Source organism: Arachis ipaensis, chromosome B1, assembly GCF_059453495.1.
Source record: "Arachis ipaensis isolate K30076 ecotype BB chromosome B1, ASM5945349v1, whole genome shotgun sequence".
In the NCBI taxonomy this organism is placed as follows: Eukaryota; Viridiplantae; Streptophyta; class Magnoliopsida; order Fabales; family Fabaceae; genus Arachis; species Arachis ipaensis.
The window spans coordinates 131,845,188-131,917,276 of NC_142436.1; the positions used below are offsets into that span (position 1 = coordinate 131,845,188).

General features: G+C 40.2%; 1 non-coding gene across 1 annotated transcript; it reads left to right on the forward strand.

Moving 5' to 3' along the window:
• The first annotated feature begins 40,797 nt into the window (after positions 1 to 40,797).
• LOC148578404 (small nucleolar RNA R71) lies at positions 40,798 to 40,905 on the forward strand. Its single transcript, XR_015903926.1, has one exon. It is a non-coding gene; the product is annotated as a small nucleolar RNA R71 (small nucleolar RNA).
• Positions 40,906 to 72,089: the final 31,184 nt, after the last annotated feature.

The window sequence follows — 72,089 nt, forward strand, 5'->3', positions numbered from 1 at the left end:
CTTCATGTTAAGTATAGCCTGACACTTATCTGGGTTAGCTTCAATTTCTCTCTGAGTGAGCATGAAGCCCAAAAATTTGCTGACTTCTACCGCAAAGGTGCACTTTGTGGGGTTAAGTCACATCCCATGTTTTCTTATGGTGTCTAACACTTTGGTGAGGTCGGATAGTAATGATTCCTCCTTTTGTGTTTTTACCAGCATGTCGTCTATATATACCTCCATTAGCTTTCTGATGTGATCGGCGAAAACTTTGTTCATCAATCTTTGGTATGTAGCCCCTGCGTTTTTCAGTCCAAAAGGCATAACTATGTAGCAGTAGTTTGCTCTAGGGGTTAGGAACGAGGTTTTTTCTTGGTCGGGCGAATACATTGGAATTTGGTTGTATCCTGAATAGGCATCCATGAAGGAAAGGTACTTGTATCCGAAGGAGGCATCCACCAGGGTGTCTATATTTGGGAGTGGATAGGGATATTTTGGGTAGGCTTTATTGAGGTCGGTGTAATCAGTACACATCCTCCACTTTCCATTTGACTTCTTTACCAAGATGACGTTGGCTAGCCATAATGGGTACATAACCTCTCTTATGAACCCTGCCTCGAGTAAGGCTTGTACCTGCTCTTCCACAGCTTGGGACCTTTCTGGGCCAAGCTTCCTACACCTCTATTGTACTGGCCGAGATCCAGGATATACTGCCAGTTTGTGGTACATTAGTCCGGGATCTATGCCGGGCATATCCGCGGCCTTCCATGCAAAGAGGTCGGAATTATCTTGTAGGAACTGTATCAACAGCTCCTTGAAGTTTCCTTTTAAGGTTGCTCCTATATTTGTTATTTTGTCTTGAGTATCCCCAATCTGAACTTCTTCGGTCTCCCCTTCTGGTTAAGGACGAAGCTCTTCGCGAGCCCGGGCTCCCCCGAGTTCAATAGTGTTGGCTTCTTTTCCGTCAGGACTACCTTTAAAGTTCAGAGTTTTGTTGTAACAGCGTTGCGCAAGTTTTTGGTCTCCCTTTACGGTGGCGATCCCTTTTGGAGTTGGGAACTTCATGCACAAGTGTGCAGTGGAGACCACTGTGGCGAGCTGATTTAACGTTGTCTGACCTATAAGAGCGTTGTATGTGGAGTTCACGTTGACTACGATGTAGTCTATGCTCATCGTTTTAGACCGTGTTCCTTTTTCGAATGTTGTGTGCAGTGGGATATGCCTGATGCACCACTATTTCATGGTACATTTTGTAATCCACTATTCTCACACTTATTCATTGAATTCGCATGTTTTACATTTTCCTTCCTAATTTTGTGTTATGATTGAAAACATGCTTTTTTGGCCTTAAAATTACTTATTATTAATCCTCTCTTATTACTATTCGATGCCGTGATATGTGTGTTAAGTGATTTTAGAGTTTATAGGGCAGGAATGGCTTAAAGGATGGAGAGGAAGCTTGCATAAATGGAAGGAACACATAAAATAAAGAAGACAACCAGTGGGCATCGACGTGCACGCATGGCTCATGCGTGCGCGTGATTTGGAGCTTTCCATGGCGACGCGTGCGCGTACCTGACGCGTACGCGTGAAAAGCGAAAATGCATGGCGACGCGTGCGTGTGCCTGACACGTACGCGTGACACGCGAAGATGACCAGCGACGCGTACGTGTGACTGACGCGTACGCGTGACATGCGCGACCTGCAGAAATCACAGAAAATGCTGGGGGCGATTTTGGGCTGAGTTTGGACCCAGTTTTTGGCCCAGAAACGCAGACTAAAGCCAGGGGACAAGCAGGGACTCAAAACACTTCTCATTATTCATAATTTTAGGTTTTGGATATAGTTTCTAGGGAGAGAGGCTCTCTCATCTCTCTAGGTTTTAGGATTTAGGATTTCTTCTTTCAATTTCTTCTCAATTCCAGGTTCAATGTTCCTTTAATTTAGTTTCTCTTCTACTCTTATTTATCTTAGCATTCTAGTTTATTTATTTCCTTTGTTGATTGCTTTATGTTGACAATTTGGTTTATGAACTCCATGTTAGATTTGATTTCTTTATTTAATGCAATTTGAGGTATTTCATATTTATGATTTTAATTTAGCTTTTTACATTCTTGGCTTGAATTGATTAATTGGAGACTCTTGAGTTATCAAACTCCTTTGTTGGTTGATAATTGAGAGTTGCTAATTGACTTGAATTTCAATAACTTTAGTCTTTCCTTGGGAGTTGACTAGGACTTGAGGATTCATATTGATTCATCCACTTTACCTTCTTTCATAGTTAGAGGATAACTAAGTGGGAGCAATGAATAATTCTCATCACAATTGATAAGGATAACTAGGATAGGACGTCTAGTTTTCATACCTTGCCAAGAGTTTTCTTAATTGTTAGTTTATTTTCTTGTCATTTACATTCCTTGCTCAACCTTTCAAAAACCCAAAAAGATACCAATCTCATAACCAATAATAATTACACCTCTCTGCAATTCCTTGAGAGACGACCCAAGGTTTAAATACTTCGGTTTATTTTTATTGGGTTTGTTTAAGTGACAAACAAGTTTTTGTATGAAAGGATTCTTTGTTGGTTTAGAAACTATACTTACAATGGAAATTTATTTGTGAATTTCTTTACCGACAGAAAATCTATTCGTCAATACCCAAGTGGCTGGATTGGGGCGTCTCCGAGTCCGAACAAGCTATTTGGATAAGCTCTGAGCTCTTTCTCTTGTAGGTCGAGCTTGTCGGAAGCGGATTTGAATAGGATATCTACGGAGCTCCCTTGGTCTACCAACGTTCGGTGGAGATTAGCGTTGGCAAGTATGATGGTAATGACCACAGGGTCATCATGCCCGGGATGATACTTATGGCGTCTTCTCGAGTGAAGGTAATAGTGGGGAGGTCGGGTGACTCGCCCCCTTCTTCGACATGATACACCTCTTTAAGGTGTCTCTTGCGGGACGATTTAGAGATCCCTCCTCCTGCGAATCCTCCATTTATCATATGGACATGTCTCTCGGGGGTGTGAGGTGGACATTTAACTCGTCCAGCCTCTTCATCCCTTCTTCTCTTTCTCGGTTCATCCGCTCTATTGGCTAAGAACCGATCTAGTCGTCATTGTCGTGCCAATTTTTCTATAACATTGTTTAGGTCGAAGCACGCGTTGGTCGGATTCCCGTAGATTCGGTGGTATTCGCAATACTCTGTCCAACTTCCTCCTCTTTTGTGTTTAATCGGGCGAGGCGGTGGGATCTTCTCATGTTGCATATCTCTCGGTAAACGTCTACAAGGGACACCCGAAGAGGGGTGTAGTTGTGGTACTTTCTAGGTTTCTCTGTAGGTTGGTCTTCTTTTTTCCTGAGCTCTTTGTCCTTATCCCGAGGTGGGTAGGAGAATCTAGATTTTGATGTTTCTCCTAATCGAGAGTTCTCCTCCATATTGATGTACTTTTTCGCTCGTTCTTGTACCTTGTTTAGAGATGTAGGATGTTTTTTAGATATGGAGTGGCTAAAGGGTCCTTCCCGTAGGCCATTGATTAGTCCCATAATGGCTGCTTCTGCAGAGAGATTCTGTATGTCGAGACATGCTTTATTGAATCTTTCCATATAACTGCGGAGGCTCTCCCGATCTCCTTGTCTAATCCCTAGTAGGCTTGGAGCGTGCTTGGTCTTATCCTTCTGGATGGAGAACCTAGCTAGGAACTTTTTTGCGAGGTCATCGAAGCTCGTAATCGACCTTGGCGGCAAGCTGTCGAACCACTTTATTGCTGTCTTGGTCAAGGTCGTCGGGAAAGTTTTGCAACGGATTGCATCCGAGGCATCTGTGAGATACATCCAACTTCTGAAGTTGCTGAGATGATGACTTGGGTCGGACGTGCCATCATAGGGAGTAATGTCCGGAGCTTTGAAGTCTTTTGGGACTTTAACTTTCATGATTTCCTTTGTGAATGGGTCTTGGTCCTTGTGGGGCTATCTTCGCGATTGGACCGAGTAGTTTTAGTTTTGAATTCGGCTTCGAATTTGAGGAGCTTTTCCTACAGCTCTCGACACCTTCGTGTTTCTCTGCGAAGGTCTCGCTCGGCCTCTTGCTGTGGTTTAGCTTCTTGTTCGAGCTATTTAAGACGATCTTGCTGTTCACGAATGACATCTAAGATTTCTGTGTTTTGGGGTTGATTGTCTCCCTTGGTTTGAGGTGTGTTCTTGGATGTGATGTTCGCGTTCTTATTCGGCATTCTGTCCTCCAAACCAGAGTTGTGATCGTTGTCATGGTTGTCCGCCATGATGATGAGATGACTTCCAGGTTCCCCGGCAACGGCGCCAATGTTCCGAGGGTTACCTAAAACTGAAGGTCGATCTCGGATGAGATATTCTATCGTGGTCGGAGCTATCGAGTTCGACTTGCTGAATCTTGAGATGCTGCCGATCCTCGTTCACCGGGGGGTGGTGGTACCTGCAAGAGACTCCGATGCTTAAGTTAGCACGGGCTTTAGGCAGTTTTTTGTAGAATCAGAGTATGAGTTATACCTGGGTGCTCCAGTGTATTTATAGTAGCATTGGATGACCTTCCTTTTGAGATAAGTTTGTTATCTTATCTTATCTTTTGTGGGTGAGGTCATTTTATCTTTTTAGGCCAGCCGCCTTTAGAGTGGGCTGCGTTCCTCTGTTTGGGCCTTCTTGGGCCTCTGTGGAGATGTTGGCCGAGCTCTTTAGGAAGAGGTCGGTCTCTTTGACGTCGTCTAACCCGGGTAGTGTAGCTCGACCCAGGGTATAAACAGCAGGCATTTATTATTTGCATATGTTTGAATTGCTTGGGTGTGCCTAATTGTTTTGGATTGCTATATCATATATGCTATATTACCTGATTATGTGCTACTTGTTCTACTTGTACCTTAATTGTGCATTACTTGTCTGTATTGCTTGTGTTTGTACAACTGAGAGGTCCCTCATGCTGGTGTCGGTGGCCGCTGAGGGCTGTTCTTAATGAGATGAATTGATGATGTGATTGAATGATGATGATGATTATTGAATGAGATAATTTGAGCTCCCTGAGTAGATGCAGTGAAGTGAATTCACTTACTCCAAGTGAGGATATGATGTATTGATATAGAATTACTGAGACAGAACAACTGGTGATGGTTTTGTTTATGATTCTGATTCTGATTCGTGGGAGGGTTAGAAAGTTGGGAAGCATGAGAAATATGAGTTAGATTTAGCTTTCCCTTATGACAGTTGCCTATCTATGGATTAGTGAGATCATAGGGCGAATGTTTGGTTAAAAGAAGTTTAGGATGCTTAATGAGTTTTTATTGCAGTGCATTGTATTTATTTGGCACTTTTACCGTACTGGGAACCCATGGGTCAGGAGTTCTCATTCCGTATATATCTCTTATTTTTTAGATACAGGTCCAGGTGCTCAGAAGTGAGCTGTGGTTCATCTGAGAGACGGCAAAGATCTTTATATTCTCTACTTTATATTTTGCTTAGAATCTCTCCACTTTGTTTTGAAGAACTTATATTATGTATTGAACTCTTTTGAACTTGCCTATAGAGGCTCTTATGTTTCTTTTGGAAAGATTAGGAGATTCTGTTGTCAACTACTTTCATACTGTACCCTAGCTGACCTAAACTTTGCGGATTGTGACTAGTGGCTATTTACTTATGTTATATATATCTATCTATTATCTATCTCTTAATCTCCGTTATGCCTTTATCTATTTATCGCTTTCGACTTCACGCTTTATCTTTTAGTCATCGAAACGTGAGTGATGCGCCTTCGCGATTTTATTTTTACTCTTTTCAGGCTTCTCGATTAATACTTCCTTCAAATATGCTTATATTTATATATTAAAAATCCAACTGAGAGTCGTAGCACCGTAATATCATTAACTTATGACTCGAGCATAAGGATTTGAATATTAGGGTGTTACACCACACCAAGCATGGAAACTGCAGCCCATTCGGGAGGGTTGAAGTTAGGCGCCAGGTTAAGTGAAGTTAGGTGCCAAACCAAGGAGTGAAATTACATTCAAGTCGGGACAACTCAAGTTAGGCACCGTTGGAGTCCAAGTTAGGCGCCAGGGGTAAGAAACCAAGTGAAGTTAGGCACCCAAAACCCTCAAGTTAGGCGCTGTTTATGAAGAATGGCATGAAGTTAGCTGGTGCACGAAATTGTGATCACACTTTTCACAACTCCGCACAACTAACCAGCAAGTGCACTGGGTCGTCCAAGTAATACCTTATGTGAGTAAGGGTCGATCCCACGGAGATTTCCGGCTTGAAGCAAGCTATGGTTATCTTGTAAATCTTAGTCAGGAGATTAATGATAAAAATGATTTTGTTATGAAAAGTAAATAACATAAATTAAATAGTACTTGTGATTCAGTAATGAGGAACAGGTTGAGGTTCCGGAGATGCTCTGTCATCTGAATCTCTGCTTTCCTACTGTCTTCTTCTCCAAACATGCATGGCTTCCTTCAATGGCAAGCTGTATGATCCTCTCGGATGAAAAATACCAGGTACGATCTCTGCACGGCTAATCAACTGTCGGATTACTCGTCTCGGATGAAAAATACCATGTACAGCTACCGCACGGCTAATCATCTGTCAGTTTCCACTAGCGTCGGAATAGGACCCTTGTCCTTTTGCACACTGTCACTGTGCCCAACATTCGCAGGTTTGAAGCTCGTCACAGTCATCCCTTCCCAGATCCTACTTGGAATACCACAGACAAGGTTTAGACTTTCCGGATCCCAGGAATGCTGCCAATTGGTTCTAGCCTATACCACGAAGGTTCTAACCTTCGGACTCGGTCCGTGGATCAGAAACCCAAGAGATACGCACTCAAGCTGTCGCCAATGACTACGTTGAGCTCAGATAGAACGGAGTGGTTGTTAGGCACGCGTCCATAGGGTTGAGAATAATGATGAGTGTCACGGATCATCATATTCTCCATATTGAAGTACGAGTGAGTATCTTAGAATAGAATCAAGCGTGATTGAATAGAAAATAGTAGTAATTGGATTAATCTATTGAAATACAGCTGAGCTCCTCACCCCCACCTATGGGGTTTAGAGACTCATGCCGTAGAAGATACAATGTCAAACATGTAAAAATGTCATAAGTTACAAAATGAATCTCTAAAAGTAGTTTATATATCAAACTAGTAACTTAGGTTTACAGAAAATGAGTAACTAAGTGCAGATAGTGCAGAAATCCACTTCCGAGACCCACTTGGTGCGTGCCTGGGCTGAGCTTTCAAGATTTCACGTACATATGCCCAAAGTTGGAGTTAAACACCACCCTGGGTGCCAAAATGGGCGTTTAACACCAAGAATTATGCCAGTTCTGGCGTTTTACGCCAAAAAGTTTTAAGCTAGCTTTCAATGCCAGATTGGGCCATCAAATCTCGGGCAAAGTATGGACTATTATATATTTCTGGAAAGCCCAAGATGTCTACTTTTCAACGCAACTAAGAGAGCACCAATTAGGCTTCTGTAGCTCCAGAAAATCCACTTCGAATGCAGGAGGGTCAGAATCCAACAGCATCTGCAGTCCTTTTTCAGCTTTTAAATCAGATTTTTGCTCAGGTCCCTCAATTTCAGCCAGAAAATACCTGAAATTACAGAAAAATACACAAACTCATAGTAAAGTCCAAAAATGTGACTTTTGAATAAAAACTAATAAAAATATAATAAAAAGTAAATATAACATACTAAAAACTATATAAAAATAATGCCAAAAAGGGTATAAATTATCCACTCATCACAACACCAAACTTAAATTGTTGCTTGTCCCCAAGCAACTAAAAACAAAATAGGATAAAAAGAAGAGAAAGTACAATAAATTTCAAATATCAGTGAAGCTTAGTTCCAATTAGATGAGCGGGACTAGTAGCTTTTTGCTTTTGAACAGTTTTGGCATCTCGCTTTATCCTTTGAAGTTCAGAATAATTGGCATCCATAGGAACTCAGAATTCAGATAGTGTTATTGATTCTCCTAGTTCAGTATGTTGATTCTTGAACACAACTACTTTATGAGTCTTGGTCGTGACCCTAAGCAATTTGTTTTCCAGTATTACCACCGGATACATAAATGCCACAGACACATAACTGGGTGAACCTTTTCAGATTGTGACTCAGCTTTGCTAGAGTCCCCAGTTAGAGGTGCCCGGAGCTTTTAAGCACACTCTTTTTGCTTTAGACTACGACTTTAACCGCTCAGTCTCAAGCTTTTCACTTGACTCATTCACACCACAAGCACATGGTTAGGGACAGCTTGGTTTAGCCGCTTAGGCCAGGATTTTATTCCTTTGGGCCCTCCTATCCATTAATGCTCAAAGCCTTGATCCTTTTTTACCCTTGCCTTTTGGTTTAAAGGGCCATTGGCTTTTTCTGCTTGCTTTTTCTTTTTCTTTGTTTATTTTTTCGCCATTTTTTTTCGCAAGCTTTGAGAACACTGCTTTTTCTTGCTTTAAGAATCAATTTTATGATTTTTCAGATTATCAATAACATTTCTCCTTTTTCATTATTCTTTCAAGAGCCAACAATTTTAACATTCATAATCTTCACTATAAAAAATATGCACTGTTCAAGCATTCATTCAGAAAATAAAAAGTTTTGCCACCACATCAAAATAATTAGATTATTTTCAAAATAGAATTCGAAATTCATGTACTTCTTTTTCTTTTTTAGAAAATATTTTTTATTTAAAAAAGGTGAAGGATTCATGGAACATTCATAGCTTTAAGACATAAACACTAGACACTAATGATCATGTAATAAAGACAAAAATATAGACAAAACATGAAGCACAAAAATCGAAAAATAGAAAAATAAGAATAAGGAAATTAAAGAACGGGTCCACCTTAGTGACGGTGGCTAGTTCTTCCTCTTGAAGATCCTATGGAGTGCTTGAGCTCCTCAATATCTCTTCCTTGCCTTTGTTGCTCTTCCTTCATGGCTCTTGTTGAGGTTCAAGAGTGGGCTCTCTTGTTTGCTCCATCCTCTTTCTAGTGATGGGCTTTTGAGATGAATCTCTCTATCTCCCATGACTCGGAGTTGGAAGCAACTGCCTTCCCTTTCCTCTTCCCAGAGGTTTCTCTGGCCTTAGGTGCGATTAATGGTTATCGAAAAATAAAAAGCAAAGCTTTTTCCACACCAAACTTAGAAGGTTTTCTCGTCCTCGAGCAAAATAAGATAGAAGGGAGTAGAAGAAGAATAATATAATTAATTTTGAAAACTTATTACTGTATGCAAGAGAAATTAAAAAGAGTTGAAAAGAATTTGAAAAGATATGTAAGTTTTGAAAACATTTGGGGAAAGAATTGAAAAGAAATAATAAAAAAAATTAAAAAGGATTGGTAAGAATATTAATTTTTGAAAATAGAAATTGAAAGATGAACGTTTAAAATATGTTTGATGCAAAAAATTATGAATTAAAGCATGAAAAATTGAAAAAAATCGAATTGGAAACAAAATTACCTCCCTTGTGTCATCCTGGTGTTAAACGCCCAGGGTGCTATCTATTCTGGCGTTGAACGCCCACTTGACCGCCTTTTTGGGCGTTTAACGCCCAGCTAGGTACCCTGGCTGGCGTTAAATGACAGGAATCCTTCTTTACTGGGCGTTTTTCTAAATGCCTAGAATGCTGCCATTTCTGGCGTTAAATGCCCAGAATGCTGCCCATTCTAGCGTTTAACGCCCAGAATGCTGCCTGCATGGGCGTTAAACGCCCATTCTGCTATCCTTACTTTTAAATGCCAGTAAGCCTGTCCTCCAGGGTGTGCTATTTTTGATGCTGTTTTTGATTCTGCTTTAATTCTACAGCTGTTTTTATGACTCCACATGATCATCAACCTAAAGTAAACATTAAATAACAATGGAAAATGAAATGAAAAAGTAATTAACATAGATAAATAAGATTGGGTTGCCTCCCAATAAGCGCTTCTTTAATGTCTTTAGCTGGACCTTTACTGAGCTTTTTAATTTAGTCTCAGTTTTGAGCACTCTTGCTCAACATTGCCTTCAAGATAATGTTTGACTCTCTGTCCATTAACAATGAACTTTTTGTCAGAGTCAATATCCTGAAGCTCTACATAACCATATGGTGACACACTTGTAATCACGTATGGTCCCTTCCACTGGGATTTCAGTTTCCCAGGGAACAATCTGAGGCTAGAGTTAAACAGCAGAACCTTCTATTCTGGCTCAAAGACTCTAGATGACAGCTTTTTGTCATGCCACCATTTTGCTTTCTCCTTGTAAATTTTAGCATTTTCGAAATCATTGAGTTTGAACTCCTCTAGCTCATTCAATTGGAGTAATATTTTCTCTCCAGCTACCTTAGCATCAAGGTTTAGGAACCTGGTTGCCCAGTAAGCTTTGTGTTCCAGTTCCACTGGTAGATGATAGGCTTTTCCATACAGAAGCTGGTATGGAGAGGTCCCTATAGGAGGCTTGAATACGGTTCTGTATGCCCACAGAGCATCATCCAGACTTCTTGCCCAATCCCTTCTACGGGTACTTACAGTCCATTCCAGGATTTGTTTTAGTTCTCTATTCGAGACTTCGGCTTGCCCACTTATCTGTGGATGATATGGAGTGGTCACTTTATGGTTAATTTCATATCGGACTAGAGCAGAGTCAAGCTGTTTATTGCAGAAATGAGTGCCTCCATCACTGATCAGTATTCTAGGGACATCAAACCTGCTGAAGATATGCTTCTGGAGGAACTTCATCACTGTCTTAGTATCATTAGTGGGTGTTGCAATTGCCTCTACCCATTTAGATACATAATCTACTGCCTCAAGAATATAAGTGTTTGAGTATGATGGTGGGAAAGGCCCCATGAAGTCAATACCCTATACATCAAACAACTCAATCTCTAAGATCCCTTGCTGAGGCATGGCATAATTGTGAGGCAGATTACCAGCTGTTCATACCCTGGGTCGAGCTACCCGACCCGGGATGATCGGCGACAAGGCGACCGACCCCTTTAGGATTGACTAGCCGACCTCCTTTCAAATAGGTCGGCCAAATCGACAAGAAAGCCCAATAAAGGGCCCAGATAGAGGAACACGACCCAAATCCAAAGGCAAACCAAGCCTATGGAGATAAAGGCGGTTCCCTTGAAGACAAGCTGACTTCACCCAAAATAAGATAAGATAATATAAGATAACTAACTTATCGTATCAGAAAGGTCAGCCCACACTACTATAAATACACTGGAGCACCCATGTATAACTCATACTCTGATTCTACAATAAACCTGCTTAATACCCGTGCTAACTTAAGTATCAGAGTTTCTGGCAGGTACCTCCCACCCTCCGGTGGACAAGGATCAGCAGTGCAGCAAGTCCAACAAGTCAGACACAACAGCTCCGGCCGCCATCAGCCAGCCGGACACGTTATCTCTGACCAGTACAGAAGATCTCGTCCGAGATCGACCTCCAGTTTCAGGTAACCCTCGGAACATTGGCGCCATTGCCGGAGAACCTGGAAGTCATCCCATCACCATGGCGGACGACCATGACAACGACCACGATTCAGATCTAGAAGATAGAACGCCGCACAAAAATGCAGACACTACACTGAAAGATACCCCGGAATCCAACGGGGACAAAAACTCACCAAATCCGGGAGCAATAGAAGCGCTTTAAGATCGCTTAATGAAACTTGAAAAAGAAACCCAACAACAACGAGAGATCAGAAAGGATCTATAAAGAGAGGTACGACGACGTTGAGAATTGGAAGAAAAACTACAGCAATTAGAAGTTGATATCAAATCAAAAGCTCCTCGGACCACCCCAAACGAAAATTCACGCAAAGAGCAAGACCCATTCACCAGGGAAATCATGAAAATCAAAATTCCAAAAGACTTCAAACTCCCGGATATGATTTTGTATGATGGCACCACAGATCCCAACCACCATCTCAGTAATTTCAGAAGCAGAATGTACCTTACCGATGTCTCAGACGCCGTTCGCTGCAAAGCTTTTCCAACAACTCTCATGAAGACAGCAATCAGATGGTTCGACAACTTACCTCCAAATTCCATCTCAAATTTTGACGACCTGGCCAAAAAGTTCCTGGCTAGATTCTCCACCCAGAGGGATAAGGCCAAGCACGCCCCCAGTTTATTAGGGATCAAGCAAGGAGATCGGGAGAGTCTCCGCAACTACATGGAAAGATTCAACAAAACATGCATGGACATACAAAGTTTACCAACAGAGGCCGCCATCATGGGACTCATCAATGGCCTACGAGAGGGACCTTTTAACCAATCTATATCAAAGAAGTATCCTACCTCCTTGGACGAAGTACAGGAGCGAGCAAAAAAATACATCAACATGGAAGAGAATGCTCGGCTGGGAGAAACCTCAAAATATGGGGCCCCCTATCGAGACAAAGACAAGGAATCCAAAAGGAAAGAAGATCGACAAGGGGAGAAAATAAAAAAATACCATAATTACACTCCTCTCAAGGTATCCCTGGTCGACGTATACAAAGAAGTCTGTCATATAGAGAAAATTCCCCCAGCACGGCCACTTAAAGGCAAAAGAGGAGGAGGAAATCGGAAGGAGTATTGCGAATACCATCGAGTCCGAGGACACTCCACCAACGAATGCTTTGACTTAAAGAATATCATAGAAAAATTGGTGAGAGAAGGAAAATTAGATCGATTTCTGGCTACCCGAGATGATGACCAAAGAAAGAGACGGAGGGATGAAGATGACGGACGAGCTGAACGATCACCTCGGACACCAGAAAGACACGTCCACATGATACACGGCGGATTCGCAGGAGGTGGGATCTCCAAATCATCCCGAAAAAGATATCTCAAAGAAGTATATCATGTCGAGGGAAAGGAGGAAGCACTCGACATCCCTGCGAAAACATTCACTAAAGAAGACGCATCCGGCATCATCTCGGGACACGACGATCCCATGGTCATCACTATCATACTCGCAAACGCCAATCTACACCGCACATTAATAGACCAAGAGAGTTCTACCGACATCTTATTCAAAACAGCCTTCGACAAGCTCGGCTTAGACGAAAAGGAGCTTGAAGCATACCCGAATAGTCTATTCGGACTAGGAGATACCCTGGTACAACCACTGGGATACGTATCGCTACACACAACCTTCGGAAAAGGGAACCAATCCAGGACCCTCAAGATAGACTACATCGTGGTCGACGTGAGCTCAACCTACAATGCCCTAATAGGTCGGACAACACTCAATCAACTCGGTGCAATAGTCTCAACTCCACATCTATGCATGAAATTCCCAACTACAGAGGGGATAGCCACGATAAAAGCAGATCAAAAGATGGCACGCCGCTGTTATAATAAAAGTCTAAACCTCAGAGGCAGAGGAGAAAAGTTTCATACAATTGAGCTTGGCGGAGCTCAGGGACGAGAAGAACTCCGTCCGCAGCCAGAAGGCGAGATAGAGAAGGTTCAGATCGGAGACACCTCGGATAAAACAACTAATATCGGAACAATCCTAAGAGGAGACTCAAAAGAATTACTGATACAATTCTTACGTGATAATATCGATATCTTCGCATGGAAAGCCACAGATATGCTAGGTATAGACCCCCAAGCTAATGTGCCACAAGTTGGCGGTCTATCCGGGATCTCGGCCGGTGCAGCAGAAACGAAGAAAACTTGGGCCAGAGCGATCCCAAGCGGTGGAAGAGCAAGTACAGGCACTACTGGAGGCAGGATTCATAGGAGAAGTCAAGTATCCATTATGGCTAGCCAACATCGTCTTGGTGAAAAAATCAAATGGGAAGTGGCGAATATGTACCGATTACACCGATCTCAACAAAGCCTGCCCAAAAGATCCTTACCCACTCCCAAGTATCGGCGCTCTGGTAGATGCTTCCTCCGGATATAGATACCTCTCGTTTATGGACGCATACTCGGGATACAACCAAATCCCCATGTATCCACCAGATCAAGAAAAGACCTCGTTTTTAAAGCCAAAAGCAAATTACTGCTACATCGTAATGCCCTTCGGTCTCAAGAACGCGGGAGCTACCTATCAAAGACTGATGAATAAAGTCTTCTCAGACCACATTGGAAAGGTCATGGAAGTCTATGTGGACGACATGTTGATAAAGACACAAAGTGAAGATACATTATTGTCCGACCTGGCTCAAGTGTTCGACACTATAAGGAAGCACGACATGTGACTTAATCCGGCAAAATGCACCTTTGCGGTAGAAGCAGGCAAATTCCTAGGTTTCATGCTCACACAATGAGGAATTGAAGCAAACCCGGATAAATGCCAAGCCATACTCAACATGAAGAGCCCGACCTGTGTCAAAGAAGTACAGCAACTCAATGGGAGATTGGCCGCCCTATTCAGATTCTTAGCAGGGGCAGCGATAAGATCTCTCCCCTTCTATGCTACTTTAAGGAAGGGAAAACAGTTCGAATGGACGACAGAATGCGAACAAGCCTTCCAAGACTTCAAGGAGTTCTTAGGACGACCGCCTATCTTATCTCGACCACGAGAAGGAGAACCACTCGTACTATATCTCGCAGTAGGAAGCCGGGCAATAGCCTCGGCACTAGTCAGAGAAGACAAAAGTGGGTAACAACCCGTCTACTTCATTAGCAAAGCACTACAGGGATCCGAGCTGAACTACCAGAAAATAGAAAAGTTTGCCTATACTCTCATTCTAACATCTCGACGACTTCGCCCGTACTTCCAGGCTCACACCATTAAGGTTCGAACCAACCAGCCCATAAAAGGAATATTGCAGAAAACAAATTTAGCAGGCAGAATTTTACAATGGGCAGTTGAGTTATCAGAATTTGACCTCCAATATGAAGCTCGGACGGCCATTAAATCACAGTATCTAGCCGATTTTATCGCAGAATTCACAAATGCCTTGGAGACCCCCACAGAATGGAATCTCTACGTGGACGGTTCTTCAAATAAGACTGGAAGCGGCGCAGGCGTGATAATAGAAAGCAACCAAGGAACCCAAGTTGAGCTCTCTCTCAAGTTCGGGTTCCCGGCCTCAAACAACCAGGCGGAATACGAAGCGTTATTAGCCGGTTTGAAGCTGGCTACAGAGGTTGGAGCTCCAAAACTCAACATTTACAGCGATTCAGAAGTAGTCACCTCGCAGATAACAGGGAGCTATCAAGCCAAAGATCCCACCATGAAAAAGTATTTGGATAAAACCAGGGAACATCTCGGATAACTCGGGGAATATAAAATCTACCACATACCCCGCGAACAAAATGCCCGTGCTGACGTACTCTCAAAACTAGCCAGCACCAAACCAGGGGGCAACAATAGAAGCCTCATCCAGGAAATGCTACAGAACCTGTCAATATCGGAAGAGGAAAAAATCCTAGCCATCACAAGTCAGGACCAAGGATGGATGACCCCCATAATTAACTACCTCAAAGCAGAGACGCTTGATGCCAGGGCATTTTGGCCAGTTTCACTGACCTTTTCTTTACTGTTTTTAAGGTAGTTTCATGCATTTTCTTAGAAAATAAGCTAGTTTTGGGTAGATATTCACTTACATCTTGATTCAAGCATACATTGTGCACTTTACATGATTTCATGAGAATTTTGCATGAATTATATGACAAATTAGAGGATGCATGTCTCATGATTTGGATTAGAACTTTGATGCACTTTATTGCTTGATTTCAGGACAAAGGAAGCAAGGAAGAACCACGTTAGCAGCCACGTTAGTCTAACTAACGTGACCACTAACGTGGAATGGGAGCTAGCTCGCAACGTTAATGAGAAAAGTAATCGCCAATAACGCCTTCGAAGCCATCATAACCCACATTAAGAGTCACGTTAACTAAGTTAACGTGAACTCTAACGTGGAAGAAAGAAAATGGAGCCAACATTAGTGACACTTACCTTTGTCACTAACGTTGGACTAAGCTCATAAGTGGCCACGTTAAGAGCCACGTTAACTTAGTTAACGTGGACTCTAACGTTAAGAAGTAAAAGAGAAGCCAACGTTAGTGACATTCACCTTTGTCACTAACGTTGGCCAAGCCTCCATAAGCCACGTTAACTCCCACGTTAACTTAGTTAACGTGGAAGCTAACGTGGAGAGAGCAATTGATAGCCAATGTTAGTGACACTTACCTTTGTCACTAACGTTGGGGTGAACCACCAAGAGCCACCATGAGCAACGTTTACTCTCACGTTAACTTAGTTAACGTGGAAGCTAACGTGGATAAAGAGATGATGAGCCAACGTTAGTAACACTCACCTTTGTCACTAACGTTGGAGATGGCTAGCATGACTACGTTAGAAGCCACGTTAACTTAGTTAACGTGGACTCTAACGTGGGAAATAGGGGCACATTGGAACGTTAGTGACAAAGGTAAGTGTCACTAACGTTCTCGAAGGATTGGCATTACTACGTTAGAAGCCACGTTAACCTAGTTAACGTGGACGCTAACGTAGGGACAAGGGAGGACTCTCCACGTTATTGGGAAAAGTAAGTCCCAATAACGTGTGTGAAGGACCAAGAGGCAAAGTTAGTGGTCACGTTATTGCCACTAACGTTGAAGTCAACGTGATCATATTTGGGTTAGGAACGTTAGTGAAAAAGGTGATTGTCACTAACGTTCTCGAACCCACACTTTCACTTAACGTTGACACCACTAACGTCCTGAGTCAAAGTCCCTGCCTACTTCACCTTTTCTCTCTGTAAGCAAAGCTAAGCCCAATGAAAAGGTTAACTGCTTCAAACTCAAGATTCACAGGCCCATACCCAAGACTTGAAGAGCCAACTAGAAGATCGGAAGAGTAGTATATATAGGAGTAGCTTTGAATTAGTTTGGGAGTTGGAAACTTTAGGAAGCCTTTGGCATAGAACTACTCTCTGTATTTTACTTTCTCTGCACTTCTAGTTTTACTTTCATGATGTATTCTCCATCTTTGTTTTCATCTTCCAGAGCTATGAACAACTAAACCCCTTTCATTGGGTTAGGGAGCTCTGTTGTAATTTGATGGATCAATATTAGTTTTCATTCTCCTTCTTCTATCTTTTCTCTTGATTTTACTTGAAAGCTTTCGATCTTCATCTAATTGGGTAGTTATCTTGGAAAAGAAGCTATTCATACTTGGATCTCTTTTGAACCTTGAAAGAGGAATGAAGAGATCATGCTAGAAATGCTTTCTCATGCTGGACCAAATTGGGTTTGGATGGATATGTGACTATAATCCCACCAACATCTGATTTGGGAAATGCATGTGGTATAATCAGTGACCATACTTCATCTCTTCTCATGAGCAATTGACCAAGGAATTGGCTATTGATCAAGATTTGAGAGATTGAATTACCAAGAAATTGGAATTCGATCACTTAAGATTGCCAAGGAGATCAATGAATGCATTGATTGAGGAAGAGATGAAAATGAACTTGATCCGGAGAATGCAACATCTCCTGAGCTCAATGAACTCCCATTTCTGATCTTACCCATTCTCTTTAATTTCTGCCATTTACTTTTATGAGCAATTACCCCATTCCCATTTAAGATTCTGCAATTTACTTTCCGCCATTTACATTCAGCTCTTTATTTCTAGCATTTACTTTTTCTGCTATTTACTTTCCCGCCATTTAATTTTCTGCAAATCTCAAATCAAATTCTGGTTCGCTCAACTAGAACATTCCTCTAATTAAAGTTGCTTGATCATTCAATCTCTGTGGGATTCGACCTCACTCTATTGTGAGTTTTTACTTGACGACAAATTCGGTACACTTGCCGAAGGAAAATTGTTGACAGACAAGTTTTCGTGCGTATCAAGTTTATGGCGCCGTTGTCGGGGATTGATTTTGTATCAACAATGATTAAGTTGGAGGATCACTAGATTGAGCATTTGTTATTCTGTTGATTTAAATTTTTGTTTGAGCACTTTACTTTTGGTTTCAGTTGTTTTGTATTTCCATCCCTTTAACCCCTTTATTTCAGTTGTTTACACTCTGTTTCACTCACCCACTAACTGTTTGATATATTGCATCACTCACACTAACAACATTTTTTTAGAATAGTTTCTGGATCTATTTCCTTGCTTGTACCTTGTTGGTTGTATGACAGGGAGGAGAAGCAGGGCTTCAACTTCCTTTGATTCTGAACCAGAGAGGACCTTCCTTAGATTAAGGAGGGAAGCAAGAGGAAAGAGAGTAGTTGGTGTTGAGGAAGAGGAAGAGTACTTTGAACCAAACATGGAGGAGAATATGGAAAACCATCATGAAGAAGAGGCTTACAACCATGGCAGAGAGGGTCTAGCAAATCATGCTGGGCAAGAGAGAAGAGTTCTGGGTTCTTACATCAACCTAAACCCAGGAAACTGTAGAAGTAGCATCCAAAAGCCAACCATACATGCTAACAACTTTGAACTAAAGCCACAACTCATCACTCTTGTTCAGAATAATTGTTCATTCGGAGGAGGTGTCCAAGAAGACCCCAATCATGACCTAACCACATATCTGAGGATATGCGATACTGTGAAGTCTAATAGTGTTCATTCTGACACCTATAGACTACTTCTGTTCCCTTTCTCACTCAAGGACAAGGCATCTAAATGGCTGGACTCTTTTTTGAAGGAGAGTTTGACAACCTGGGAAAATGTGGTGAACAAATTCTTGGCAAGATTCTATCCTCCTCAACGGATTAACAGGCTGAGAGCTGAGGTGCAAACATTCAGGCAGCAGGATGGTGAGACTCTATATGAAGCATGAGAGAGGTTTAAGGACCTAACAAGGAGGTGTCCACCAGATATGTTCAATGAATGGATGCAGCTACACATTTTCTATGAAGGCCTTTCTTATAAATCAAAGAAGGCAGTAGACCACTCATCTGGGGGATCTCTGAACAAGAAGAAGACCATTGAGGAGGCCATAGATGTCATTGAAACTGTAGCAGAGAATGACTACTTCTATACCTCTGAAAGAGGGAACACTAGAGGAGTAATGGAGCTAAACAATGTGGATGCACTGCTGGCCCAAAACAAGCTCATAACCAAGCAGTTGGCTGACCTCACCAAGAAGATGGAGAGGAACCAAGTAGCAGCAATCACCACCTCATCAACGACCCAAGAAGAAGTGAATGAAGAAGCAGAGGGTAGTCAGGAGCAAGCCAACTACATTGGGAATTCACCTAGGCAAAACCATGATCCATACTCCAAAACCTACAACCCTGGATGGAGGAACCACCCAAACTTTGGGTGGGGAAATCAACAAGACCAAGGCCTAGATCAAAGACGTCCAAATCCCAACAACTTAGCTCACCAACATGCCATACCTAGACCATATCAGCACCCACATAACCACCCCTCTCAACACTTCTACCAAGGCCAAACTAACCTTTCTCATCCATCCAACCCCAACCCACCATCATCTGATGACAGACTCTCGAAGATTGAAAATCTACTTGAAGGCATATGCAAAAAGATTCAAGACAGTAAAGCATTCCGAGAAGAAGTGATGTCCAATATGCAGAATCAGGATGCTGCCATCAAGAAACTTGAGACACAAATTGGCTACCTATTCAAGAAAATTCCCAGCCACAACCTTCGCAGCAATACTAACTCAACCCAAAGGGAGGAGTGCCAGGCTATCATCCTTCGGAGTGGAAAGAAACCGAAGGAAACCCCCCAGAAACCACAAGAAAAGGACTCAAATGAAAAGGAAGAAGAGCAGGATGGAGCTCGAGTTCCCACTTTGAGTTCACAAAAAGGGGAAGGAGGGCTAAAGCCAGACGTCCCAAGAGTCCCATACCCTCAGCAATTAAAGAAGAAGGGGGATGACAGCTAGTTCTTGAGATTTTTGGAAATCTTCAAGAAACTACAAATCAACATACCTTTTGCTGAAGCAATAGAGCAAATGCCCCTCTACGCCAAGTTTTTAAAGGAGCTAATGACTAAGAAGAGAAGCTGGAAGAACAGCGAGACTGTGATACTAACTGAAGAATGTAGTGCTATCATTCAGCATAAACTACCCTAGAAATTGAAGGATCCGGGGAGCTTTCAGATCCCTTGTATCATAGGGAAAATCACAGTAGAAAAGGCTCTATGTGACTTAGGAGCTAGCATAAATTTGATGTTGTTAGCCATGATGAGAAAAATGAAGATTGAAGAGGCTAAACCAACAAAGATGGCCCTACAACTGGCAGACAGATCGTTCAAGATCCCTCATGGCGTAGTAGAAGATTTGCTGGTGAAAGTGGGAGATTTCATCTTCCCAGCAGACTTTGTAGTGCTGGACATGCAGGAGGAAACCAAGGCTTCCATCTTCCTGGGAAGGCCGTTCTTGGCCACTGCTGGAGCTGTCATTGATGTACAAAAGGGGGACCTCACCCTGAGATTACACAATGAAAAGATGACATTCAATGTGTTCAAAGCCATGAGTTACCCACCAGAACAATTGGGAAAATGTATGAGGTTGGACTCACTTGAAGATGCAGTGCAGGAGAATTTTGAAGAAGAAGAACCTGAAGGGTTAACAGAGGAGGAGTCAACGTTTAGTTAAGAAGTTGCAACAGCAGAGATTCATATACAAGGGGCATCAAAAGAAGAGAACGAAAAGTCAGAAGCACCCAAACTTGAACTCAAAGCACTGCCACCCACTCTCAAATATGCATACTTAGGAGAAAATGAAAGTCACCCAGTGATCATAAGCTCGTGCCTCAGCCAAGATCAAGAGGATGAACTACTCAAAGTATTGCGAAAGCACAAGGATGCCATTGGATGGACTCTTGCTGACCTGAAAGGAATAAGTTCAGCCATATTCATGCATACTAGAAGATGATGCCAAACCATCCATTCAATCCCAAAAGAGGCTGAACCCAATCATGAAGGAAGTGGTACAGAAAGAAGTTATGAAGTTATGGCAGGGAGGGGTAATCTACCCGATCTCAGACAGCCCCTGGGTCAGCCCCGTACATGTTGTGCCTAAAAAGGGAGGAATCACTATAGTTCCCAATGAGAAGAACGAACTAATTACTACAAGGACCGTCACAGGATGGCGGATGTGCATAGACTATCGGAAACTCAATGAGGCTACACGAAAGGACCATTTCCCTCTCCCATTTATGGATCAGATGTTGGAAAGACTCGCAGGACACGCATATTACTGTTTTCTTGATGGTTATTCAGGATATAACCAAATAGTGGTTGATCCCAGAGACCAAAAGAAAACTTCATTTACTTGTCCATATGGAGTGTTTGCCTACAGGCGCATGCCATTTGGGCTATGTAATGCACCTGCGACTTTCCAACGCTGCATGCTTTCTATCTTCTTAGATATGATAGAGAAATTCATCGAAGTTTTTATGGATGATTTCTCGGTATTCGGAGATTCCTTTACTAGCTGCCTGAGTCACCTTGCCTTAGTATTGAAAAGGTGCCAAGAGACCAATCTGGTCTTGAACTGGGAGAAATGTCACTTTATGGTGACAGGAGGAATAGTCCTTGGCCATAAGGTTTCTAACCAAGGCATTGAAGTGGACAGGGCTAAAGTGGAACTTATTGAAAAACTGCCTCCACCCAGTGATGTCAAGGCAATTAGGAGCTTTTTAGGGCATGCTGGCTTTTACAGAAGACTTATTAAAGATTTTTCAAAGATAGCCAAGCCCTTAAGCAATCTCCTTGTATCTGATACACCATTTATCTTCAATGAATCATGCATGCTAGCATTTGAAAATTTGAAAATAAGGTTGTCCTCTGCTCCTATCATTTCCCCACCTGATTGGAACTTACCATTTGAATTGATGTGTGATGCATCTGATTTTGCAGTTGGGGTAGTGTTAGGACAGAGGCAAGATAACTTAGTCCATGTGATATACTATGCTAGCAAAGTCCTCAATGATACTCAAAGAAATTATACCACTACTGAAAAGGAGTTGCTAGCAATAGTTTTTGTATTTGACAAGTTTAGATCGTACCTTATCGGTGCTAAAGTGATTGTTTTCACAGATCACACAGCACTTAAATACTTGTTTGCCAAGCAAGAATCAAAACCAAGACTAATAAGATGGATCTTATTATTGCAGGAATTCAATATTGAAATCAGAGACAAGAAAGGAGTAGAGAACAAGGTAGCAGATCACCTATCCAGAATCCCTCATGAGAAAAGTGGAACACATGATACAAGTGTGAACGAGCTCTTCCCTGATGAGCAGCTGATGACAATTCACAAAGCACCATGGTTCGCAGACATTGCCAACTTCAAGGCAACTGGGGCCTTACCTCCAGAGATCAATAAACATCAAAAAAGAAAGCTCATGAATGATGCAAAATACTTTGTCTGGGATGAGCCATATCTCTTCAAGAAGTGTTCAGATGGAATCCTTAGAAGATGTGTTTCGGAAGAAGAAGGACGAGAGGTCCTATGGAATCGCCACGGCTCATGCTATGGAGGCCACTTTGGAGGGGACAGAACTGCAGCAAAGGTGTTATAAAGCGGATTCTTTTGGCCCACCCTTTTCAAGGATGCCAAAGAACTAGTAAAGAGCTGCAATGAATGCCAAAGATCTAGAAACTTACCCAAAAGAAATGAGATGCCACAAAATTTTATCTTAGAACTGGAACTGTTTGATGTGTGGGGAATCGATTTCATGGGACCATTCCCAACCTCATATTCAAACAAGTACATCTTGGTAGCAGTGGATTACGTTTCCAAGTGGGTAGAGGCTATTGCAACCCCAACGAATGATAACAAGGTGGTCATGAACTTCCTCAGGAAGAATATCTTTAGCCGGTTTGGAGTTCCACGAGCACTCATCAGTGATGGAGGGAGCCATTTTTGTAACAGACCACTAGAAGCTCTTCTCCTACGATATGGGGTAAAACACAAGGTGGCCACGCCTTACCATCCCCAAACAAGTGGGCAAACAGAGATATCCAACAGAGAGCTAAAGAGGATTCTGGAAAAGACTGTGGGTGCATCAAGAAAGGATTGGTCAAAGAAGCTGGATGATGCTCTTTGAGCATACAGAACAGCATTCAAAACTCCACTTGGAATGTCCCCATATCAACTGGTGTATGGGAAAGCTTGTCATTTACCACTGGAGCGGGAACACAAAGCTCTCTGGGCTCTCAAGATACTAAATTTTGACAGCATTGCTGCTGGTGCAAAGAGGATCCTGCAACTGCAAGAGATGGGAGAATTTAGATCTCAAGCCTATGAAAATTCCAAGATTTATAAAGAAAAGGCGAAGAGAAGACATGACCTGCATCTGGCACCAATGAGTTTTGAAAAGGGGCAACAAGTACTCCTTTACAACTCCAAATTGAGACTGTTCCCTGGCAAACTCAAGTCAAGGTGGTCAGGACCCTTCCTTGTCACAAAGGTCTCGCCATATGGGCACATAGAAATCATGGATGAAGGTTCAGAGAGGACGTTCACTGTGAACGGACAAAAACTCAAACATTATATGGGCAACATGGGGGAAAACCCCAGAGTAAAGTATCATCTCAAGTAATTGAGGAATCGATGAGCTAGCGACGATAAAAGAGCGCTCTGTTGGGAGGCAACCCAACCTCAGGTAGTTTCCTTTTCATCTTTATTTCAATAAAGGTCACAAGTTGTTCCCCATGTATTGCGAGGAGCTAAGTTTGGTGTTCCACACCAAAACAATCCAAGAGTGAAAGTGTAATTCTAAGTTTGGTGTTCCACCAACGGATCTTAGTTTGAATCACACTCCACTCCCAAAGCACATTGCTAGCTCCAACCAATCAAGGGAAACCACTTAGATGTAGTTAGACTTTAGTTAATAATTGTTTTGTTAATAACAAGATATGAGGTTCTCTGCATATATGCAAGGTTTTGTACTGGGCAAAGAACTAAGTTTGGTGTTCACACACCAAATTAAGTTCAGAAGTCACAAGCATACATGCAAGCTAACTATTTCTCAAGTGATTTGGGAACAAGCAACTTCCAATAACTTTGTAGGAATTTTATGAGGAAATGGTGCACCTTCACCCAAGGAAGTGAGGTAGCAAAGACTAAGATGATGACAAAAAGAAGGCAACTAGAAACCATCACCCGAAGGTTGTATTGTTACTTAATTCCATGTACTTAGAATGTTGAAAATTGGAAGTCCGAATGCACTTTTGATTAATAGTTACTCGTTAGTTGGAACCCTTTTAAATTCTGTCTTTTAAGTTTTTCATTGCTTAGGTCTAGGATTGCTAGTCTGAATGTCATTACTGCATCATTTCCTTACTTACTTGTATGCTTGTCCTTTTGAATCAAATGAAAAGATAATGGGTGTTTTATAAAAGACCAGAGTGGAGTTCGTACTATGGAGTAAGTTCCTAAGTTTGTGGTGTAGTCATAAGTTAGCTAAGTTGGTTCACCAACAAGGTGGGAAGACAACTATCTGTCCTAAATCATATGCTTTGAACACACCCCATGAGACTAGCTAAATAACAAGATCCTAATAAGAAAAAGGGAAAGAAATAATTAAAGTGAAGAATAAAAGAAAAATAGCAAGAAAAGAGGCTGGGCACCAAGGGTTTGAGTTTTGAGGGATGTGTCTGTGGTGTTCTTGTACCAAGGATCTGCTTGGATTACTAAGCTCTCAGGGGTGCTTTATCACCTAGTAACTTGGGTTAACTAACCCAGGATTATCAGCTGAAAGTCCACTATCAAGAGCAATCTTTGCTATAGAACATTTAGTAGCCCAAAGAGGTGCTGGACACCAAGACCTCAAGGAAAGAAAATAGACAAACCATGTACCTGTGGTGTGTATGTATGGGGGAGAGACTTGAGGAAGTAAGTCCTTAGGGGTGTTTCAACACCTAGCACCTTGAACCAACTGGTTCGGGAGTGTTGGCTGAAAGCTTATTTTAAAGAGTTGCCCCCTTACAGAGCACTTAGCCTAAGAACACAAATAAGCCCTGAATTGACAAGAAACAAAAGGGATCAATGAATAAAAGTCTCATGGGATGCAAGCAAAGTGAGTATTCTAGGACATGATAAAGGTCTGAAAGCCAGTGAAGGAATGAACCTAAGTTGCTATGCATGAAACCACCATAAAACCAGGGACATGACTTCCACAAGAATGACTCATTTTCTCTTGGCATTTCATTCCTCATTCTCTTGTTCCAGTACTTGCTTAGGGACAAGCAAGCTTTAAGTTTGGTGTTGTGATGCCAGGGCATTTTGGCCAGTTTCACTGACCTTTTCTTTACTATTTTTAAGGTAGTTTCATGCATTTTCTTAGAAAATAAGCTAGTTTTGGGTAGATATTCACTTACATCTTGATTCAAGCATACATTGTGCACTTTATATGATTTCATGAGAATTTTGCATGAATTATATGACAAATTAGAGGATGCATGTCTCATGATTTGGATTAGAACTTTGATGCACTTTATTGCTTGATTTCAGGACAAAGGAAGCAAGGAAGAACCACGTTAGCAGCCATGTTAGTCTAACTAACGTGACCACTAACGTGGAATGGGAGCTAGCTCGCAATGTTAATGAGAAAAGTAATCGCCAATAACGCCCTCGAAGCCATCATAACCCACGTTAAGAGTCACGTTAACTAAGTTAACGTGAACTCTAACGTGGAAGAAAGAAAATGGAGCTAACGTTAGTGACACTTACCTTTGTCACTAACGTTGGACCAAGCTCATAAGTGGCCACGTTAAGAGCCACGTTAACTTAGTTAACGTGGACTCTAACGTTAAGAAGCAAAAGAGAAGCCAACGTTAGTGACATTCACCTTTGTCACTAACGTTGGCCAAGCCTCCATAAGCCACGTTAACTCCCACGTTAACTTAGTTAACGTGGAAGCTAACGTGGAGAGAGCAATTGATAGCCAACGTTAGTGACACTTACCTTTGTCACTAACGTGGGGTGAACCACCAAGAGCCACCATGAGCAACGTTTACTCCCACGTTAACTTAGTTAACATGGAAGCTAACATGGATAAAGAGATGATGAGCCAAAGTTAGTGACACTCACCTTTGTCACTAACGTTGGAGATGGCTAGCATGACTACGTTAGAAGCCACGTTAACTTAGTTAACGTGGACTCTAACATGGGAAATAGGGGAACATTGGAACGTTAGTGACAAAGGTAAGTGTCACTAATGTTCTCGAAGGATTTGCATTACTACGCAAGTCCTATGGGCATATCGAACAACGCAACACTCCACGACAAATGAATCACCCTTTCGACTAGCATACGGAGTGGAGGCAATGATCCCAGTAGAGATCGAGGAAGGGTCACCCAGAGTAGTCCACTACAATGAAAGGGCCAACTCTCAACTTCAGAAGGAAGAACTCGACCTACTACCTGAAATTCAGGAAAGAGCTCGGATCAGGGAAGAAGCGCTAATAGGTCGAATGGCTTCCAAATATAATCAAAAGGTAATGCCAAGAAGTTTCACAGAGAACGACCTCATCCTAATCCGAAATGATATTGGAACAACTCGACCAGGCAAAGGAAAGTTAGCAGCAAACTGGAAAGGACCCTACTGAGTTGTAAAAGTACTCGGGAAGGGCTATTACAGACTGTCCGAACTCGATGGACGAGAGCTTCCCAGATCATGGCACGCCTGCAACCTAAGAAGGTACTACGGCTAGAAAAGTAAAAGATCTCACCATTGGATGCACTTTTTTTCCTGAAAAGGTTTTTTAATGAGGTACCAAGTTGAGACTCAAACACTATTCGACACAAAGGGATGAAAAATTCCCACATGTACATATTTGCACTTTCCTTTGAATAAATATATATTTTAGATATTTTACAAGATTTCAAGACGCATTAATCTGAAGTATTCATCGTCCGATTATAAAGCAACAGATCGGCAGAAAGTGAAAAAAGTAATTTCACTGCACGATCACGATAAAGATAACCGTCTGATAAAGGTGAAAACACGATTCACCCAAAGGACGATCTAGAGATGACAACCACTTCCTACAAATCGGCAAAGATGAACACAGAATAATGTAAGAAGTTATCGAAAGTGATCTAAAAAAGAACCTGACGAGGTCTTACGGATTGCTAAAAGAATAACTTAAAGGCTGGCCGACATTAAGAAGTCGGACCAAGTCAACCCAAGTTATAAGTAAACTCTGGAAAGAGGTCTGGCCAACCCTATTAAAGATGATTACTTTAACTTAGAAGGGCCCGACATAACAAAGTCAGCCCAAAACTAAAAAGTAATACAAGTAGTCCCTGAAAGAGACCTGACAAAGGTCCAAAAAAGAGGACTACAAAAATAACTTAAAGGAGACCGATATAACGAAGTCGGACTCCTACTACTAAAACGTTATTTGCAAAAGTAACTTAAAGGAGACCAATATAATGAAGTCGGACTCCTACTACTAAAAAGTTATTTGCAAAAGTAACTTAAAGGAGACCGATATAACGAAGTCGGACTCCTACTACTAAAACGTTATTTGCAAAAGTAACTTAAAGGAGACCGATATAACGAAGTCGGACTCCTACTACTAAAAAGTTATTTGCAAAAGTAACTTAAAGAAGATCGATATAACGAAGTCGGACTCCTACTACTAAAAAGTTATTTGCAAAAGTAACTTAAAGGAGACCGATATAATGAAGTCGGACTCCTACTACTAAAAAGTTATTTGCAAAAGTAACTTAAAGGAGACCGATATAACGAAGTCGGACTCCTACTACTAAAAAGTTATTTGCAAAAGTAACTTAAAGGAGACCGATATAACGAAGTCGGACTCCTACTACTAAAAAGTTACTTGCAAAAGTAACTTAAAGGAGACCGATATAACGAAGTCGGACTCCTACTACTAAAAAGTTACTTGCAAAAGTAACTTAAAGGAGACCGATATAACGAAGTCGGACTCTTACTACTAAAAAGTTATAATAAGCAATCCCTGAAAAAGATCTGACAAAGATCCAAGAAAGAGGATTACAAAAATAACTTAGAAAAGGACGACGTAAAGAAGTCGCCCTACTACAAAGCAAGTTACAAAGGTAGCCCCCGAAAAAAACGGAACAGGACCACCAAAACAACTTGGAAGACTAACTTGAAGAAATTGGTTATAGATCGTCAAGAATACAAGCAAGAGCAAAAAAACCGAAAAAAGTTAGACCCACATAACCATAACCACAAAGGATTCAAGCTACAAAAGTACAAAGCAAATCCAAAAAGGTGGAGCTGCAAGGTTCCAACATTCTCAGAAAATAGAAGAGATACCAAATCAAGCACAAAAAGCATGATATAGTCTACAAAAAGTTATAAAAGCCTTGGAGGCCACCAAAACCTACCTTAAAAAGCTAAGCGAGCTACCTTTTGTTTTTTCAAAAATAAAAGTTGCTAGGCATGTAACAAGAAAGTGTCAGCAGTTAACAAAACATAAAGAGTTTAAAAAGCCCACAAGCCGGGCCAACTACATAAATATCCAGAATAAATGAAGCTAAGGGTCAGAAGACTTTTTAGCAGCAGACGGAGGGCGAGTCTGGAGAGGAACAGCATCCACAGTACCATCATCTCGGTTTAAGATCTGGCAGTCAGGATCAGAAGCGGGAGGGTCGACCTCCGTAGGAACAGCAGAAGTCGACACCTTAGCAGAGGACACAGGGGGAGGTTCGACATTATCATCATCCTCGTCATCAGGGACAATCTTGCCATCCTTGATAACATTATCCAGGCTGAAGAGGGTCAGGTCGGCCTCGGGAGCAATAACCCGAACTTGCTCCTTCAGGTTCTCGTAAGCAGCAGTCACGCTGCCAACAAGATGACTTTGAAGTTCAGAATAATCTTCCCGCGCACTCTCCAGCTCCCCCCTCAGGCGCATCACCTTCCGATAGGACGTAACGTAACTATCCTTATGCATCATTGCCGTGTCCTCGGCTAACCGCACAGAAGCTGCCAGAGAAAGGGAACTCGCCTTCTTGTTCTCTAGATCTTTTTCCAGCTTGGCCACCTTCACCTCGAGCTCCTCCTTCAGCCCTTTTATCCGGTCGAACTCTTGCTTTGCCTCCTCCATAAATGCTTTGGTGGCATGGAGAGGTAGGTTCTGAGCAGTTCGGTGCAGAGCAGCCCTCATGTACGCCATCTTTATGCTGTTTCGGGTCATAAATTCCAAATGATGAAGGATGGACACATCGTCCATAGAAAGGGCGCCATAGGGCCCGATTTGCTGATCGACAAATTCAATAGCATTAAAGTCGGGAGCATCAAGGTCAAAGGGCTCAACTGTTTTTTGTTTCTTATTGGGAGGAGCGACAGAAGGAGCAGCAAAAGTTGGAAGAGGGTCAGCCAGACGAACTCGGGGAGTAGGGATCACCTTCCTCACCCCAGGAGAACTCGGCATGGACGGCTTCACACGCACTTGGGAAGATCCCTCCCCGGCCGCCTTAGCCGAGATGTTTTTGGCAGCAGTCACCTTCTGTGCCCTCTTAAAAGCTTTCATGGATTCATTATTCTTCATCGCCTCTGCAAATAAGACACAAGAGTAAGAAATTAAGCTACAATTCGGAAAGGCATTCACAAGCAATATAAACAGATAAGAAAGGAAACGCAAAATACCTAGCTCAGTTTGAAGAAGAGAGGGATTTGTTAAAAATTTCTTTGTATCAAGATGGGGGGATTGACCCCAGTGTTCTTCCAAGACAGTCCAAAAGCTCGCTCAGCCTCATCCAACATTTTCCAATCTGGACACTCTCACATCTTTTTGCCATTCCAAGGGAAAGGCGAGCTCATCATTCTATCCAAGAAAAGGGGCCGAGTTCCTTCAACAGCTCAGACCTTGAAAAAATAGTTCTTAAAATTGCGAAACGATTCATCAAACATGGAAAAGACCTTCTTTCCCTGGGAAGATCGGAATGAGACCCACGCTGCCTTCTTTTTTACTACTCCAGGCTTTGTCAAGACAAATAAGTAGAAAAAGAGAGATTGCGAGGCAGGGATACCAAAACCATTACACAACAATTGAAAAATTTTAATGAAACCCCAGGAATTAGGGTGAAGTTGAGAGGGAGCAACATTACAGGACCATAACAGGTCGGTCTCAAACTCAGTAAAAGGAAGGGTGATACCCAACTGACCAAAGAAGAAGTCATAAGCATAGAAAAAAGGGCGATCATTAACAACCCGAGTAGAGAAACAAACTCTCTCCTCAGAAGAAGGAGGGACAAGTTCATAATTCTTCTCATCACCAGGATTACTACAGACCCTATGAAACTGCCTAAGCTGCGCGCAAAACTCGGAATCAACCAAAGAGACACACATAAGAACCATCGAGTCCACCCAATCGGCCATGCCCTCAGGAACCTGGGAAGACATCTCTACAACGTTATTGCGGGAAGACATGAGGCTAACTAAATCCTACAATAAGAAAAGAAGAGTAGATTACTAACAAAACATCTCGGATGAGGGGCAAAATAACTCGACAGACAAACAAACAGGAAAGGAAAACCCCAATACTCAAACCAAAGCCCTGGGACATCCTTTAGAGGCAGTAACAAAGTAAGGTTTCAAAAAAATTCAACAACTTACGTCCCGGCACTCATCAAAAAAAGGAGAAAATAAGGTTTCAAACGAAAACAAAGGAAGTAAAAAGACAAAGTCACTACCTTTCTACAGTCTATCAGCCAAAGCATTGTCAAAACCAAAAATGCCCAACAGAAAATCACCAAAGACGCAAACTTTTTCAGAATCAAGCAAAACCATCATCGAAGGCACAAGCAGAAACAATAACAAACATGCAAAACCCCCAATTTTTAGATTCAGGCAACGAGAAGAGGAAGAAAAATCGAACCTGGAAAATAAAAGGAAGCTGAAGAGAAGAAGCACCAAAGCCACCCCTCGAAGCGGAAAACTGCGAAGATAGAAGGAGAAATCTGAAAATCACCCCTCTTCCTCAGAAAGCAGTAGCAGAACAGGCATTGCGGGAAGAAACTATGAAAGAAACAGAAAATGAGAGAGTAAAGGGAGAAGTTACGAAGAAGAGCGAAGAAGAGAAACCGTTTTTTGATTGAGAGATTCAAAATAAAAGCCAAGAGAAAACGGGGCAATTAATACCAATTAATGAAGGTATTAAACCCTCTCACATTCCCAAAAACCAAAGCGCTGATATAAAAGCGCGCGCTTTTAGAGGAAAACGTTCTACATTAAAAAAGAATCTACAAAAGGAAGGAATTGACAAAATGCTTGAACTCGGTCTCACTAAAGAAGGATCGAAGTCAAAGGAGTCGACCTCAAAAAAGAAGACCGAGCTCAAGCAGGGGCACTGTTCATACCCTGGGTCGAGCTACCCAACTCGGGATGATCGCCGACAAGGCGACCAACCTCTTTAGGACTGACTAGCCGACCTCCTTTCAAAGAGGTCGGCCAAATCGACATGAAAGTCCAATAAAGGGCCCAGATAGAAGAACACGACCCAAATCCAAAGGCAAACCAAGCCTATGGAGATAAAGGTGGTTCCCTTGAAGACAAGCTGACTTCACCCAAAATAAGATAAGATAAGATAAGATAACTAACTTATCGTATCAGAAAGGTCAGCCCACACTACTATAAATACACTGGAGCACCCAGGTATAACTCATACTCTGATTCTACAATAAACCTGCTTAATACCCATGCTAACTTAAGCATTGGAGTCTCTCGCAGGTACCCCCATCCTCCGGTGGACAAGGATCAGCAGTGCAGCAAGTCCAACAAGTCGGACACAATAGCTTCGGCCGCCATCAGCCAGCCGGACACATTATCTCCGACCAGTAGAGAAGATCTCGTCCGAGATCGACCTCCAGTTTCAGGTAACCCTCGGAACACCAGCTCTTTGGCAACTGTCACAGTTACGTACAAACTCTCGGGAGTCTCTATAGAGAGTAGGCCAGTAGAAACCACATTGGAGAACCCTTGTGGATGTTCGCTCACCTCCAAAATGTCCTCCATATTGTGATCCATGGCAATGCCAGAGAATCTTCTGTGCCTCTTCTCTAGGCACACATCTGCGGATTACTCCGTCTGCACACCTCTTAAAGAGATATGGTTCATCCCACAAGTAGTACTTTGCATCAAAAATTAATTTTTTCATTTATTGCTTACCGGTATTGGGAAATCGTGATTCACACTTTTCACATCTTCGCACAACTAACCAGCAAGTGCACTGGGTCGTCCAAGTAATAAACCTTACGTGAGTAAGGGTCGATCCCACGGAGATTGTCGGCTTGAAGCAAGCTATGGTCATCCTTGTAAATCTCAGTCACGCGGATTCAAATGGTTATGAGGTTTTGATAATGAAAAGATAAATAAAACATAAAATAAGATAAAGTTACATATGTAATTCATTGGTGGGAATTTCAGAAAAGCGTATGGAGATGCTTTGTTGCTTTCAAACCTCTGCTTTCCTATTGCCTTCTTCCAACCATGCGTGCTCCCTTCCATGGCAAGCTGTAAGATCCTCTTAGTGAAAATGGTCCTCTACGGTTTCTGCACGGCTAATCAACTGTCGGATTTCTCGTCTCGGATGAAAAATACCAGGTACAGCTACCGCATGGCTAATCATCTGTCGGTTCCCACTAGCGTCGGAATAGGATCCATTGATCCTTTTGCACACTGTCACTTGTGCCCAACATTCGCAGGTTTGAAGCTCTTTATAGTTATCCCTTCCCAGATCCTACTCGGAATACCACAGACAAGGTTTAGACTTTCCGGATCCCAGGAATGCTGCCAATGATTCTAGCCTATACCACGAAGATACTAATCTCACGGACTCGGTCCATGTATTAGATACCCAAGAGAATATACTCCGGCTGTCATCCAATGACTACGTTGAACATCATGTAGACCGTTTATGGTTGTCAGGCACGCGGATCTTGGCTAAGCGAGTAACGAAGATAGTGGGTGATGCACGGAAACTTGTCTCTCAACAATTTTCCCTCGGCAAGTATACCGAATTGTCGTCAAGTAAAAACTCACAATAGAGTGAGGTCGAATCCCACAGGGATTGATTGGTCAAGCAACTTTAATTGGAGGAATGTTCTAGTTGAGCTAAGCAGAATTTGATTGGAGAATTGCAGGAAATTAAATGGCGAAAAGTAAATGGCAGGAAATGTAATTACTGGAAATAAAGGACTGAATGTAAATGACAGAAAGTAAATTGCAGAATCTTAAATGAGGAATGGGGAGGATGAACATAAAAGTAAATGGCAGAAAGTAAAGAGAATGGGTAAGATCAGAAATGGGGAGTTCATTGGGCTCAGGAGATGTTGTATTCTCCGGATCAAGTTCATTTTCATCTCTTCCTCAATCAATCCATTCATTGATCTCCTTGGCAATCTTAAGTGATTGAATTCCAATTCCTTGGTAATTCAATCTCTCAAATCTTGATCAATAGCCAATTCCTTAGTCTAATTGCTCATGAGAAGAGATGAAGTGTGGTCACTGATTATACCACATGTATTCCCAAATCAAAATATTGGTAGGATTATATGTCACTATATCCATCCAAACCCCAATTTGGTCCAACATGAGAAAGCATTTCTAGCATGATCTCTTCATTCCTTTTCCAAGATTCCGAAGAGATCCAAGTATGAATAGCTTCTTTTCCAAGACAACTACCCAATTGGATGAAGATTAAAAGCTTTCTAGTAAAATCAAGAGAAAAGAAAGAGGAAGAATAATGAAAACTATTATTGATCCATCAAATTACAATAGAGCTCCCTAACCCAATGAAAGGGGTTTAGTTGTTCATAGCTCTGGGAATGGAAAAAAAAGATGGAAAATACATTCTGAAAGTAAAACTAGAAGTTGTAGAGAAAGTAAAATTATACAGAGAGTGGTTCTCAATGCCAAAAAGCTTTTCTCTAGTTCAAAACTATTCCTATATATACTACTCTTCTGATCTTCCAGTTGGCTCTTCAAGTCTTAGATATGGGCCTTTGGATCTTAAGTTGAAGCAGTTGCAATCTTCAGTGGGCTCAGCTTTACTTGCAGAGAAAGTGTGAAGTAGGCATGGACTTTAGCTAGGACGTTAGTGGCGTTAACGTTAAGTGAAAATGTGGGTTCAAGAACGTTAGTGACAATCACTTTTTTCACTAACGTTCCTAGCCCAAGATGGTTCACGTTAACTTCAATGTTAATGGCACTAACGTGACCACTAACGTTGCCTTTTGGTCCATCGCAAGTGTTATTGGCGTTCACCTTTGCCAATAACGTTGCTCTTAGCCCCCCTTTTCTCACATTAGAGTCCACGTTAGTATAACTAATGTGGCTCTTAACGTGGGCATGCCTTAGCCTCGAGAGCGTTAGTGACACTTACCTTTGTCACTAACGTTCCAAACGCCCCTTCTCATGTTAATGCCTCATGTTAATTGTCTTAACGTGGCCATTAACGTGGTGGTGATTGCCATCTCCAACGTTAGTGACAAAGGTGAGTGTCACTAACGTTGGCTCATCATTTCTTTCCTTCACGTTAGCTTCCATGTTAATGCAATTAACGTGGCAACTAACGTGGCTCATAGTGGCTTGGTCCAACGTTAGTGACAAAGGTGAGTGTCACTAACGTTGGCGATTCCTTGCTCCTCCCACGTTAGAGTTCACGTTAATGTAGTTAACGTGACTCTTAACGTGGCCAATTGGGCTTAGTCCAACGTTAGTGACAAAGGTGAGTGTCACTAACGTTGGCTTTGTCTTCCTTTCCACGTTAGAGTTCATGTTAACTGAGTTAACGTGACTCTTAACATGGCTAATTGCCAATTTGGAGCGTTAGTGGTATTCACTTTTACCACTAACGCTGGAGCTCCCTTTCTCTCCACGTTAACTACCACGTTAATGTAGTTAACGTGGCAATTAACGTGGGCCATGATGGTTTCGAAGGAGTTATTGGCAACCACTTTTCTCATTAACGTTGTAAGTTTATTCCCATTCCACGTTAGTGGTCACGTTAATTAGATTAACGTGGCTGCTAATGTGGCTCTTCCTTGCTTCCTTTGTCCTAAAACCAAGCAAATAAAGTGCATCAAAGCTCTAATCTAAGTTATGAGACATGCATTATCCAATTTGTCATCCAATTCATGCATAATTCTCATAAAATCACATGAAATTCACAATGTTTGCTTGAATTAAGATGTAAGTGATTATCTACCCAAAACTTGCTTATTAACTAAGAAAATGCATGAAACTACCCTAAAACAGTAAAGAAAAGGTCAGTAAAATTGACCAAAATGCCCTGGCATCACAGGGTGATTGTCACGGGTCACCCCTTCATTCTGACTTAACTGAATTAAGTACGAGAGTATATCTTGGAGAAGAAGTAGGTGTGAATTGAGAGAAAAAATAATAGTACTTGCATTAATTCATGAAGAACAGCAGAGCTCCACACCTTAATAGTTTGGGGTGTAGAAAATACATAAGTGAAAAGAGGTCTAGGCATGGCTATGAGGCCAGCCTCCAAATGTGAAAAGATGATCAAAGTTACATATGATCAAAAGATGGTCAAAAAGACGTAAAATAAATCTGTAAAAGTAGTTTTTATAGTAAACTAGTAACCTAGGGTTACAGAAAATGAGTAACTAAGTGCAGATAGTGCAGAAATCCACTTCCGGGGCCCACTTGGTGTGTGCTTGGGCTGAGCATTGAATCTTTTTCGTGCATAGGCTGTCCTTGAAGTTAAACGCCAGCTTTGGTGCCAGTTTGGGCGTTTAACTCCAATTCTGGTGTCAGTTTGGGCGTTTTACGCCAGGAAGTTTTAGGCTGACTTTGGACGCCAGTTTGGGCCATCAAATCTCAAGAAAAGTATAGACTATTATATATTGCTGGAAAGCCCAAGATGTCTACTTTCCAATGCAATTGAGAGCGCGCCAATTGGGTTTTTGTAGCTCCAGAAAAGTCATTTGGAGTGAAGCAGGGTTAGAATCCAACAGCATCTGCAGTCCTTTTTCAGCCTTTGAATCAGATTTTTGCTCAGGTCCCTCAATTTCAGCCAAAAAATACCTGAAATCACAGAAAAATACACAAACTCATAGTAAATTCTAGAAATGTAATTTTTGAATAAACTAATAAAAATATAATAAAAAGTAATTAAAACTTACTAAAACTATGTAAAAACAATGCCGAAAAGGATAAAAAGAAGAGAATATACAATGAATTCCAAATATCAATGAAGCTCAGTTCCAATTAGATGAGTGGGGCTAGTGGCTTTTTGCTTCTGAACAGTTTTGGCATCTCACTTTATCCTTTGAAGTTCAAAATGATTGGCATCTATAGGAACTCAGAATTCAGATAGTGTTATTGATTCTCCTAGTTCAGCATGTTGATTCTTAAACACAGCTACTTTATGAGTGTTGGCCGTGACCCTAAGCATTTTATTTTCCAGTATTACCACCGGATACATAAATGTCACAGACACATAACTAGGTGAACCTTTTCAGATTGTGACTCAGCTTTGCTAGAGTCCCTAATTAGAGGTGCCCAGAGCTCTTAAGCACACTCTTTTTGCTTTGGACCTCGACTTTAACCACTCAGTCTCAAGCTTTTCACTTGACACCTTCACGCCACAAGCACATGGTTAGGGACAGCTTGGTTTAGCCGCTTAGGCCAGGATTTTATTCCTTTGGGCCCTCCTATCCATTAATGCTCAAAGCCTTAGATCCTTTTTACCCTTGCCTTTTGGTTTAAAGGGTTATTGGCTTTTTCTGCTTGCTTTTTATTTCTTTTTTTTTGCAAGCCTTTTGTTCTTCACTGCTTTTTCTTGCTTCAAGAATCAATTTTATGATTTTTCAGATTATCAATAACATTTCTCCTTTTTCATTATTCTTTCAAGAGCCAACAATTTTAACATTCATAAACAACAATATAAAAAATATGCACTGTTCAAGCATTCATTCAGAAAACAAAAAGTATTGCCACCACATCAAAATAATTAGATTATTTTCAAGATATAATTCGAAATTCATGTACATCTTTTTCTTTTTCAGAAAATATTTTTTTTCATTTTATGAAAGGTGAAGGATTCATAGGACATTCATAGATTTATGACATATACACTAGACACTAATGATCATGTAATAAAGACACAAACATAGATAAAACATAAAGCATAGAAATCGAAAAACAGAAAAATAAGAACAAGAAAATTAAAGAACGGGTCCACCTTAGTGATGGCAGCTAGTTCATCCTCTTGAAGATCTTATGGAGTGCTTGAGCTCCTCTATGTCTCTTCCTTGCCTTTGTTGCTCCTCTCTCATGTCCTTTTGGTCCTCTCTGATTTCATGGAGGATGACAGAGTGCTCTTGGTGCTCCATCCTTAGTTGTTCCATGTTGGAACTCAGTTCTCCTAAAGAGGTATTGAGTTGCCCCTAATAGTTGTGTGGAGGAAAATGCATCCCTTGAGGCATCTCAGGGATTTCATGATGAGGAATTTACTCATGCTCTTGTTGAGGTCCATGAGTGGGCTCTCTTGTTTGCTCCATCCTCTTTTTAGTGATGGACTTGTCCTCTTCAATGAGGAAAGGCTAACCTTGCCAAAGTGGAAGGCTTGTCCACCACCTTGTATAGTTCTAGAGATATGATCTCATGAACTTCTACTTCCTCTCCAATCATGATACTATGGATCATGATAGCCCGGTCTACAATAATTTCAGATCGGTTGCTAGTAGGAATGATAGAGCGTTGGATGAACTCTAGCCATCCCCTAGCCACGGGTTTGAGGTCAGGCATTCTCAATTGAACCGGCTTGCCTCTTGAGTCTCTTCCATTGAGCTCCTTCCATACAGATGTCCATGAGGACTTGGTCCAACCTTTGATCTAAGTTGACCCTTCTAGTGAAAGGGTGAGGATCTCCTTGCATCATTGGCAAGTTAAGTGCCAACCTCACATTTTCGGGACTGAAATCCAAGTATTTTTCCCGAACCATTGTGAGCCAATTCTTTGGGTTTGAGTTCATACTTTGGTCATGGTTCCTAGTGATCCATGCATTAGTATAGAACTCTTGAACCATTAAGATTCTGACTTGTTGGATGGGGTTGGTGAGAGTTTCCCAACCTCTTCTTCGAATCCCACATCGGATCTCTGGATATTCACTCTTTTTGAGCATGAAGGGGGACCTCGGGGATCACTTTTTTCTTTGCCACAACTTCATAGAAGTGGTCTTGATGCACTTTTGAGATGAATCTCTCCATCTCTCATGACTTGGATGTGGAAGCAATTGCCTTCCCTTTCCTCTTTCTATAGGTTTTTCTGGCCTTAGGTGCAATTAATAGTTATGGAAAAACAAAAAGTAGAGCTTTTTCCACACCAAACTTAAAATATTTACTCATCCTCGAGCAAAAGAGAAAAAAAAGAGGAGAAGAAGAAGAAATGGAGGAGATGGAGGTGAGGAGTGGGTTCGGCCAAGGGGGGGAGTGTGTATGATGTGTGAAATGGAAGGTGGTAAGGAGGAGTATTTATAGGGTAAGAGAGAGAGGGAATTCGGTTATGAAGGGGTGGGTTTGGGAGGAAAATGGTTTGAATTTGAATGGTGAGGTAGGTGGAATTTTATGATGGATGGATTTAAGTGGTGAAGAGATTATGGAGAAGAGGGTAAGATTTGATAGGTGAAGGGTATTTGGGAAGGAGTTATTGATGGGATTGGTCAAGGGTATTTGGGAAAGAGTGTTATAGAAAGGTGTGAAGAAGAGAGAAGAAGAGGTGGGGTAGGTGGGGATCCTGTGTGGTCCACAGATCCTGAGGTGCCAAGGAATTCTGCTCCCTGCACTATTCTGGCATTCAAACGCCCTCTGTGTGCCAATTCTGGGTTAAAACCCAGCTCTGCTACCTTTCCTGGCGTTAAACGCCAGTCTGCTGCCCCTTTCTGGCGTTTAACGCCAGCCAGACACCCTTTTCTGGCGTTAAACGCCAGTCTGTCTGTCATTTCTGGCGTTTAATTCCAACCAGATGCTAGACACCCTTTTCTGGCATTAAACGCCCAGAATGCTGCGAGACTGGGCGTTAAATGCCCATTCTGCTATCCTTACTGGCGTTTAAACGCCAGTAAGCCTGTCTTCTAGGGTGTGCTATTTTTAATGCTGTTTTTGATTCCGCTTTTAATTCTGTAGTTATTTTTGTGACTTCACATAATCATCAACCTAAAGAAAATATAAAATAGCAATGGAAAATCATTAAATATAATTAAATAACATTGGGTTGCCTCCCAATAAGCGCTTCTTTAATGTCAATAGCTTGACAGTGAGCTCTTAGAGAGCTTCACAGAGACTCAGAGCTTAATGTTGGCCTCCCAACACCAAACTTAGAAGTTGAGTGTGGCGGCTTTGTTTGACTCTGTATTGAGAGAAGCTTTTCATGCTTCCTCTCCATGGTTACAAAAGAAGATCCTTGAGCCTTAAACACAAGGTAGTCCTCATTCAATTGAAGGACTAACTCTCGTCTGTCCACATCAATCACAGCTTTTACTGTGGCTAGGAAGGGTCTTCCAAGGATAATGGATTCATCCTCTTCCTTTCCAGTGTCTAGGATTATGAAATCAGTAGGGATGTACAGGCCTTCAACCTTTACTAAGACATCCTCTACAAGTCCATAAGCCCATTTCCTTGATTTGTTTGCTAATTCTAGTGAGAATTTTGCAGCTTGTACCTCAAAGATCCCTAGTTTCTCCATTACAGAGAGTGGCATGAGGTTTATTCCTGACCCCAGGTCACACAGAGCCTTCTCAAAGGTCATGGTGCCTATGGTGCAAGGTATTAAGAACTTTCTGGGATCCGGTTTCTTCTAAGGTAACTTAAGTTGCCCCAAAGTATTCAGTTCATTAATAAGCAATGGAGGTTCATCCTCCCAAGTTTCATTACCAAATAACTTGGCATTCAGCTTTATGATTGCTCCTAGATATTGAGCAACTTGCTCTTCAATAATATCTTCATCCTCTTCAGAGGAAGAATACTCATCAGAGTTCATGAATGGCAACAGTAAGTTCAGTGGAATCTCTATGGTCTCTATATGAGCCTCAGATTCCTTTGGTTCCTCATTAGGGAACTTCTTAGGGGCCAGTGGACGTCCATTGAGGTCTTCCTCACTGGAAATCACTGCCTCTTCCTCCTCTATGGATTTGGCCATGTTGGGTATATTAATGGCTTTGCACTCTCTCTTTGGATTCTCTTCTATATTGCTTGGGAGAGTACTAGGAGAGATTTTAGTAACTCTTTTAGACAGCTGACCCACTTGTCCCTCCAAATTTTTTATGGTGGACCTTGTTTCAGTCATGAAATTGAGAGTGCTCTTAGATAGATCAGAGACTATGGTTGCTACGTCAGAGAGGCTCTGCTTAGAATTCTCTGTCTGTTGCTCAGTAGATGATAGAAAAGGCTTGCTATTGCCAAATCTATTTCTCCCACCATAATTATTATTGAAGTCTTGTTGAGGCTTCTGTTGATCCTTCCATGAGAGATTAGGATGATTCCTCCATGAAGGATTATAGGTGTTTCCATAGGATTCTCCCATGTAATTCACCTCTTCCATTCTATGATTCTCAGGGTCATAAGCTTCTCCTTCAGGAGAGGCTTCTTTAGTACCACCTGATGTAGCTTACATTTCAGTCAGACTCTGAGAAATTATATTGACTTGCTGAGTTAATATTTTATTCTGAGCCAATATGGCATTCAGAGTACCAATCTCAAGAACTCCTTTCTTCTGAGTTGTCCCATTATTCACAGGATTTCTTTCAGAAGTGTACATGAACTGGTTATTTGTAATCATTTCAATGAGTTCCTGGGCTTCTGCAAGCATTTTCTTCAGATGAAGAGAGCCACCAGTAGAGTGGTCTAATGAAATCTTGGACAATTCAGACCAGACCATCATAGAATATACATAGGATGCTCCATTCTAAAAGCATGTCAGAAGGACACCTTCTAATCAATTGCTTGTATCTTTCCCAAGCTTCATAGAGGGATTCACCTTCCTTCTGTCTGAAGGTTTGGACTTCCACTCTAAGCTTGCTCAACTTTTGAGGTGGAAAGAATTTGGCCAAGAAAGCATTGACCAACTTTTCCCAAGAGTTCAGGCTTTCTTTAGGTTGTGAGTCCAACCATATCCTAGCTTTGTCTCTTATAGCAAAAGGGAAAAGCATTAGTCTGTAGACCTCAGGATTAACCCCATTGGTCTTAACAGTGTCACAGATTTGCAAGAATTCAGCTAAGAACTGATGAGGATCTTCCAATGGAAGTCCATGAAACTTGCGATTTTGCTGCATTAGAGAAATTAATTGAGGCTTAAGCTCAAAGTTGTTTGCTCCAATTGCAGGAATTGAGATGCTTCTTCCATAGAAGTCAGAAGTTGGTGTAGTAAAATCACCAAGCATCTTCCTTGCATCTCCACCATTGTTATTATTTTCGGCTGTCATAACTTTTTCTTTTTCGAAAATTTCTGTTAGGCCCTCTCCAGAGTGTTGTGCTTTAGCTTCTTTTAGCTTCCTCTTTAGAGTCATTTCAGGTTCAGGATCAGCTTCAACAAAAATGTTCTTGTCCTTGTTCCTGCTCATATGAAAAAGAAGAGAACAAAGAAGAAGAAGAATCCTCTATGTCACAGTATAGAGATTCCTTTATGTGAGTAGAAGAATAGAAAAATGAGGTAGAGATAGAATGAGAAGAATTTGAACACAGAGAGAGGAAGAGGGTTCGAATTTTAAGAAGAAGAGAAGTGTTAGTGAATAAATAAACTAAATAGAAAGAGATGAGAGAGAGGAGAAATTCGAATTTTTAAAAAGAGGGAGAAGAAAAATATTTTTATTTTTATTTAATTAATTAAGTTAGAATTCGAAAATAAGAAGAGAAATAAAAGCAAATTGAAAACTAAATAAATTAATTAATAAAAAGGATTTTTGAAAAAGTTTTTAGTGGTTTTCGAAATTTAGAGAGAGAAAAGTAGTTAGGTGGTTTTGAAAAAGATAAGAAATAGTAAACTTTTAAAACTTAAAACAAACAAATCAAGTGGTTGATTGAAACAGATTTGAAAATAAATTTTGAAAAGATAAGAAGTTAGAAAAATATTTTAAAATTAAATTTTGAAAAAGATATGATTGAAATTTATTTTGAAAAATAAATTAAAAAGATTTGATTTTTGAAAATTAAAGTTGATGACTTGACTAACAAGAAACTTAAAAGATATGATTCTAGAATTTAAAGATTGGACCTTTCTTAATAGGCAAGTAACAACTTGAAATATTTGAATCAAAATATTAAATGCTAGCAATAATTTCAAAAATTATGAAATAAAATTAAGAAAAAGATTTTGAAAATTAATTTTGAAGTTTTCGAAATTATTAAGAAGAAAAATGAAAAAGATTTGATTTTTGAAAAAGGATTTGAAAAGATAAAGTTTTTAAATTGAAATTTGACTTGACTAACAAGAAACAACTAAATTTTAAAACTTTTGACTAAATCAAACCAAAATTTCGAAATTTATTAGTAAAATAAGGGAAAGATATTATTTTTTATTTTTGAATTTTTAATAAGGAGAGAGAAAAACAACAAAATGACACAAAACATAAAAATTTAGGATCAAAACTAATAATGCATGCAAGAACACTTTGAATGTCAAGATGAACACCAAGAACACTTTGAAGATCATGATGAACATCAAGAACATGTTTTTGAAAATTTTTAAGAAAAGAAAAACATGCAAGACACCAAACTTAAAAATTTTTAAACTTTAGACACTAATAATTCAAGAATGCATATGAAAAACAAGAAAAAACAAAAAAAAATGGAAAGATCAAATAAGAAAAATCATCAAGAACAATTTGAAGATCATGAAGAACACATGATGAATTTTCGAAAATTAAAGAAAAATTAAAAAGATGCAACTGACACCAAACTTAAAATTTGACACTAGACTCAAGCAAGAAGCATAATTTTTTTTTGGTTTTTATGGTTTTATCAATTTTTTTATATTTTTCAAAAATTATTTTGGAAAAAGAAAATAAAGAGATAAAAAATTGTTTTTAATAAGAATTCTAGGATTCGTGCAATATTAGTCTAAAACTTCGGTCCAAAAGAATTAGACATGGCCAAATGGCCAGCCAAGCTTTAGCAGAGCAAGACATATAACAGCCAAATTGATGGGAATCCAAAGGCTCCTGCAATGATATTCTAAAGCTCCGGTCCAAAAGATTAGACATGGCTTAATAGCCAGCCAAGCTTTAACATAACAAAGACATGCATGTCCTTTTTGCAATGGAAAGTGGAAACCTTAGTCCAAAAGATTAGACATGGCTTAACAGCCAGCCAGGTTTCAACATATCTCAAGAAACTCTAGAATTCATTCTTAAAAATTTTGAAAAACACATTTTTTTGAATTTTTCGAAAACTAAAATTACCTAATCTAAGCAACAAGATGAACCGTCAGTTGTCCAAACTCGAACAATTCCCCGGCAACGGTGCCAAAAAATTGGTGTTAGGAAATCGTGATTCACACTTTTCACATCTCCGCACAACTAACCAGCAAGTGCGCTGGGTCATCCAAGTAATAAACATTACGTGAGTAAGGGTCGATCCCACGGAGATTGTCGGCTTGAAGAAAGCTATGGTCATCCTTGTAAATCTCAGTCAGGCAGATTCAAATGGTTATGAGGTTTTGATAATGAAAAGATAAATAAAACATGAAATAAGATAAAGTTACTTATGTAATTCATTGGTGGGGATTTCAGATAAGCGTATGGAGATGCTTTGTTGCTTCCGAACCTTTGCTTTTCTATTGCCTTCTTCCAACCATGCGTGCTCCCTTCCATGGCAAGCTGTAAGATCCTCTCAATGAAAATGGTCCTCTATGGTTTCTGCACGGCTAATCAATTGTCGAATTTCTCGTCTCGGATGAAAAATACCAGGTACAGCTACCGCATGGCTAATCATCTGTCGGTTCCCGCTAGCGTCAGAATAGGATCCATTGATCCTTTTACACACTGTCACTTGCACCCAACATTTGTAGGTTTGAAGCTCTTTACAGTCATCCCTTCCCAGATCCTACTCGGAATACCACAGACAAGGTTTATACTTTTCGGATCCCAAGAATGCTGCCAATGATTCTAGCCTATACCACGAAGATACTAATCTCACGGACTCGGTCCGTGTATTAGATACCCAAGAGAATATACTCCGGCTGTCGTCCAATGACTACGTTGAACATCATGTAGACTGCTTATGGTTGTCAGGCACGCGGATCTTGGCTAAGCGAGTAACGAAGATAGTGGGTGATTGTCACAGGTCACCCCTTCATTCTGACTTAACTGAATTAAGTACGAGAGTATATCTTGGAGAAGAAGTAGGCGTGAATTGAGAGAAAAAACAATAGTACTTGCATTAATTCATGAAGAACAACAGAGCTCCACACCTTAATCTATGGGGTGTAGAAACTCCACCGTAGAAAATACATAAGTGAAAAGAGGTCTAGGCGTGGCCGTGAGGCCAGCCTCCAAACGTGAAAAGATGATCAAAGTTACATATGATCAAAAGATGGTAAAAAAGACTAAAAATAAATCTCTAAAAATAGTTTTTATACTAAACTAGTAACCTAGGGTTACAGAAAATGAGTAACTAAGTGCAGAAATCCACTTCCAGGGCCCACTTGGTGTGTGCTTGGGCTGAGCATTGAAGCTTTTTCGTGCATAGGCTGTCCTTGGAGTTAAACGCCAGCTTTGGTGCCAGTTTGGGCGTTTAACTCCAATTCTGGTGCCAGTTTGGACGTTTTACGCAGGATGTTTTAGGCTGGATTTGGACGCCAGTTTGGGCCATCAAATCTCAAGCAAAGTATAAACTATTATATATTTCTGAAAATCCCAAGATGTCTACTTTCCAACGCAATTGAGAGCGCGCTAATTGGGTTTCTGTAGCTCCAGAAAATCCATTTGGAGTGCAGCAGGGTCAGAATCCAACAGCATCTGCAGTCCTTTTTCAGCCTCTGAATCAGATTTTTGCTCAGGTCCCTTAATTTCAGCCAGAAAATACCTGAAATCACAGAAAAATACACAAACTCATAGTAAAGTCTAAAAATGTGATTTGAATAAAAACTAATAAAAATATAATAAAAAGTAATTAAAACTTACTAAAAACTATGTAAAAACAATGCAAAAAAGGGTATAAATTATCCGCTCATCACTTACTATACTCTTTGGGTATGAATCTCACAGCTTTATAGTTTGCAATGTCTGCAAACCATGGTAATTCCTGAATGGCAAAGAGTTGCTCATCCAGAAAGGTTTCAGAGATCTCAGTAGGAGGGAGGGACGTCCCTACTACTGGTTCTATCCGGGACAGGTGATCTGCTACCTGGTTCTCTGTCCCTTTTCTGTCTCTTATTTCTATATCAAACTCTTGCAGAAACAGCACCCATCTTATGAGTCTGGGTTTTGAATCCTACTTTGTGAGGAGATATTTTAGAGCAGCATGATCAGTGTACACAATCACTTTTGATCCTACTAAATAAGATCTGAACTTGTCAATGGCATAAACCACTGCAAGCAACTCCTTTTCTGTGGTTGTGTAATTTTTCTGTGTGTCATTCAAGACACGGCTAGCATAGTAAATGATGTGAGAAGCTTGTTATGCCTCTGTCCCAGTACTGCACCAATGGCATGGTCACTAGCATCACACATTAGTTCGAATGGTAATGTCCAGTCTGGTGCAGAAATGACTGGTGCTGTGACCAGCTTAGCTTTCATAGTCTCGAACACCTGTAGACACTTTGGGTCAAAGATAAATGGCGTGTCAGCAGCTAGCAGATTGCTCAGAGGTTTTGCAATTTTTGAAAAATCCTTTATAAACCTCCTATAGAATCCTGCATGCCCCAGAAAGCTTCTGATTGCCTTAACATTGGCAGGTGGTGGTAATTTTTCAATTACCTCTACCTTAGCTTGATCCACCTCTATTCCCATGTTTGAAATTTTGTGCCCAAAGACAATTCCTTCAGTCACCATAAAGTAACATTTTTCCCAGTTTAAAACCAGGTTAGTCTCTTGGCACCTTTTCAGAACAAGTGCTAGATGGTCAAGACAGGAGCTGAATGAGTCTCCAAATACTGAGAAGTCATCTATGAAGACTTCCAGAAATTTCTCTACCATATCAGAGAAGATAGAGAGCATGCACTTCTGAAAGGTTGCAGGTGCATTGCATAGACCAAATGGCATCCTTCTGTAGGCAAATACTCTAGAAGGACATGTGAATGCTGTTTTCTCTTGGTCCTGAGGATCTACTATAATTTGGTTGTAATCTGAATAGCCATCCAAAATGTAGTAGTATTCATGACCTGCTAGTCTCTTTAGCATCTGGTCTATGAACGATAAAGAAAAATGATCCTTTCTGGTGGTTGTATTGAGTCTTCTGTAGTCAATACACATACCCCACCCTGTAACTATTCTTGTAGGAACCAGTTCATTCTTTTCATTATGAACCATTGTCATGCCTCCCTTCTTGGGGACAACTTGGACAGGGCTCACCCAGAGGCTATCAGAAATAGGATAAATAATCCTAGCCTCTAGTAACTTAGTAACCTCTTTCTGCACCACCTCCTTCATGGCTGGATTCAGCCGTCTCTGTGGTTGAACCACTGGCTTGGTACCATCCTCCAATAGGATCTTGTGCATGCATCTGGCTGGGCTAATGCCCTTAAGATCACTTACGGACCACCCAAGAGTTGTCTTGTGTGTCCTTAGCACCTGAATTAGTACTTTCTCTTCCTGTGGCTCTAAAGTAGAGCTTATGATTACTGGAAAAGTGTCATCTTCTCCCAGAAATACATATTTCAGGGATGGTGGTAGTGGTTTGAGCTCGGGTTAGGAGGCTTCTCCTCTTCCTGAGGAGTTTTCAGAGGTTCTTCTATTTTCTCTGGTTCCTTCAAATCAGGCTGAACATCTTTAAAAATGTCCTCTAGCTCTGATTCAAGACTCTCAGTCATATTGACCTCTTCTACCAGGGAATCAATAATGTCAGTGCTCATGCAGTCTTTTGATGTGTCTGGATGCTGCATAGCTTTGACAGCATTCAACTTGAACTCATCCTCATTGACTCTCAGGGTTATCTCCCCTTTGTGGACGTCAATGAGGGTTCATCCAGTTGCTAGGAATGGTCCTCCTAGAATGAGAGTTGCACTCTTGTGCTCCTCCATTTCCAGCACTACAAAGTCAGTGGGAAAGGCAAATGGCCCAACCTTGACAATCATATCCTCAATTACACCTGATGGAATCTTAATGGAGCCATTAGCAAGTTGAAGGCATATCTGAATTGGTTTAACTTCATCAGTCAAACCAAGCTTTTTGATAGTGGATGCAGGTATTAGGTTGATACTTGTCCCAAGATCACATAGAGCTGTCTTGGTACAAGCACCCTCTAATGTGCATGGTATCATAAAGCTTCCGGGATCTTTAAGCTTTTTTGGTAAGCTTTTCAGAATGACTGCACTGCATTCTTCAGTGAGGAAAACTTTTCAGTTTCTCTCCATTCCTTCTTATGACTTAAGATCTCTTTCATGAACTTAGCATAAGAGGGTATTTGCTCAAGTGCCTCTGCAAATGGAATCTTTATTTCAAGAGTCCTGAGATAGTTTGCAAAGCGGGCAAATTGTTTATCTTGTTCCGCTTGGTGGAGTTTCTGAGGATAAGGCATCTTGCTTTGTATTCTTCAACCTTAGTTACTGCAGGTTTATTTCCTACAGAAGTGGTTGGAGAAGCCTGCTTAAGGGGGTTGTTATCAGCACTTGCAGGTGTCTGATCCCTTATTGGTGTTTGAACGCCAGAATTGGGTGCTTTTTGGGTGTTTAACACCATATTGCCACCCTTTTCTGGTGTTTGAATGCCAAAATTGGCTATCCTTGGGGCGTTTAACGCCAATTCTTCACCCCTTTCTGGCGTTTGAACGCCAGAATCATTCCTTTCTGGGCTCTTACTGTCCTCAGAGGGATTTTGAGCAGTGGCTTGGTCATTTTCTGTTAGTTGTTCCTTTCTTGGCTTCTTGCTGCTTTGAATTGAGACATTCAATGTCTTCCCACTCCTTAATTGAACAGCTTGGCATTCTTCTGTTATCTATTTAGATAGCTGCTGTCTTGTCTGATTCAAGTATTTTTCCATATTCTCATTAGCATCTTTGGTTTCTTGTAGCATCTCTTTAAATTCTGCTAACTGTTTTGTTATAATAAGCAATTGCCAATTGAGTTCAGCAACTTGTTCTTGAGGACTAAGTTCAGTGGATACTGCTTTTGCTTCCTCTTTCATGGAGGACCCACTACTTAAGTATAGATGTTGATTTCTAGCAACTGTATCAATGAGCTCTTAAACCTCTTCAATTGTCTTTCTCATATGTATAGATCCACCAACTGAGTGGTCTAGAGACATCTGGGCCTTTTCTGTAAGCCCATAGTAAAAGATGTCTAACTGCACCCATTCTAAAAACATTTAGAGGGGCATTTCTTTAGCATCCCTCTGTACCTCTCCCAGGCATTATAAAGAGATTCATTATCCTCTTGTTTAAAGCCTTGGATGTCCAGCCTTAGCTGTGTCATCCTTTTTGGAGGGAAATATTGATTCAGGAATTTGTCTGATAACTATTTCCATGTTTTTATACTTGCTGTGGGTTGGTTATTTAACCACTTCTTAGCTTGATCTTTTACAACAAATGGAAACAGTAATAATCTGTAGACATCCTGATCTACTTCCTTATCACATACTGTGTCAGCAATTTGTAAGAACTATTCCAGAAACTCAGTAGGTTCTTCCTGTGGAAGACCAGAATATTGACAATTTTGCTGCACCATGATAATGAGCTGAGAATTTAGCTCAAAACTGCTTGCTCTGATGGGAGGTATACAGATACTACTCCCATGGGAAGTATTAGTGGGGTTAGCATATGACCCCAGAGTCCTTCTGGACTGTTCATTTCCACTTAGGTCCATGATCGAGAAAAGGGAGATGATGTGAATTGCAAATAAAATATATTTTTGTTTTTGTTTTATTTAATTACGGATAAACCGAATTAAAAAGGAAATAAGATAAAATAAAATAAAATAATTGGAAGATAGAATATAATTTTTGAAAACTAAAAGAAAAAAAATAAAAAAATTCGAATACTAAAATGACTAATTAATTAAAAAGATTTGAAAAGTTTTGGATATGATTTTCGAAAATTGAAGAGAGAGAAAGTGGTTAGGGAGTTTTGAAAAAGATATGTCTTAAAATTAAAGATGTTTGTAAAAATAAATAAATAAAAGAGAAGATTTGAAAATCAATTTTGAAAGGATAAGAAGTTAGAAAAAGGTTTCGAAATTAAATTTTTTTTTTAAGAAAGATATGATTTGAAATTTATTTTGAAAAAGATTGACAAGGAAATTAAAAAGATTTGATTTTTGAAATTAAAGTTGAAATTTTGACTTGACTAATAAGAAATAACTAAATTTTAAAAATCTTTGACTAGGTCAATCTAGGATTTTAAACTTTATTAGTAAAATAAGAGAAAGATATTATTTTTGATTTTTTTGAATTAATGAAGAAAGAGAAAAATAACTAAATGACACCAAACTTAGAATTTTCAGATCAAAACAAAGGAAACAAACAAGAAAACTTTGAATGTCAAGTTGAACACCAAGAACACTTTGTAGATCAAGATGAACACTAAGAACAAATTTTGGGAATTTTTAAGAAAATAAAAACATAAAGGACACCAAACTTAAAAATTTTTATACTTTGAACACTAATAATTCGAAATGCACAAGAAAAACAAGGAAAAACACAAAACGAGAAAAACTAAAGATCAAACAAGGAAAATAAATAAGAACAACTTAAAAATCAACGAAGAACACAATGCATATATTTTCGAAAATTAAAGAGAAATTAAAACATGCAATTGACACCAAACTTAAAGCATGAAACTAAACTCAAACAGAAAACTCAATTATTAGTTTATTAAAAATTTTCGAAAAAATTTAGAAAAAGAAAACAAGGATTTTAAAATTTTAACAAAAAACAATAATAGAAGACGCAATTTTAGTGACTCTAAACCAAAAAGATAAATTTTTTCCTAATCTAAGCAACAAAATAAACCGTCAGTTGTCCAAACTCGAACAATCCCAGGCAACGGCGCCAAAAACTTGGTGCACAAAATTGTGATCACACTTTTCACAACTCTGCACAACTAACCAGCAAGTGCACTGGGTCGTCCAAGTAATACCTTACGTGAGTAAAGGTCGATCCCACGGAGATTGCCGGCTTGAAGCAAGCTATGGTTATCTTGTAAATCTTAGTCAGGAGATTAATGATAAAAATGATTTTGTTATGAAAAGTAAATAACATAAATTAAATAGTACTTATGATTTAGTAATGAGGAACATGTTTAAGTTCTAGAGATGCTCTGTCATCTGAATCTCTGCTTTCTACTGTCTTCTTCTCCAAACACGCATGGCTTCCTTCAATGGCAAGCTGTATGATCCTCTCGGATGAAAAATACTAGGTACGATCTCTGCACAGCTAATCAACTATCGGATTACTCGTCTCGGATGAAAAATATCATGTACAGCTGCCGCACGGCTAATCATCTGTCGGTTCCCACTAGCATCGGAATAGGACTCTTGCCCTTTTGCACACTGTCACTACGCCCAACATTCGCAGGTTTGAAGCTCGTCACAGTCATCCCTTCCCAGATCCTACTCGGAATACCACATATAAGGTTTAGACTTTCTGGATCCCATGAATGCTGCCAATTAGTTCTAGCCTATACCACGAAGGTTCTAACCTCTGAACTTGGTCTGTGGATCAGAAAACCAAGAGATACGCACTCAAGCTGTCACCCAATGACTACGTTGAACTCAGATAGAACGGAGTGGTTTTCTGGCACGCGTCCATAGGGTTGAAGATAATGATGAGTGTCATGGATCATCATATTCTCCATATTGAAGTACGAGTGAGTATCTTAGAATAGAATCAAGCGTGATTGAATAGATGATGAGACACAGAAGTTGGTGAATTAAAAATTATTAAAATAGTTACGTTGCAAGTATAGTTCTTAACTCACCGAAAATCTGCCTATCAATTTAGAAATATGTCACAGAGAGTTTAAATTAAAAATTACTGGGAGTTGGAGCCCCAGGTCGTCTCCCAACGAGTTGCAGAAAAGTGTGCTATTTTATTAATCAGATGTTCCAAAAGGTTGAGTTAAGTAGATAGAAAATTAAATTGAGAAAATTTAAATAATATGAATAAAAGCCTTGACTGGGAGTTGATTAGTTGGAATCTCTATTATTGATGGGATGATTTCAAGGTTAATTTATAATTAATGGTTGTTCTATTTAGTTATCCTTTACTAGGTAAAGGAAAGTCAAACAAGTTGGAATGCTAGATCTATTCACGAGTTGCAACCCACTTAGTTCAAAGGGATTGGTGTTAGTGACTGGACAGCAATCCAACAGTTAACCCAATTACAAATTCTCTTTCAATCCTTCCAACTCAAGAGTTCCTTTCAATCAACTCCCCATCAAGTGAAGAAACTACTTGCTCATTGTAAATAATAAATCCATAACATATGAAAGAGAATTAAAAGAAGACATGATTATTGGAATGGAAAATAAATTAAAATGGAAGAAATAATCCTTGTATTAAATAGTCATGAAAGTATTCAAATGACAAAATTGAACAAAGCAAAGAACATGGAAGAATAAAACCAAGTTAAGAGAATGAACTAGAATGACGAAGTCTTGATGAGAAAATAACTCTTCTCAATGTTCCAATGCTAAGACCAATTAAAAATTAAAATTCTAAAACCTAGAGAGAAAAACCTAAAGGAGTAAAACTAGATCTAAAACTGAAAACTGTGTAGAATGAATGTTGTGTTTTGTTTCTGCATATTCTCTGGCTCTAGTCTGCTGTTCCGGGCCAAAAACTGGGTCGAAATAAGGTCCAAAATCGCCCCCAGCGAATTCTGCAGATTATGCAGATCGCACATGTCACGCGATCGCGTCATCCATGCGGACGCGTCATTCGCGGTTTTCCTTGCCACGCGTTCGCGTCGTCCACGCTACCGCGTCGCTTGAGCTTTTCCAATCCGCGCGGCCGCGTGAGCCATGCGGCCGCGTCACTGCGATTTGCTCTCCTTCGCGCGGTCGCGTGAGCCATGCGACCGCGTCACTTCTCGCTGGTTGTCTCCTCAAATTCTTGTGTTCCTTCCATTTTTGCTAGCTTCCTTTCCAATCTCCAACTCATTCATGCCCTATAAAGTCTGAAACACTCAACACATAGATCACGACATCGAATGGAATAAAGGAGAATTAGAAATACATAATTAAAGTCTCTAGGAAGCAGTTTTCAAACATGTTATAAATTCAGGAAGGAATTATAATTTCTTGCTAATTTAATGAATAAGTGGGTAAGGATCATGATAAAACCACACAATTAAACACAATATAAACCATAAAATAGTGGTTTATCAACCTCCCCACACTTAAACATTAGCATGTCCTCATGCTTAATTGAAGGAGATAAGGAAATAAGTATGAACATGTAGAAACTCATGAAATGCAATGCAAGCCTATATATATATATATATATATATATATATATATATATATATATATATATATATATATATATATATAAATGCAACTATATGATTCTTGCCCACTTGATCAAAAGTAAATAAGCTCTTCAAAATAATTACAAATCAAATTTCACTAATTCTATCATTATACAATAAAATAGATAAAAGTGCAAGAAGATAGCTCATGAAAGTCGGGGACATGAAAATTCAAGCATTGAACCCTCACTGATAATGTGTGTACGTTCTAATCTCTAGTGTATAGGGTAATCACTCTATCCTTCTCTAATCATGCTTTCTAACTTTTGTTTTTCTCCTAACCAATCAACAACAGTTAATATACCAATGCAAACATCATGAGGTCTTTTCAAGGTTGTAATGGGGCCAAGGTACAGGTAGGGGTATACATATGGTTAAGTGAGCTGATAAATTGAATCTTTAATTAACCCAAGCTTCAAACCAACCTATATATTTTTAATGTAATCTTAAAGTTCATACCTAGCTACCCAGAATTCCTTTTTCAATCCATACTCATGTATCAACTTTGTATTTGATTCTATCATATGTGCATTGATCTTTGAGTTCTGAATTTAACATTGGGGTAATTTTGTCCTCTTATATATATATATATATATATATATGGGACAAAATTACCCCAATGTAATCTTAAAGTTCATACCTAGCTACCCAGAATTCCTTTTTCAATCCATAGATTTTTATTGAAAGAAATATAGCTTATCAATGCACATAGATTTTTAATTCTTATAGTTTCACATGAGTAGGTATCCAAATTTCCATTAAATTCTCATGACACATTCCCTTAACAACTTTTGTTCCCACGATTTCCCATACTTAACTAGCACACACAATTCTATCTTAAGCTAACTAAATATTCAATTTGGGATATACAATTGTTTTTCAGCTTAAGGTTAGTAATGTGGTAAAATATAGAACAAATGGGATTTAAAGGCTCAAAGTGGTTAACAAAGGTAATTGAAAAGGGTAGGCTTAATTTGGATAAGTGAGTTTAAACAAATAATGGCCTCAATCATGTGCAAGCATGCAAATATAATAAATATTGGACATATAAGATAAAAAAAATATAGATTACAATCATAGAGAAGTAAACACACAAGAATGAATTAATTATGGTTAAATAATGTAACCATACATAAAGGCTCAAATCTTTCACAGGTTGTGTGTTCTTTAGCTCAAATGTCATGTTCCAAATACAACTCAAGCAAATTTATCATAAAAAATTTTGAAAAATTAGTGAAATTTTGTTCCAAAGATAGAGTCTTAAAAGAAACTTATTGTCTTTTCAATCAAGTAGAACATGCATGCAATATCCTAACCTATGCAATTTATTCTATTCTATAGAAGAAAGAAAATCTAACTAAAATATCCTAATTATTGGTGCTAGGGAAGAGAAATTACCTCCAGAAGTCAGGTACTGACCGACCTCCCCACACTTAAGGCTTTGCACCGTCCTCGGTGCCATTTGTCAGGAACAGAGGTGGGCTGGTAGCAGTATCTCCACAATCGGGACCATCATGGCTCCTTGTGCTAGTAAAAGAAGTGGATTCTGGGGTGTCTGAGTCTTTGCAATCTCCTCTAAGTAGCTCCCTGAGGTGTTTGAATCTTCGGTTGTTACGGCGCTCTCTCAACTTAGCTTTGTGTTCTTGCCGATCCAACCTCCTGATTATCTGCTGGAGCAATTCATCAGTTGTAGGTGCTTGTGGTGTTGAAGAAGGATTATCTTCAACTGGAGTAGTAGGAAGGCTTGTAGTGGCTGCTGGGAGTCTGAGGTATTTTCTGTTAGGGACATACTGATCATCCCGTGGAAGCACGGCTTTGGTGTCCCCAGCTCTGTAGGAGACTCCGGCGGCTGAGACAAGATCTGAGACCAAGGCAGGAAAAGGTAAATTACCCGCAATTTGTACGTGTCCCATAGCATTCCGGATATGTCGTGAGAGATTCAGAGGTTGGTCTGTAAGGATGCACCATAGTAGAACAGCCATGTCCGCAATGAAGGAGGACGCATGAGTGCTCGGAAAGATGTAATGGGACATGATCTGTGCCCATACGCGAGCCTCCAAGGTAAGTGCTGAAGCCAAGATTCCTTTAGGGCGGGTACGGAGTCCCAGTCAAATTGGTACCTCTGGCGCTTAAGTGCGGCTTCTTGGAAGGCATCCATTCCTTCTGGAATAGGGGGAAGACTCAGAGCTTGATGAATGGCCGTTTCTGTAATGGGGACTTGCTTCTGCCGGACATAAACAGACTGCAGGGTTGGCATGTAGAAGTTAGAGTAGAACTCAACTACCCAAGAAAGATTGACCTGCCTTGGCTGTCTCCGTAGGAAACTCCATTGTCTTCGTTCAATTTGCGGCTCAACAAAGGTAGCAATATTGGACGGGAGGACAAGAAGGTATTCATTGTTATAGTTCCTTTCTGCCAGGATAGGGAACATCTGTTCACAGTAGCGATTGGAAAATCGCGCAGTTTTCTTTGCTGGAAAGGCTTTCTCTTTGTCATCAACCTTTATTATCCTCTTAACTCTTTTTGTTGAGGGCTTGACCGCGGTTGAAGACGGCTCTGCCACTGATGCTCTTTTAGTGCCTCTTCTTGTTGGGGGCTTAGGAGTTGCTTTCTCCTTTCCTTTCTTGGTGGCCATCCTAAAAAGAGAGGAGAAAGTAAATTAAATTCAAATAGATATATAGCAAGGAAGAGAACGGAAGAGTGGTGATGGATGCACATTAGGATGTAGTTGACATTAGCACAGGCTCTTGAGTACATGTGAAAAGCCAACAATGAAAAATAGTCAGTGCACCGAAAGATAAGTAGATGCAAGGTGTTTATTGGCATGCCGGAAAAGGGCATGAGTAGCATAGTCCATGCATCAGTTGTAACAAGCCAAAATGTTTGTATTGACAATTAACTTCAATTAAAACAATAGTAAAGAGAATTTGTGAAAAGCAAGCATTGAATAGTAGAGTAAAGTAATGTAGAAAAGTGTATAATGCTATATGGGCTTTTTCACAAACACATGGCATGCATGGTAAATAAGATATAGAAAGTATGAAGGTGAACATGCAAGCAATCCCTTAAAAATAATAATTGTCAAATAAATTGCAACAATCCACAAGCATATAATGAGGAATAATGACTCAAATAAATTTCTAATACCATGTAAAAAAAAGAAAAAGAAGAAGAAGGAAAATATGAATAATGAAAAGAAAAAGAAAAAGAAAAAGAAAAGAATATATAAAATAATAGGAAAGATAGAAAAGAGAAGAAGGAAGAAGAAAATAGAACCTTGGTAATAGAGGTGAGAGAGAGAGAGAGAGAGTGATAGGTGAGATAGAAGGAAGAAGGGAGAAGGAAGAAATAAGGAGGGAAAAGAAAAATTAGGATTTGGAGGAGAGAAAGATAAGATATGTGGCAATTTTAGGTTGAGCTGTGCGGCGCATGCGACGCGGCCGCGTGGGGCACGCATTCGCGTGGATGCGCTTCAAGTATGGTGACGCGATCGCGTTGGTCACGCGGTCGCGTGACCCATGTTATGCTTCTGGCGCGAGTGCAGCCTCGCACCAGCACAACTCTCTGTTCAAATTAATTTATTTGCCAAAATTGGGACGGCGCGATCGCGTGGGTCACGCGATCGCGTGAGTGTACGTCAGAAAATGGATGACGCGGCCGCGTCGGCGACACGGTCGCGTGATAAAGATTGTGCTTCCAGCACCAATACAGCATCACTCTCGCACAATATTTCATTGTGCACCCTTTCACGTCGAAAACTCAGGGCACGCGGCCGCGTGGGGCACGCGGTCGCGTGGGAGGCCATGATTCCCATGCGACGCGAATGCGTCAGCGACGCGGTCGCATGGGTTGATTTGTGCCATTGACACGCCTCCAGCCACGCTCCAACGTGACTTTCTGTTCATCTTTATTTTTTTTTCTTTACTCTCCTTACAACGCGGACGCGTAGCTGATGCGATCGCGTCGCGTAACGAAAATTTTTTATTTTTGGAAGATAAAAACATGTAAATGCAGATGCACGAAAGTACTAAGAAAGAGAAGAGTTATTGAATAGGAAAAACTAAAAATAAAGAAAAGAACGATCATACCATGGTGGGTTGTCTCCCACCTAGCACTTTGCTTTAACGTCCGTAAGTTGGACGCTCCACTAGCTCAATCTTCTGCTATGTGGGGATCTTCCAAGAGGAAGATCTCAAGCTCCTTGTTTCTCTGCATCTTCCCGCCATGGTATAGCTTCAGGCGTTGTCCATTAACCTTAATGAGTTCAGAGCTTGAGGGATGGCTTAGGTGATAAACTCCGTACGGTTCGGCCTTCTCTACTCTGTATGGACCTTTCCATCTTGATCTCAACTTACCTGGCATGAGCCTTAGTCGAGATTTGTAAAGGAGGACTAAATCCCCAGGTTGGAACTCTTTCTTCTTGATGTTTTGATCATTTACAGCCTTCATCTTTTCCTTATATATTCTGGAGTTTTCATAAGCTTCTAGGCGAAGGCTCTCCAGTTCCTACAGTTGCAACTTTCTTTCAGCTCCGGCTTTCTCAATTCCCATGTTACACTCCTTAACTGCCCAAAAAGCTCTGTGTTCTACTTTTTACTGGGAGATGACAAGCTTTTCCATAAACCAAGCCGAAAGGACTCATCCCAATGGGTGTCTTATATGCTGTTCTATATGCCCAGAGTGCATCTTGTAGCCTGGTGCTCCAGTCTTTTCTATGAGGCTTTACTATCTTTTGCAAGATACGCTTAATTTCTCTGTTTGACATCTCGGCTTGCCCGTTAGTTTGGGGATGGTAAGCTGTTGTAACTTTATGAATTATCCCATGCTTCTTCATTAATCCTGTCAGTCTCCTGTTACAAAAATGGGTGCCTTGATCGCTCACGATTGCTCGTGGTAATCCGAAGCGACATATAATATGGTTTCTCACAAAGGAAACAACAGTGTTAGCATCATCAGTGCGGGTTGGGATTGCTTCCACCCATTTGGAAACATAATCCACAGCTAACAATATATAAAAATATCCATTAGAATTTGGAAATGGACCCATGAAGTCAATGCCCCAAACATCAAAAATTTCACAGAAAAGCATAATTTGTTGAGGCATCTCATCCCTCCTGGATATATTACCAAATTTCTGGCATGGGAGACAAGATTTACAAAACTCAGCAGCGTCTCTAAAAAGAGTAGGCCACTAGAATCCACAGTCTAAGATCTTTCTAGCTGTTCTTTGAGGGCCAAAATGTCCTCCACTCTCAGATGAGTGACAGGCCTCTAAAATGGACTGGAATTCTGATTGAGGCACACAACGTCTAATTACTTGATCAGCGCCACATCGCCATAAATATGGGTCATCCCATATATAATATTAGACTCGCTTTTCAGCTTGTCTCTTTGATGCTTAGAAAAATTTGGAGGAAATGTGCGGCTAACTAAATAATTAGCAACAGGTGCATACCAAGGGACTACCTCAGATACTGCTTGCAGGTTATCAAAAGGAAAATTATCATCTATAGGAGTAGAATCATCCTTAATATGCTCAAGGCAACTCAAGTGGTCTGCCACTAAATTCTGATTACCACTCCTATCCTTTATTTCTAAATCAAATTCTTGTAACAGCAGTATCCAACGTATAAGTCTTGGTTTGGACTCCTTTTTAGCTAATAGATACTTTAAAGCTGCATGGTCCAAATACACTACTACTCTAGTACCAAGTAAATAAGCTCGGAATTTATCCAGAGCAAAAACAATAGCAAGAAGCTCTTTCTCAGTAGTAGTATAGTTGGACTGGGCATTGTCTAAAGTCTTAGACGCATAAGCAATAACGAAAGGATCCTTACCTTCATGCTGAGCCAGCGCTGCTCCTACTGCATGGTTGGAAGCATCGCACATGATTTCAAATGGCTGGCTCCAGTCTGGTCCTCTCACAATTGGAGCTTGAGTCAGATCAGTCTTCAGCTTATCAAACGCTTGTTTGCAATCCTCACTGAACTCGAACTCAATATCCTTCTGCAGTAATCTGGATAAGGGAAGTGTGACCTTACTAAAGTCCTTAATAAATCTCTTGTAAAAACCTGCATGGCCAAGGAACGAACAGACTTCCCTCACAGAAGAGGGGTAAGGTAAACTAGAAATAACATTCACCTTTGCTGGGTCTACAGAAATGCCATTATTAGATACCACATGTCCTAATACAATTCCTTGTTTTACCATAAAGTGACATTTTTCGAAATTTAATACAAAGTTTGTATTAACTTATCTATCTAATACTCTAGATAATCCATCTAAGCAAAGGCTAAAAGAATCACCATAAACGCTAAAATCGTACATAAAAACTTCCATACAGTCCTCAATAAGGTCAGAGAAAAGACTCATCATGCATCTTTGGAAGGTACCTGGTGCATTGCACAAGCCAAAGGGCATTCTCTTGTAAGCATAAGTCCCAAAAGAACATGTAAAAGTAGTCTTTTCCTGATCCTCAGGAGCTATATGAATCTGGAAATAACCTGTGTAACCATCTAAAAAGCAATAATGTGATTTACCTGACAGGCGATCCAGTATTTGATCAATGAATGGAAGTGGGTAGTGATCCTTACGGGTAGCTTGGTTGAGACGCCTGTAATCAATGTAGACTCTCCAAGCATTCTGAACTCTAGTTGCTATGAGCTCTCCATGCTCATTCTTCACTGTAGTGACTCCAGACTTCTTGGGCACCACTTGTACTGGGCTTACCCATTCACTGTCTGAAATGGGATATATGATACCTGCTTCCAATAGTCTGGTCACTTCCTTTTTGACAACTTCCAAGATGGTGGGATTCAATCTTCTTTGGGGTTGACGGACAGGTCTTGCTCCCTCTTCTAAAAATATTATGTGCTCACATACTTGAAGGTTGATGCCTACTATGTCTGCCAAGCTCCACCCAATTGCCTTCTTATGCTTCCTCAGCACATCAAGTAACTGCTCTTCTTGTTGAGAAGTAAGTTCCCTTGCAATGATAACTGGAAACCTCTGCTCATCTTCGAGATAAGCATATTTGAGATGCGGAGGGAGGGGTTTCAATTCTAACTTCTGATCATGAGCAGGTTCTGGATTATCTGGGGCTTGTGAAAATGGCGAAGTGCCCTCATTGTCAGTTAAAAGGGTCCCCACACTTGGACCTTGTCCAATGTGCCTCTCTTCAAACTCTTCCTTGTGAACTTCAGCTACACTTTCATCTATGACATCACACTGGAAGATAGAATGATCTTCTGGGGGGTTGTCAATGATTCCATTCAGATTGAAGATTACTATGCGGTCATCTATTTCAAAGGAGTATGTTCCTGAAAAAGCATCCAATTTGAATTTTGATGTCTTCAGGAATGGTCTTCCAAGTAGGATTGATGATGGCTTATCTGAATCATTATGGGGCATCTCCAAGATATTAAAATCAGTGGGAAATGTAAGCCCTTTAATGTTCACCAAAACATCTTCAGCAACTCCAGCCACTGTAATAATGCTTTTATCTGCTAACACAAAACGAGCTGCCGACCTTTTTAAGGGAGGGAGCCTCAAAATATCATATATAGACAAAGGCATTATACTGACACATGCTCCTAAGTCACACATGCAATCATAAATTACTACACCACCAATAGTACAGCTAACTATACAAGGACCTGGATCACTACATTTTTCAGGTAATCCTCCCATTAAAGCAGATATAGAACTACCTAAAGGAATAGTTTCTAATTCATTAATTTTGTCCTTATGGATACAAAAGTCTTTTAGAAACTTTGCATATTTAGGTACCTGCTGAATAACATCAAAAAGAGGAACAATTACCTCAACCTTTTTGAATATTTCTACCATTTTGGGGTCGGGTTCCAGCTGCTTCCTAGGCTTCCTTGCAAGTTGTGGAAATGGAATAGGAGTAGTGTTTTCTGTGGTGTTTGCGCCTTTTGGTGCTTCCTCCTATGGTTGAGCTATTTCTTCTTCAGCTATGTCCTGTATGTCCTCTTCTTCTTCAACATCTTCTATTTCTACTACCTCTTCAGCTGAGGTGTGTTCTGGTGGGCTTGGTTCCTCCTGATTCCTCTCCTGCAGTGTAGTTCCAGACCTTAGGGTGATGGCATTAATGCCTCCCTTTGGATTGGGTAATGGTTGAGAGGGGATTCCAGTGGAGCTTGAGGGTTGGTTACTGGAATTTTGCGCTGATCCAATCTGTGACATAAGAGCTTGCAAAGTAGAGGTGAAACCATTCAGACTGGCATTAATACTATTCATGATGTTATTTTCCATGGTCTGTTGTCTTCGCTTAAAAGATTGTAGTAGCTCTTCATTAGGAGATAAAGAAGAATGAGTAAATTGAGAGGTCTGCTGTTGATTGTTCTGTGGTCCTTGGTTTTGCCTCAGGTGAGGTGCTCTGTAAGGTTGATTCTGCTGCCTGTTGTTGTTATTATTCCACCTCTGATTTCCCTGATTATCTCGGCCTCCTCTGTTATTGTTGTCCCTCCAGTTTTGGTTAGAATTGTCCTGCCATCCATGGTTATTATTTCCACTTTGATTGTACCCTTGGTTGGGGCGGTCATAGAAGTTATGAGTGGATACCACCATGTTGTCTTCTTGTTGGAGCTGCGGGCATTCATCAGTGTAATGGCTATAATCAGCACAGATTCCGCAAATTCTTTGCGGGACTAATTGTTGGTTTTGCTGTGGCGAGGGAGGTTGAGCTTGCTGAGCTTGTTGTTGATTCAATTGCATCTGCTTCAGCAAGTTGGTCATCTCACATATACTCTGAGCTAGAGCCGCAGTCTCTCTGTTAGAGGATACTTCTGCAACGGCTTTTGAACGGCCTTGCTTTTGCCTGTGGTTCCTAGTAGATTCAGCTAAATCACTGATCAATTGCGAAGCCTCATCAGTGGTCTTGTACTTCTTCATAGACCCATTGCTAGCACTTTCCAATGTGGTCTTATCTTGGGGCCTCATGCCCTGTGTGATATAGCTAAGTAACACTATCTTGTCAATCATGTTGTGGGGGCATGCTTCCAGAAGATTATTGAAGTGCTCCCAGTATTCAAAGAGAGTCTCATTGTCATCCTGAACAATTGTGGAAATATCCTTCCTCAGTTTATCAGTAACTTCAGATGGAAAGAATTTCTCCAAAAACTCCTTTCTGAGTGTATCCCAGTTGGATACATTTGCTAGAGGTTGAGTGTAGTACCACTCTCTTGCTTTTTCCTCGAGAGAAAATGGAAAAGCTTTAAGCAAAATTGAAGTTTCATCAGTACCATCATGCCTGACAGTAGAACAGGCTGCCTGGAAATCTCTCAAGTGCTTGATAGGCTCTTGAGCAGGTAGGCCATGAAACTTGGGCATCAAATTTAGCAGTGCGGTCTTTATTTCAAAATCTGTAGCTACCGCTGGATGATGCGCTTGAAACGGTTGCATTGTAAAATCAGGGGCTCCTTCCTCCTGGATGGTAACTCTCCTAGCGGCCATGTCTTCTGCACGTAAAACAACCGAATCAGTAGAACGGGGGCTGGTTTCTTCCTCAAGTTCACTTTCAGATCCTCCCTCAGAGTGGACTAACCGACGCTGATCTTGCCTTATTCGTGAAATAGTCCTTTCAATTTCAGGATCGAATATTAGCAAGCGCGGATCAGGAAGTGAATGCATCATTTGACGAAAGAAACATGCAGCTCATAGTAGCAAAATAAAATAAAATGCAAATAAATAAATTCTAATTAATAACTTTAGCACTCTATTGCAACTCCCCGGCAACAGCGCCAAAAATTGATGAGACACAGAAGTTGGTGAATTAAAAATTATTAAAATAGTTACGTTGCAAGTATAGTTCTTAACTCACCGAAAACCTGCCTATCAATTTAGAAATATGTCACAGAGAGTTTAAATTAAAAATTACTGGGAGTTGGAGTCCCAGGTCGTCTCCCAATGAGTTACAAAAAAGTGTGCTATTTTATTAATTAGATGTTCCAAAAGGTTGAGTTAAGTAGATAGAAAATTAAATTGAGAAAATTTAAATAATATGAATAAAAGCCTTGACTGGGAGTTGATTAGTTGGAATCTCTATTATTGATGGGATGATTTCAAGATTAATTTATAATTAATGGTTGTTCTATTTAGTTATCCTTTACTAGGTAAAGGAAAGTCAAACAAGTTGGAATGCTAGATCTATTCACGAGTTGCAACCCACTTAGTTCAAAGGGATTGTTGTTAGTGACTGGACAGCAATCCAACAGTTAACCCAATTACAAATTCTCTTTCAATCCTTCCAACTCAAGAGTTCCTTTCAATCAACTCCCCATCAAGTGAAGAAACTACTCGCTCATTGTAAATAATAAATCCATAACATATGAAAGAGAATTAAAAGAAGACATGATTATTGGAATGGAAAATAAATTAAAATGGAAGAAATAATCCTTGTATTAAATAGTCATGAAAGTATTCAAATGACAAAATTGAACAAAGCAAAGAACATGGAAGAATAAAACCAAGTTAAGAAAACAAACTAGAATGACGAAGTCTTGATGAGAAAATAACTCTTCTCAATGTTCCAATGCTAAGACCGATTAAAAATTAAAATTCTAAAACCTAGAGAGAAAAACCTAAAGGAGTAAAACTAGATCTAAAACTGAAAACTGTGTAGAATGAATGTTGTGTTTTGTTTCTGCATATTCTCTGGCTCTAGTCTGCTATTCCGGGCAGAAAACTGGGTCGAAATAAGGTCCAAAATCGCCCCCAGCGAATTCTGCAGATTATGCAGATCGCACATGTCACGCGATCGCGTCATCCATGTGGACGCGTCATTCGCGCTTTTCCTTGCCACGCGTTTGCGTCGTCCACGCTACCGCGTCGCTTGAGCTTTTCCAATCCGCGCGGCCGCGTGAGCCATGCGGCCGTGTCACTGCGATTTGCTCTCCTTCGCGCGGTCGCGTGAGCCATGCGATCGCGTCAATTCTCGCTGGTTATCTCCTCAAATTCTTGTGTTCCTTCCATTTTTGATAGCTTCCTTTCCAATCTCCAACTCATTCATGCCCTATAAAGTCTGAAACACTCAACACACAGATCACGGCATCGAATGGAATAAAGGAGAATTAAAAATACATAATTAAAGTCTCTAGGAAGCAGTTTTCAAACATGTTATAAATTCAGGAAGGAATTATAATTTCATGCTCATTTAATGAATAAGTGGGTAAGGATCATGATAAAACCACACAATTAAACACAATATAAACCATAAAATAGTGGTTTATCAATAGAAAACAGTAGTAATTGCATTAATCTATTGAAACACAGCAGAGCTCCTCACCCCCACCTATGGGGTTTAGAGACTCATGCCGTAGAAGATACAATGTCAAACATGTAAAAATGTCATAAGGTACAAAATGAATCTCTAAAAGTAGTTTTTATATCAAACTAGTAACTTAGGTTTACAGAAAATGAGTAACTAAGTGCAGATAGTGCAGAAATCTACTTCTGGGACCTACTTGGTGCGTGCCTGGGCTGAGCTTTCAAGCTTCACGTGCATACACCCAAAGTTGGAGTTAAACGCCACCTTGGGTGCCAAATTGGGTGTTTAACGCCAAGAATTATGCCAATTCTGGCGTTTTACGCCAAAAAGTTTTAGGCTGGCTTTCAACGCCAGTTTAGGCCATCAAATCTCAGGAAAAGTATGGACTATTATATATTTCCTGAAAGCCCAAGATGTCTACTTTCTAACGCAACTAAGAGCGTGCCAATTAGGCTTTTGTAGCTCCAGAAAATCCACTTCGAGTGCAGGAGGGTCAGAATCCAACAGCATCTGTAGTACTTTTTCAGCCTCTGAATCAGATTTTTGCTCAGTTCCCTCAATTTCAGCCAGAAAATACCTGAAATTATAGAAAAACACACAAACTCATAGTAAAGTCCAGAAATGTGATTTTTGAATAAAAACTAATAAAAATATAATAAAAATAAAAAAACATACTAAAAATTATGTAAAAATAATGCCAAAAAGGATATAAATTATCCGCTCATCATTAGCGCGGAGGTGTAAAGGACGCATGAAGTTAGGCGCCAAGCATTGTACTCCACTCAAGTTAGGTGCCAATGTTACCCAAGTTAGGCACCAGCCTAACAGCCAACCCCCCTTAACCAATTCCAAACATAATCCACCAAATCCTTCCCCAAATCCTTGCTTATTCGGTCCACCCCCCTTTCAATGAATTCCAAGATACCCTCCCCTTTTTCAAGCCTTTACCCTTTCCCCAAACCAACCCGTGAACCACTCTCCTTCCCTAGACATAGCCGTGACATCATTCTAACCCCAAGACTAGCCCGTGACCATTGCACCAACGAAACCTCCAACTCCACCCTCTATATAAGCCCCTTTTCCCTACTTCCAACCACACCCCAACACACTTCACCCCCTCCTTCTATACACACATAACTAATCCCCATTCTTCTTTTTCCTCGATGAGCAAGCCAGCCCCCCCACCCCTTTGCAACCACCACAACAACTCTACCCTTAAACCACACACCCCCACTATACGCTAAACCCCCTCCCCCACTTTAACTATTCCCCCTTAACCCAATCTTCACCCCTTCCCTAACATATTACACCATTCCACCAACCCCAATCTGCCCATCCCCTCTTCTTTTCTTCATCCTTTTCTATTTTCTTTCTATTAAAAAAAACGAATAGAAAAGAAAACTTTTAGCATTAATTTTTATTTTCTGCTTTTCTTTTTCACTTTCTTATTTCACCCTCTCTTTTTTCCTTTTTGTATTTCTCTAATTTTCTCGGGGACAAGCAAAAGCTTTAAGTTTGGTGTTGTCGCTTTGCTTGTTTGTTTTCTCTGTTTTCTGTAATGGCACTCAAAACTAGTACACCTTTAAAGAAAAGGAAAGATAAAGAGTTAGGCACCAGTTCCCATGATACACATAGGTTCAGATCCAAGCTCCATGAAAAACATTTTTATTATCATACTTACAAGAGGGCCGTGACTCCGAAAGTGAGATTTGCACTAAAACCGGATGAATATCCAAAAATTTAATTTGAAATTGAGAGAAGAGGGTGGAATTTTATGTGCAACCCGCACATGGAAGTTGGACAATTGATGGTCCAAGAGTTTTATGAAAACCTCTGGGTCACGTACAAGAACATTGAGGGAGTCAATAAGAAGAATTATCAGACTTATGTGAGAGGCAAGATCATTGATTTCAGCCCAAGAAGCGTCTGACAGGCCCTCCATCTGCTGCGTCCACCTCAGCTAACTTCCTGTTATAGTGAGCGGATGCATAGAGACCCAGAACTGGATCGAGTTATTGAAGAATTATGCATTCCGGATTCTCAGTCGAGGATAGGTGCTGAGGGAAAGCCGAACCACTTAAAGAGCACTGATCTCATTCCTCTAGCTAGGGGATGGTTGGACTTCATCCGAAGGTCCATCATGCCTACTAGCAACCGGTCTGAATGCACTGTGGACCGGGCTGTCATGATTTACAGTATCATGAAGGGAGAAGTGGTGGATGTAGAGGAAATTATTCCAGAACAGATATCAATATTGCCTCTAATCCGCTTAAGAAGGCTAGGCTCGGATTCCCACATTTGATTTACTGCCTGTGTGAAGCAGCAGGGGTAAAGGTGGAGAATGATTTTCCCATTCCTATTGAGAGAGAAATCACCAAGAAGACCATAGAGACTCACAGGGAACAACACAGGATCCATAGAGAAGAGCAGATTGAGGAGGAAGCTCAGCAGGATTAGCCACCACTACCTCAAGGATACTACTTTCCACCCCAAGAATACTCGCAGCAGCTCACATCCTCCATTGAGCAGATAAGGATCACACAGGACAGCCACTGGCAGCAGCACACTACGTCTATTGAGGAGATGAGGGTGCATAGAATAACCATTGGGAGTATCTCACCACGACCCTTGATCAGATGAGAGCTACTCAGGACTCTCAGCGTCAGGAGATTTCTTAGCTGAGACAGGATTATAACCGCCTGAGAGGACCATATGGATCACAGCCATAGGATTGAGATTCCCACCATGGAGATTGAGGTGGCTTAGTTCCTTTCACTTCCTATATTATTTTTCCATTACTATGTTATGTTTCTGTTTTCTGCTGTTTTGTCTTAGTTATTGCATGATCCTTTGTTATTTCAATTCCTAGGTTCTAGTTTAATTTGCTATTTTTATTATGTTATTTGCTTTTAATTCTAAAAAGTGTCTCATGTATTGCTCACTGAGATTGAATTCAAAAGAAAAGAAAGAAGAAAAAGATGTATTGCATGAGAAATAGAGTTTATAACAAAGAGTAGTCTTATTTACTTAAATATGGTGGTATTCTCTGTGATTCTGAATGCATGACATGAACCGTGCATATTTAAATTTGAATCAAAGGATGTTGATGTATAAAGAATAGAAATTTAGAGAACTATTATGAATTCTCTGAAGTTAGTGAAAGCTTAATCCTTGAAGTAAAAGAAATAGTAAAAGAAAAATAAAAAGCAAGGTCCAAGACTCTGAGCATTAATGACTAGGGAGGTCAGAGATGATTAAAAGCTCAAAAAGTTATTTCCCTAGTCATATGCTTGTGGTGTGAATGTCTCAAGTAAGCCTTAAGACAGAACACTAAGAGTCGAGATCAAATGCAATTAACAGAGTATGCCAAAGGCTTTGAGCACCACTGTCTGGGAGTAGCTGAAAGAAAAATCAGAACTTAAAGAGAGTTCCCCAGTTAAGTGCTTGTGATGTTTTTGTGTCAAGTGAAGCTTGAGACAAAATATTTAAAGTCATGGCTAGGCTCAAGGTGAAAAGCATCAAAGAAAAGAGAATTAAAGGAAATTTTCTGTGTTCAAGGATTAAACTGAAGTATAAAAGATTAGAGAATTCATAATATTATCTGGATTCTAACTACGAATGACAGTGATATTCCTCTGATTCAAAGAAGAGTGAGATGCCAAAACTCTTCAGTATTGCAGTAGGTAAACCCCACTTCAAGAAGAGACATGAGCCTAATTGAACTCTCATTTCTCATGTAGATTCACATCTTAAACCTGTATTAGTTTTGGTTGCTTGAGGACAAGCAACAATTCAAGTTTGGTGTTGTGATGCGTGTGCATCTTTCCTATCTTTTCCTAGTGAATTTACATTCAAATTATTGAGTTTAATCAAGAATTAATTATCTTTTAGCCACTATGAATGCTACTTTGAGTCGTGTGCAATTCTGTTTATTTCAGGTAGCATTTGGATGGATTTGATGGAGTTTCTATAGAAAAAGAGAAGAAAGCGAATGATGCTGTCAACCCTGACCTCTCTGCACTCTAACCGGAATAACTCGAGCTACAAAAGTCCAATTGATGTGATTATAGTGGCGTTGGAAAGCTAACTTCCAAAGCTTTCCAACGATGTATAATAGTCCATACTTCTTCTTCAGCAACTCAGCAAGGGTGGCGCCTAACTTGAGGTTTCTCAAGTTAGGCGCCAGATGAACATAACCCATCAAACCAAGGCAGCCAATGTGGCGCCTAACTTGGCAAATCCCAAGTTAGGCGCTAGGACAAGGAGAAGCTTGAAAAGGACACGACCAAGGTGGCACCAACACTACATTCATTCCTCACTGCTAGCATGAAGTTAGGCGCCAATATCAACTTCCACACTCAATCCAATTCGGCCAGGTCCAAGTTAGGCGCCACTCCCCTCCATGTTAGGCGCCAACACTAAGAAGCAAAATGGTCCCCACGCCTAAATTGCAAAGCCACAAAGATCCTTATTTAATTCTGAGTTAAACTTTATTTTATTCAAAAATAGGAAAAGATATTATTTAGTTTTAGGAAATATAATTTACATTAATTAGGATTAGATATAAAAGGAAAAAGAATCAGCCATTCGGGCTCTTCTCTTCTCTCTACCTCATTCCGCAATTTACAATTTTTCTGAATCCTAGTTTTTTCTCTGAACCTTGAGCAACTAAACCTCCACTGTTAAGGTTAGGAGCTCTGTCTATTGTATGGATTGATACTATTATTTTTCTATTTTAATTTATGTACTGATTTCTATTTCAAAAATTATTTTCGTTCTTTATCTTATGAATTTGGGTGGAACGGAAGTATGACCCTTGTTCTAATTGAATTCTTGTATAACTTGGAAAAGCTCTTTACTTGAACAACAGCTTGAAAACAATTTCTCCTAAATTTTTAATTATCTGGATTTAACGGGATACGTGACATATAATCCTCTTATATTTGGGTAATTAGGGTTTCTGTGGCATATAAACTAGAATTGAACTTAACCCTCTAATTGGAATCAAGTGACCAAGAAATTGGCGGTTGATAAAGGTTAGAGGAGACTAAAATGGTCTAAGGAATTAGGGTTTATTCACATATAATTTGCCATGAATTGAATCTTGCATGATTAAAATAGTTGGTAAGAAAAGTCAATCCAGAAGATAGATATCTCTGAAACCTTAACTGTTTTCTCCATATATATATTTCACCTCAATTTACTGCTTGTTTTTTGATTCTCTTAATTACTATTTGATGCATTTGAACTCTCTACACTCTTTTCTATTTGTCTAACTAAGTGAATCACTTAACCATTATTGCTTAGTCCATCAATCCTCGTGGGATCGACCCTCATTCACTTGAGGTGCTACTTGGTACGACTCGATGCACTTGCCGGTTAGTTTGTAGGTTATAAATTCTACACCAATTAGACCACCATCCTTATTCGTAGGTTCCATAGACAGGCAGGATTAAACCACCATCCTTGCCCGGAACACGCAAGCGGGATTAAACCACCGTCATTGCCTCCACAGTAAGCGGGATTAAACCACCATCCTTACTGGGCACATAAAACAATATACAAGCGCGATTACACCACCGTCCTTGCTAAACAATTCATCAATACGTGAGCGGGATAAAACCACCGTCCTCACTGCAGGAGGGATAAAACCACCATCCCTGCACAACGGTTTACGCACTGAGCAAGCGTGACTATACCACCATCTTTGCCAGGCCAGAAACCTTCATCATATTCTCAATAATATCCATAATCAATCAGGCTTAAAATCTTATTTAAAAGAAATCATCCTTGGCCCATTTACTTTCAATAACAAACATATTTAAAGACCACTTTTCCTTAATTCAATTTCCTTTCAAAACAAAGCCACATTTAAATTCTCTTCTGAAAACTCAAAATCATTCATTCTAAATCAGAATTTGGTCATAAAATTGCTCAACAGTCTCAAGACTTTATGGGAAAAACAACCGACCTCATTTCCATAAATTCAGTAAAGATTCTTAAAAATCATTGTTTCCTTAAATTGAGTTATTCAAAGGAAGTTTCTTAACCAAATCATGAAATTCCAAACCAAGTTTAAAATCTAAAATCAATCTCAATTTCATTCTTAGAAACCAATTCTTTCAACCTTTTCCAAAAACATAACAAAACGACATCATTCCATCAAGTCGATTTTCTTGTAAAGTCATTAAATCTCCTCTGAACGAATTCCTTAAGTCCAATTCAAAACATAAACTCTTTTTATAGAAAAAATCGACCTTAGGACAATACTTTTCTTAAGTGATTTAAAATTGTAAAGTAATTATTTTTCTGAATAAATTGAACTCAAAACATATGTTTTTCTCAATTAAATTAAATTAGAAACATACTATTTTCTTAATAAATCTAACATTACGATTTCTCAAATTCAAACTTTCTAAATAACATTTCAAATAAAGTTTCGGATTTTATAGAAAATTCGGTCGCACCTCTCCTAAAACTTGGATTTTGCCACCCTTTTCGGGTCCCAACCAAACCATTCCACAACCCTCTTTAACGAGTTCAAAACCAAATCAGTTCAAAATCAAGTTGTTTTCAAAAGTGCATCATTTTCAGATTTCAAGAACACCAATTCAAACTTAAATCAATTTCTAACAAGATAAACTCGATTTCAAAGCTTTTATCAAATAACTTTAAAATAGTATTTCCAAAACAGTCCGTTTCATAAAACCGAACAATAATCCAGCCAAACAAGCATTCAAATTCATCCAAGACAACCAACAATACATAAGACTTATACAACCACTCAAAGATACATTTTCTCACATCAATATCCATATATAATAATTTCAATTCATAAAATGCAGTTTTCTGAAAAGGCCCCTACCTCGATATGCGAAACCATAACCTAAATGCCTCACAGAGTTCCTTTCGCCTCAACCCGAATCGACGACAACCAAAACCTCAGCTCCGCTTGCTTTCTCAATAACAGAAACAACCTCAATCGCTACATGCAAGCTCAGTTACTAATTCCTAACACATCAATATCGTAAGACTTTATTACACGGAATAGAACACTAACGCGGAGGTTTTCAAAACGTAAATACTTACTATAATGACAAAACGAAGCATCGGCGATCTCTGAACCATTTTGGCAGTGGCCTCGGCAGCTATCTCAAGCGGCAGCAGCAACCAGACTCTGGCAATGGTAACTGGAACTAACATGCAGAGACGATAAAGCTGCCAGAATCTCAAACGAATGTAAACCAAACTCAAAAACCCTTACCGGCATAGGTCTCCCCTCTCTCTCCTTTGCTCTCGTGCTTTCTCTCTCTCTCTCTCTCACTCTGTGCGACCCGACGGCTTCCCTCTCAATGGAACGGTGGTGGCAGAGACGACTGGAAGATATGATGACAGTGGATGGCTTCGCCTAGGACGGCGGTGACAGGAATGGCGAGCAGTGGCGACGAAGGCGCGGCGGCTCCAAGCCCGCGACCTCCCCTCACTCGCGAGCCATCTCTCTTCGCGATCCTGCTTTCAACGACGACGGTGCAAACGACGCAATGGTGGCGGCGAACTGGAACACAAGCGCCGGTGACAGGGCTGTCGGTGGCGGCGAGCTGCTCCCTCCCCGGCACTCTCCCTCCTTCCAAATCTCCCTCTCTTCTCCTCCCTTTCTTTCTTTTTTTCTTTCTTGCTTCTACTCACAAAACCGTGTCTGTGTGTGTTGGTGAGGAAGAGTGAGTGAGGTGTGTGCTGAGTGTGTGAGCCGTGGGTGGGGGGTTAGATGAGAGAGATGAGTGTAGTATTAGGGTTTGGGGGTGATGTGGGGTAGTTTAGGTATTTTCATTAAAAATAGAGTTAGTAGTATAATTTCATAAAATAATTAGGAAGATAAAATAAGAATAAAAAATCAAATTAAGTATAAAATTTCTATCTTTAAAATATCTTCCAATTACAGTTTGTAAATTATTTCCATTCGAATACTAATTTAATAAAAATTAGAGATAAGTAAATTAATTTTCCTTTATTTACAAATAAGGTCAAAAATATAAATATTAAAATTAAGGCATATAAAATATTCACTATTTTTCAATCATAAGAACTCTATATAATAAATAAGAATTTACTCAACTTATATATAAAAATCTCTAAAAATATAATCTTAAAATAAATACAATAGCTCATAAATAATTTATTAATAACTTTTTAAAATCCCGGGTTTTACATTCTACCCCACTTATAAAAATTTTCACCCTCGAAAATTCAAGTAATACATAAGATAATACTTAGTCTTAGTACATTATTTTTTTT